General features: G+C 39.8%; 4 protein-coding genes across 5 annotated transcripts in view; all 4 read left to right on the top strand.

The window, feature by feature from the left end:
- Positions 1-13,128: 13,128 nt before the first annotated feature.
- On the top strand, positions 13,129-14,526 carry foxl2l (forkhead box L2-like). The gene is made up of 2 exons (XM_020619850.1): positions 13,129-13,281; positions 13,353-14,526. The coding sequence occupies exons 1-2, from the start codon at positions 13,249-13,251 to the stop codon at positions 14,112-14,114; spliced, it is 795 nt and encodes a 264-aa protein (XP_020475506.1). The 5' UTR covers positions 13,129-13,248; the 3' UTR covers positions 14,115-14,526.
- Positions 14,527-15,853: 1,327 nt separating this feature from the next.
- Positions 15,854-29,032, top strand: tmem201 (transmembrane protein 201). The gene is made up of 11 exons (XM_020618941.1): positions 15,854-16,123; positions 16,670-16,790; positions 16,934-17,128; positions 17,219-17,392; positions 17,917-18,281; positions 18,382-18,582; positions 23,893-24,113; positions 25,036-25,098; positions 25,205-25,495; positions 25,654-25,782; positions 26,758-29,032. Exons 1-11 carry the CDS (start codon positions 16,014-16,016, stop codon positions 26,853-26,855), a joined length of 1,968 nt encoding a protein of 655 aa, XP_020474597.1. The 5' UTR covers positions 15,854-16,013; the 3' UTR covers positions 26,856-29,032.
- Positions 29,033-32,283: 3,251 nt separating this feature from the next.
- On the top strand, positions 32,284-48,588 carry pik3cd (phosphatidylinositol-4,5-bisphosphate 3-kinase, catalytic subunit delta). Of its 2 annotated transcripts, none has more exons than XM_020619884.1 (23): positions 32,284-32,593; positions 33,600-33,774; positions 34,525-34,753; positions 35,556-35,779; positions 36,112-36,288; positions 37,769-37,921; positions 38,465-38,554; positions 39,498-39,719; positions 42,682-42,778; positions 43,168-43,298; positions 43,376-43,426; positions 43,535-43,702; positions 44,133-44,254; positions 44,347-44,490; positions 44,660-44,759; positions 44,870-45,036; positions 45,506-45,615; positions 45,938-46,016; positions 46,121-46,288; positions 47,085-47,208; positions 47,600-47,745; positions 47,837-47,969; positions 48,054-48,588. In XM_020619884.1, exons 2-23 carry the CDS (start codon positions 33,634-33,636, stop codon positions 48,189-48,191), a joined length of 3,114 nt encoding a protein of 1,037 aa, XP_020475540.1. In that variant the 5' UTR covers positions 32,284-32,593; positions 33,600-33,633; the 3' UTR covers positions 48,192-48,588. The 2 variants fall into 2 exon arrangements, with proteins under 2 accessions (XP_020475540.1, XP_020475549.1); XM_020619893.1 differs by having other exon boundaries at positions 38,468-38,554.
- Positions 48,589-51,310: 2,722 nt separating this feature from the next.
- The window catches only part of ctnnbip1 (catenin, beta interacting protein 1), a 19,693-nt gene continuing 16,186 nt past the window's right edge, over positions 51,311-54,817 (top strand). The window contains exon 1 of the mRNA XM_020619839.1: positions 51,311-51,511. The gene's annotated coding sequence lies outside the window, so the exon portion shown is untranslated. The remainder of the gene's footprint in view (positions 51,512-54,817) is intronic.

Raw genomic sequence — 54,817 nt, forward strand, 5'->3', positions numbered from 1 at the left:
AAAAGACAGGTACAGCAGGCAGGAAGTAGTGCTGCCTGTGGCCAGTGTAGTTTACTTCCTGTTTGTTGCCATGTTTGGTCAGGAAGCTTTCACTGTTACCGCTGTTAGGTATTTTTTTAGTCAGATAGATATTGATTAGGTACTTGTTGTATTAGAAATGTTTAGTGGAGACAGGATGTCTAGTTAGACTGTTTAAATGCTTAGTCATTGTCATGAGATTTTAGCAGGGTGTACATGGGCAAGGATAACTAGATAGAAAGTGACTACTGTATGATATGTTCAGCCGTAATCTTAATCATAATATCTTCCTAGGCTTAATGTCCGGACATGTCCCTGAATGTCCTGTATGTTCTTAGATACACACCACATAATCAACACTCACACACATTGATTTTCTCCATGTTTTGACTACTGCTACAGTCAGCTGTAAAGCTGACATATCAGGTGACGCCACGGTTTGACGTGCCTGTGTAGAATGGGGTTAGCCCAAACCAGATATAATGTACAGGCCTGTTGGGTTCGGGGTCTTTCATTCTTCATCTGCCTGCGTGCAGCATTGGAGGTGAAGGATAACTGAGCGTGTAATGTTAATTTTACCTGTGATCCTTGAATAAACCAGCACGGTTTTTTGGAGCCACTTGGACCGCCTCGTCTCTCTGAGTCTCACTGGTTAAGAGTAACTGGGAAATATCTTTCATGGTCCTGTGACATAAAGGCCATATTCCCCTTCATTCTTGAACACAGCTACTTACAGCTAATAGAACAGAACACAGATAATATTGTCCTTCATTTTCCACTTATGAGGATATAGTAGTGTGTAAAATACTGACCTTAAAGTTGTTTTTGTATGACAGGACAATTTTTTTAATTTGAATTTGGACTCACCTTTAAGACTCTTTTTATGAAATGCATCTTCAATATGGATGCGTTTGTTTGTGGGAACGAATGCAGTCACCATTTACTGCTTTTGTGAAATGGGCCCCATGAACTGCAGACTTGAGACTTGGACTCACATCAGAAAAAAAATTTTAAGTTGATCCTTAACTTTAAGAACATTCAAGAATCAAGTTCTGACCTGGCAAAATCCTGATCCAGTAAGACTGACAGGCAGGTCATGCCATACAGACTGCATATTTAATTATAAGATATATAAGTTAAATGTACTTGGTTTCAAGTAAGTGACATGAAAACCCTATTCATACAGCTTTGAATGCTGTGTCATTTCACTGGTCAGCATTTAGAGACTTTGCCATTCAACATACAGTATATATTTGTTCAGCTCTTGTTGTACATAATATGTATGTTTGTTTAGTTTGTTATATTTTTAGTGCTATGCCTGTATTGTCTTGTAGAAAGTATATTGGCAGCTACTGAAAAGTGGAGCCATATTCCTGGTATGTGTCAATATATTAGGGCATTATAGCAATTGTTATAGTTGATACTAATTCTATATTAGACTGGAGCCAATCTCAGCTGCCACTGGGCGAGGAGAGGGGTACACCCTGGGCAGGTGGTCAGTCTGTCACAGTGCTGACACTTAGGCAACTATTCACACCTACATACTGTACATATTAGAGTTGCCACTAAACCTTACATGCATGTCTTTGCACTATCAGAGGAAGCTGGAGTACCCAGAAAACCCACGTAGGCACAGGGCGAACATGCAAACTCCACAGAAAGGCCCTGATTGGCTGAGGGGTTCAAAACCCTTTGCTTATAGGCAGCAGTGTGGACCACTGCAGCACGCTGCTGCCCTACATTAACCATTGTTAATATTTATAGCTCTATTGTGAAATGGGCCTATGCATATTTAAGCAAAACAAGTAGTAAAGTGTATGAAATATTTGCTGTTAAAAAAGATAATTTGTATTGGGGAGGTGGCAGAAATCTCAACAACACATATCTCAAAACTTGTTCAAGTAAAATCGGACCCATGGCCTCATATCACACAGAAGTATGTGACAAAATATGGCTTTCCTTTCATAGTCTGAGTGAACTGACCTTATGAATTTGTCAATTTTCAGCTTGTCTACACCAATCAAGACACTGGGTGCAGAGAGACAGCAGGGAGCATGTGGTAGAATGTGGTAGAATGAAGGTCTGCTGCCCACTCCAGCAGAGCCCCAGCTGTGGAGCACGTTGGAGACCAGACCCCTTGGTCTGACCTCCATATGCTGGGGTCTGGAGTCCAGGCTGTCAGCGTATCTCCAGCACATGGAGGGCAGTTGGGGGGCACATGAGGAGGGGATTCTGGGGCAGTGGGTTTGGGGGCTACTGCTCCACCAGCATTGTACCGGGAGGACAAGAGCTGAGCAGGACCCAGCAGGGGAGTTGGGGGCCTTTTCTAAAGAGCGATCAACTGGAGCTCCTTTTCTCACACCCCACTCACTTTACCCTGCTCTATATCCCCCCCTTCTCCTTTCCTTGGCAGATTGATACACTGGCTGAAATGTGATTTTCTTGTGTGTTTCTCTTATGAAACTGCATTCTCCTCCTTCCCACCCACTCATCCCATAACCTATTCGTGCCGCTTTGTTTTTCAATCATCTTGTCCACATCAAAGTCACTCATGAGAGGACGGTAAAAAAGGAAGAAGGGGCCATGGATGAGACAGATCTCTTTGGCGTTTCCCTCACACAATGCTTCATTTGAATGCCCCTATATATTGCTGATCACCATTCTGAATGGTGCCCCTGATGAAGTGTTGTTTTTGTGGTTCCTCACATGCATTCCAAAGACCCCGGGGATACATTTTCCTCTTTTTGTCTTTGACAAAAACTTATTTGGAACGAGACATGTTGTATTGAAGAAATTGAGGGGTCACGAGGTCCAGCACTGGATGTTGTTTACCAACCTTCTCACCACGTCAAGTAGCATTAAAACTATGGAGTCACCATGGGGTATAACACAATACATTTTCAGGGATGAATCCATGTAATGTAATGCAAAAATTCCTTCTTAGTTTTGCATAACTTTAAAGAATGCTCCTTTGTTTTGATGATCTTTTATGTCACGAGTTACACCCCACAGTGTCTCAAAACATAAATGATTATCCTGTTTACATCTTTAGTCTTTGTTTTAATGTCTGAGGTCATGGTATGGGGTGAAACCTGCTGCATAGAGGTTGATCAGTCAATCAATCATTTATTTATATAGCACAAGTCATACAATAAAATAGCTCAAAGTGCTTCACATCTAGTTAAACAAAGCTCATAATACATCACATGGAATATGACTGTCAATAACAACAAAGAAGATAGTGAGAATAATAATAAGTAATAATAAAGAAATAAAAACAAATAAATAAGAGCAAAGAATAAAGAGCATAAGAAAATACACAGATTAAAAGCTAAGGTGAAGAGAAAGGTTTTCAGCTGTCTTTTAAAAGAGACTAATTAGGTTTCCTGTTTTATTTCTACTGCTAGGCTATTCCACAGTTTGGGAGCAGAACAGGAAAAAGCTGCAATTCCATTATTTTTGCAGACCTGATGTTGAGAAAGCAAATTTAAACTTGCACATCTTCAAGGTCTAGTTGGCGTGTAAGGTTTTAATAGTTCAGACAAGTAGGCTGGGCCCCACATATTAATGATAGGACCTTAGAATCTATTTTAAAAGTTTTGGGAAGCCTGTGTAAAGAAGCCAAAAATGCTGTAATATTGTCTCTCTTCTTTTTTTCAGTAACTAGCCTAGCCGGCGGAATTCTAGATTAACTGCAATGTTCTTATTAATATAACAGGAAGACCTGCTAAAACAGCATTGCAATAATCAAGCCCGCTAGTTATAAATGCATAGATGAGTTTTTCTGCATCATTAATCGTTAAAAACAGGCATATTTTGACCACATCTCTGACATGATAAAAAGCTATTTTGGTAATGTTCTTAAGATGAGATGAAAAACTTAGTTTCGAGTCTAAAATAAAGACACTTCATTCTGTACTTGTAAAGTTGGATGTTGATGTTAAAACATATGAATATTTGCTCTTTGTACAGCATGTCTGCTGTGCTGCATTCACAGATATTATACTACAAGGTAAAACAAACCTATAAAAATAAAGTGCATTATGAGGAGCATTATTCCCAGGTTCCTGAATGCTTTCCTTTTCTGTTTATAATACTCTTTTATGGTTTTTTTGTGAAATAGTATGCTCCTTAATTAGGAACAAACATTATATACTGCACTACAACAGGCATTTTACATTATATTTCAAATATATAAGCTACACGGTGGTGCCAAATCATTTAAACAGCAAATTTCAACAGGTTTGACAAACATTGATAAGGTTCCCTGGTCAGCACTTAGGAGTGTCAGTCTGCTGCCCTCTGCTGCCAGAATATAGAAGTACATTTGAAGCCTAGAATTAAACTTTTGCTTACCTTATAATAACATAAAGTAAGTTAAATACATTTTTATTGCATTAAAAAAGTTAATATACTTTTGTATGTGATTTTTTTGCCATCAAGATGTATAATAGATGTAATATAATATTGTGGCCTTTACTGCTCATTGTTCAGCCCTTCGTTCATTATAAATATTAGGTCCCAAGACTAAGAAGTAGGCAAAGGTAACTGGTTAGGAGTAGGTTCAGATTAACGTAATGGGAAACCTATAAGCAGACATCACTTACACCAGAAACTCTGTCTCTCTGTCTCTTATTTTTCATTCACCTCCACCAGATGGCGAGCGAGAGTAACAAATGGTCAATTGCCTGATTCATTCTCTAGTTCAAGGCCAACACTAGAAGTTTTCAAACTAATATAGAGGATGGTCTGGTGCCTATTCAACCTCAGTTGGCTACAGGAAGATTTGAGGGTCATTTGTCCTGTTTAAAAATATATATTTCATCAAAATATATGCTAAAAATGTATAAAAAATGACTCTCACAGGCTACAGTCCTATGTTCAGGATAATACGTGTTACTTTTTATCATATGATTTCCTAAATGTAGGTGGAGTTGTCTGGATACATATAAACTAATGCTGTTTATATGTTCATATGTTTGCCTGACACAAACCTTGTAGGTGGAAACATTGCTTTCACTGAAATTTTGGAAGCTTGGAAATTTCAGCATGTGGACAATTTTGAATACTAGAGCTTTTACTTAGTAGGGAACTGAACCATTAAATTGAAAAGGATTTGCTTTATGCTTTAAAAGTGTAATACTTCAATAAAAGTAATAGTGTATTAGGGTGCTGGAAAGGTTGCTATGCAAAGTGAACAACAGAAGATATTTTCATGTATGGACATGAAACAGTGATTATTCATGCAAGGCTGGTATGTGACGGTGTCCTTATCACCCAAATGTGATCTGACTTCAGTCACATAACTAATGCCAACTGGGAGAGGTTCAGTTGAATAAGACAGATGCCATTTGTCGTGAGATGACATAAATCTCGCTGTCTCTGTACTGCTATCTGCATTTCCAGCTGTACCGTGAAAGAGGCAAAAGCATACTGTAGCACAACTTTGCATAACAGCTTCAAACGAAAGGCACATGTGGCAACAGGTTGATCTGGAGTGAGGAAACAGGTCAAACAGGAAGTTTGTTTTCTGCCCAGTAGTTATTAAATAAAATGCTGAAAGATCTCTTTTGACATGAATGGCAGAAAATGTTTTAAATGTAAAGTGTAAACTGAAAACCAGTAGGGAATAAAGCACTGTCTCAGTCATTGTGAGGTTATTTAATGATGCCGTGAGCTTTTTAACTTCTGTGCAGGTGATGATGATCATTCTAGGAACAAAGACATTGTCAGTGTGCAATGAGCCACTGAGGTATCGCTATTGACTATATCTTGACAGAGATCTTACTGTGGCAACTGACAGGAGAGTGCAACAGTGTTATTTTTACCAGACACTGAGACATTTTGTCTTCACCCAAGTATCAGCCCCTGATTGAAACTCTCTATTATAAGTCTACATATGAGGTCAAATAACAAATGACAAAGGTCTGACAGAGTGGCAGCCACATATAGTATGTGAACATTTATTGTGTTCCATGTGTTGGGAGTATGATAACCTCAGTTTAGGCAAAATGTACAAATAAAAGAGAACTGGAGGTTGGAGTTGGACGTGCTTTACTGGATATGTGGGCTGCAAGGCCAGACTGGCACAGGACTAGCTGACAGGCTGTATTGTGGCAGGAGGCACGGGTCAGTGACATTGTGCACAGAACTGGGAACTCGAGTATCTCATCATCTGAGAGAGAGCCACGCCTAGCATGAAATTCAGCCAAACAGCATCAGTGGAGTAAAGAAAATTTGCCATGTTTATTGTGTGAATTGTGCATAATACGTACACCCATATCATGACTATCATGTTCATGATAGTGGGAGTACATGTAAAATGTGGCAAAGAACAAAACTTTTACTTAGCCTTTCTTGTTTTGACTCTGATGTTGACTTTGTGTTGCCTGATCACCCACAGCATCAGATGAAGTGCGTTGTTTGGTCTGTCACTAACAGAAGGAAGTCATGTTTCCTGTAATCCATGGATTAAGCAGGTCTGGGAGTGGTGCCTCAAATGACTACTGTGAGTCAAGGAGCTGGCTGTGGTCTGTTGCATGTGCTTGTGTTCAGACAGAAGCCAAAACACATACTGTCATTTCCTTTTATCACTGATCGCAGCTTTGCAGGTGCCTTAGTGGGAAGAGGTGATCCAATTTCATACATGCTTGTCTGACTGTAGTTTATTTTCTGCACATACTGTAGACTAATCAGTTCCAGATGGCACATTTTGAAAGTCACCAAATGAACCTGAATTACAAAAAAAAAAAAAAGACAAAGTGCAATCCATTATTTTTGTAGATGACACCTGCTGCTTGGTAACGTGATGTAGTAATGCCAGTTACTGTGTGTTTGTTTAACATACTGTAATAATCCAGTGATCTGTGTATTGAGATGTAGTGAGGATTCATAGGCCACAGGTGTAAAACATTTTAAGACCAGAGGTGTGAAAATGTTTGCAGCTGGACATGACTCCTCATCTAACTTGCAAACACCAGGATCATGTTGCCTCAGCCTCAACAGGACTGAACCATTTTTTTGTCTTTAGCACACACACACCTTTCAACCTTTCCATGTCAGCATGCAAGAAGAAAAAAAAAGTTACGATGTTGACCAACCTGATCTGCTAAGAAGAGTTGCTCTACTGTACTATTGCAGTTGTGCAGTCACATCACCACATCACTATCTGTGCATAAAAAGTATTTGTGGTATGACTACAGGCACATCCTTGAGCAAGCTGGTAAGTCAGTGGTTTTGCTTTCAAGTGCTCATCTTGACTGCTGCTAACGTGCCACAAACCAGTGGAGGCAGAAGGATTCTGAAGAGAAGCAATAATGAAAAAATACTTTACTACAAGTACAAGCACTTCAAATTATATTCACTTTACTCTAAGGTACTGACCTTTTAGCAGTCAACTGAACTTAAGAATACACATGAAAATTATATATCACTGTTACATGAACACCAAACATTACACTATTGGAGCTGGTTCATGAGCTACCTTACATGTATGTTCACACAATGTTGTCATACCATATGTTTTGCAAGCCAGGCTGTCAGATACATGTGGAGAGAGAAGTACAGTTTTCTTCTGACAGTTAATGTACTTAGTTACTTTCCAATTCCTATTTAGTTAATAGTACATTCAGGATAAAGTCTAATAACAGAAAAATTATTATCAGATTAACAGGACAATGGAATCTTAACTTAATGGCATGTAACTCTCATTTCTGTATATACAAATTTATTGCATTAGTGATAGGGTTATTACTGTGTTAACTGCATGTTTACATTCATAATTTAGTGGAAAGACATTACATTAACTGTGTGAGATGCATTTCTAGTGCCTACTAAAACATCAGCCTGAAATGCACTGGCCTCAGATCATTTTCTGTGTAGAATATGGTAAAATATTTTGTGGTGGTGTTCAGGTCTCCCAGACCAAAGGTGAAAGTGGGAAATTATGGTGGAGAACAGCTAAACATGGTGAAAGCAGATGATGCAGGCATAAATAAAGTAATATCTGACTAAATACACAGGTAAATAGATTATGCACTCACCGGCCACTGTATTAGGTACACCTGTACAATTGTATGCACTTCAATGTAACACTTCCACCTTAACATTGGTGTTTATGAAGCTCAAACTGTTTCAGTTTTTGGTCAAATTGTCATAAATGCATAGATTCAATTATATGTTTATTCAAAGGTTATATTATATTCAGTTAAATTATATTTAGAGGTGTTCCTAATATTCTGACCCTTTCATGTATGTAGCTGGTGAGGCACCTCTGAATATAATGTAGTGCTGTACAACACCACCTCTATGGCCTCAATAATAAACATATAATAATTTAAACATTTATGCCAATTTCACCAAAAACTGCAACAGTTTGAGCTTCATAAACACAGATGTTAAGCTTGGTTATACTGAAGGACATACAATTGTACAGATGTACCTAATAAAGTGGCTGGTGAGTGTATTTATCTTCACCAAAACACCTTCATCCTTAGACACACACACACAGATTGTGGTAAACCCAATCACTGACAGGCAACAGGTTGCAACAGTGTTACATTTCAAGCATGTTACACTCTTTAATTTCTCACTTCCCAGAGTATTTATCTCTGTCTCCCACAAGAACCTGTACAATAATGTTTCTCACTGTAAATTGGGCAATAAATAAGGTTACCTGTGTGGCTGCTTATCACTATTGATCAGTAAGGCAAGAGGCATGGTAAAAAGATTTTCTGTTCATAAGGCAACTGATTTTGGCGATAGTTTGATGGGAGTGGCCACTGGGGTAGATGAGGAATATTCTGAAAATGAGGATCATGTCTTTGTCAGTTTGGAGTCTGACAGTGACTTTGATGAAAAGGATAAAAGAGAGACCCAGCCTGCCCGTCCGCAGACAGCCCCAGAGCCAGTCTGTCCGTATCCTGCAGGGAGACAAACATGGATGTCAAACAATGGAGAAATTGAGGAAGGAAGTGGAAGCGATGCAACACATGCAATGTGTGGCCCAAAGGACAGGAAGACACAGTACAGTTGTGTCAAGTGCAGCAAATATATTTGCAACATGCGCGCACACACTGTCGAAGTCTGCTCCTCTTCTGGTGTGATGAGGGGTGTTGTTTTATGTCTATGGGATGTAGAGATAAGTTTAGAAATCCAGTGCGTAAAAGTCAATATAACATTACATTTTCTCAAAAAAAAAACAAGTGGAACTTTTGATTGATACATGTGACCTAACAGAGGTAAATATTATTCTATATTATATTATAAGTGGCTCCTTGACTCTCTTTGGCAAGACCTTCTGCACATACAAGAAGAAGAAGAAGCCCTGGTTCACAGTAAAACTCAAGAAGCTTCGCTGTGCCAAGGAGGAGGCCTATAGAAGTGAGGACAGGATTCTATACAACAAGACCAGAAACACACTGACTAAAGAGATCAGGGTAGCTGAGAGGGGCTACTCCAAAAAGCTGAAAGAACAGTTTTCAGCCAACAACCATGCGTCAGTGTGAAGAGGCCTGCAGGACATCACCGGCTACAGGAAACCATCCCGGCACGCTGTGTAGAACCATCAATTGGCAACCATCAGATGACCGGAATGCGTTTAACTCAGATTTGGGAAGCAGGGCTTCACACCCCTCACCCACACCACCACCAGCCGCTCCCCCTACAACTACCCTCTCAGGCACCCCACCTCTGATGAAAAGGATGTGCGTGGCCTCTCACAGAGACAAAAGATCAGGAAGGCACCAGACCCAGACGGTGTGACTCCCTCCTGTCCTGAAAGTCTGTGCTGCCCAGCTAGCCCTCATCTTCACACATACAGTATCTTCAGCAGCTGTGTGAGGTACCCTCCTGTTTCAAATGCTCCACCATCATCCCAGTCACCAAGAAACCCTACATCACTGGTCTTAATGACTACAGACCTATTACCCTGACATCTGTCGTTACGAAAGCATTTGAGAGACTGGTGTTGGCCCACCTGAAGGACATCACAGACCCCCTCCTGGACCTCCTGCACTTTGCCTACCGGACAAACGGGTCAGTGGATGATGCAGTCAACATGGTGCTACATTACATCCTGTAACATCTTTACTCCCCAGCAATGTATGCATGGCTCCTCTTAGTGGATTTCAGCTCAGCATTCAACACCATCATCTCAGACATCTTTCACTGACCCAGCTCACTGTGCCTGCCCCCCACCTGTTAGTGCATCACCAGCTTTCAGACAGACAAGAAGCAGTAGGTGAGGTCAGGGAAAACCACAGCCAGCACCTGAATCAGTCAGTACAGGCAGCGTACTGGCGAGAGGTTGAACAACTGGCACTGTAGTGCGGTCACAACAACCTGGAGCTCAAAACAGTGGAGATGACAGTGAACTTCATTAGGATCCCCCCACCCCCCCTCACCATACTCAGCAGTACTGTATCAGCAGTGGAGACCTTCAGATTCCTGGGCTCCACTGTCTACCAGGACCTGAGGTGAATGTCCAACATCAGCACCATCATCAAGAAAGCACAGCAGAGGATGTACTTCCTGCGCCAGCTCATAAAGTTCAACCTGCCCCAGAAGCTGCTGATACGATTCTACAGAGGAATTATCCAGTCTGTTCTCTGCTCATCCATCACTGTCTGGTTTGGCTTAAAAACTAAACAGGACAGGGACAGACTCCAGTGGACAGTTTGGACTGCAAAGAGAATAATCAGTGCCTACCTGCCCTTTGTGGAGGACCTGTACACCTCATGGGTCAAAAGAAGGGCAGGGAAGATTTCTGCATACCCCTCACACCCTGGACACAAACTGTTTGAACACCTCCCCTATGGACAGCGCTACAGGTCACTGTACACAAGAAACAACCAGATAACAAGTCCATCACTCAGAATGGACAGTTATCCATGTTTGTCGGAATAACAGGATATAGCAAACATCCCCAGTGCAAAAATGTGTAAATCTGTGTATAGTATGTATATATATTTATTAATAAATTGTTGTTTTTGTCTTTTTTTTTTGACAAATTTATTTAAATTCACATATTTTTTCTTGTTGACTTACAAAGGCACATTGACAGCCACTGTACACACAGAGTCCTTGTGTGTTCAACATACTTGGCAAATAAAGATAATTCTGATACTGATTCTTTACATTATACTGTGGCATGAAACTTAGTTCCTGTAGTGTTTATAGTGACTTCATCCATCCATCCATTATTTATACTGTTTATTCCTGAATAGGGTCGTGGGGGGGGGCTGGAGCCAGTCCCAGCTGACATTGGGTGAGAGGCGGGGTACACCTTGGACAGGTCTATAGTGACTTCAATCACTTGATAATATATTAACCAAATTTCACATTAAAATTAAGAACATTATTCCATATATATTTGTTTGTTCTGCCCTCTGTCTTGGAAATTAATTGGCAAACCACTAGTTTAATTTGAGAGACAGGGTTGTTGAGTGTAATATTTATATTTCTATGACTGTATGGTGGCGGCACAGCGTCGCAGTGGCTGGCACTGTCACCTCACACCTTCCAGGTTCAAGCCACAGCCGGCATGTTCTCCCTGTGCCTGCGTGGGTTCTCTCCGGGTACTCTGGCTTCCTCCCACAGTCCGAAGACATGCAGCTTAGGTTGAATAGAGACTCTAAATTGTGTGTGTGGTTGTTTGTCTATATGTCAGTCCAAATTATTGCCCCCTAGGAGTGAGTGTGAGTGTGTGTGGTTGTTTGTCTACATGTCAGCCCTGTGATAGACTAGCAACCTGTCCAGGGTGGACCCCGCCTCTTGCCCAGTGTCAGGTGGGATAGGTGCCAGCACCCTGTGACTTTATTTAGGAATGAAATGTATACATGATGGATGGATGACTGTATGGTTACAGCAAATGGAAAACTCCAAATGTCTTGTACAGTATTTTATAAGCAAGCATGATAGGTTTTATATCGCTGGAAACCATGAAATCTCACAGGAGATTAAAATAGTTTTTGACAGTCTGAGTAATGGTGTGCCATAAAATTTTATGGTTGACTACTTGGAGACAGTGCTGGTATCCTTTAATTTTGTATTGTACTAAAATAAAATAAAAAATCAAGATGAATTATCTTCCATTCTGAAGAGCTGCCTACATGTATGTATGTATGTTTGAAAAAGGCTTCTAGTATAACTACAATTAATACAGTGATAACAATAGCCAACTCAAAATGCGCTCCATTTCCTGGCAAAGGTGTAGTTGCTCTTCTGCTGGTTGCTTCTTGAAATCAGTGTTTCCCTATCAGTTCAGGGTAGACAGACTGTCTGGTAACAGCAGGTGATCATTATCTACCATCCTCAGCGGACAGACAAGCCTGCTCTTCATGTCTCATTGTATGTGGGTGGCATGCTGGGCCGTGATACCTGCCAGTGCTGGAAATACCCAAATATCACCAAATATCACGATGAGTTGATACAGTGAATAAAACTGAAAAAAGTGTTCAATGCATGTGAGTGTATGTGCGTGGGCATCCATATCGTTTCTTTTAGGCTACAGTTCACAAACATCTTATAAAAAAAAGCTATAAACAAAGTTTATGCTTGCACACGTAACCTAAAGTAAAAGATAAGGTTTGTTACTTTCATAATTTAACTGTTTGTTTTTGATATGTCCTCAAATATAGGCTGCTGTACCCCCAAATAAGTGGTTAAACTCTCTAACAGCACAATGAAATGCATACATTTCAGGGCTTATAACAAATAACTGGTCACAAAAAACTTTCAGGGCTTGTTTATCCACTGATTGAAGTTAATATTCACATAAGGAGTTTTTCTTGATGATCTTTCCTATGGTGGTAGCAAATCAAATTCCTAAAAACCCATTACTATACTGTAAACTGAACATAGCTGTCAGACAGTTGGTCAGAAGACTTTGATCTGTCTATGTTTCAGGTCAAATGTTCTAAAGCATTACCAACACCAAAACATTAAACACAGTGACCCAGGACTCATCTTTGATGTGTGCTTCAAATGGAACTGATCGCGCTAAAACGCAGTGTTGTGACCTTTGTTTCAACCTAAACAGGCTGAGCTGCAGCCACAAACAGTGGCAGAAGCAGTGTGAGAAACTCGGTGAGATGAAAGGGGGTAATAACAGCGTCGCTCTGTACCTGTGGGAGGAGTGTGTGCACCTGCGGACACAATCGTAGCGCTGCCTTGCTTGGCGGCAGATTGCAGCTTGTTCATCAGCAGGACACACAAGCGGAAGGCTGAGCCATGGATACAGAGGCAAAATCCCCCGCCGATCAGGGAGTGCGGCTCCTGGACATCAGCTCCAACCCACCCCCTCCTGCGCAGCGGCAAAACCCCCCGCCGATCAGGGAGTGCGGCTCCTGGACATCAGCTCCAACTCACCCCCTCCTGAGCCCCAAGGTGCGGAGGAGACAGGCCAGCTGGAGAAGCCGCCGTATTCATACGTGGCTCTTATCGCCATGGCTATAAAAGATAGCCAGCACAAGAGACAAACTCTGAGCGGAATATACGACTACATCATCTCCAAGTTCCCCTACTACGAGAAGAATAAAAAAGGATGGCAGAATAGTATAAGACACAATTTGTCCCTCAACGAATGTTTCGTCAAGATGCCCAGAGATGGCGGTGGGGACAGGAAGGGCAACTACTGGATGCTGGACCCCGCATTTGAGGACATGTTTGAGAAAGGGAACTACCGGCGGCGGAAGAGAGTTAGGAGACCCTACAGACCCCCGAGCGTGCCTTACTTGACCGGATCCCCCGTGGAATATCCCGAGCCCTTCTACCTGCAGTCTTATGTGAGCAGCTCCTGGGCTCCGTACCAGCCGACCGGGTACCCAGCACACCAGGTCATCACTGGGCATACAGGCAGCGTGTCCCCCAGCGGCCAGGTGAGCTCATACTGTCCTCCCACCCACTTCAACCACCCTCCCTACGGGGCTTACCACCACCACCCACCCGTGCTCGTACCCCACAACGGGTATACCTACGGCGGAGTGACCCAGCCGATGAGCCCCGACGGAGGCACCGTGTCTGTGGCATGCAGCTACCAGCAGTTCACCTCCTATGCAAGGCAAGCGGAGACGCAGCTCGCCCATTCATTTAACTAGTAGGGATTTGAGTTATTCTCAGCATGGACAGCTAGTTCACAGACTCTGAGTTCATCTGTTTAACCATTTCACTTCGGCTGTCCTTCTTTTGCCAGGAAAAGTTAATTGTTTGCTTGTTAGATAAAGTGTACTGTAAGATTGTTGACTGTTGATTCAATGTTAAATAAGCTTTTGGTGGACTCTTTTTGATAGGCTACAGTTTCAAATGGTAATGAATTACTGTCAGTCAGTAGGCTGATCACTGCATTTTGCTTTGAAATGGCACTGATAATGACAGTTGATTTAAGTTTGAGGCTTAGTTTATGCCTCTTTTGTTGGAGATTTGTTTCTGAAACCAAAGAAATAGCCTATAGCCTATGCGTTTTTTCCGCCTTATTATTGTTTGCTTTTTTATTGTTCAAATATTCCTAGCCCAGCCTATATATTTGCAACTGTATTATTTATTTCATTTCTCTCGTTTTATTCAAAGTTGCTATGCAACAGTTGGTGACTCTCAAGCACTGATCAGTTTTCTTAATCGATTATGAATGTTGATGTAAAATACTTTGTTCGTTAAAATAAAATGATATTTTTGCATTTTATTATCTTGTTGATTGACTCACTCATCTGCTATTACTTACGGCCATTATTATTATTATTATTACGTCATATACAAAAGATATGCCTTAACTCGTTAAGTTAAAGTTGTAGAGGTTGGTCTAATTGTGTAAGCTTCAATAATGATGCACAACTACGACAGTTATTGGCTTGATTAGTCTTGTCATGACATTTGGATATTTGGTGGAATGTAACCTAAGTAGGATACCATTTACACAAGTACTTTAGGCTACTGAAGTAATATTTTGAGGTAGGTTACTTGTACTTTTCTTGAGTTTTCTACTTTCTACTTTTACTCCACTATGAATATTTTAGTTGTATATTACACATTTATTTAATAACTTTAGTTAGGCCTACTACTTTTCAGATTCACATTATAAACTAAAATACAACGGATTATTACATTATGATGTATTATTGCTAGATAGATGCCCAGCAGAACTAAAAATAATCACACTTAGTGATTTTTGACACCTGAGGCTAATTGTAAACATGGTCCATTGAAGATTTTACTTTTCGTAGCCTCTGATGTTACAAATGCCTATTTTAAGGAGTTCTCCATACTATTATTTGAAAAAAAAAAAACCCAAGCCAACCGGTGGCTGAAGTGCATCAAATGTATTGTTTGTGGCGATTACTTCAAAATAAATCCCAATAGGCTATTAACACTAATACAGTTCATCCAACATTATATCGCAACTAAGCCTATAGGCTCACTGTCTATTTGTTTAAATATAGTTTCAGTTATAACTGCTACGTAAAACAACAAATGTGCAACGTGTGTGAGTGAACACTAAGGCTAACTACCTTTGTTATCACTTCCAAGTACCGGCAGTTTTATTTTATTTTATTTTATCTTTTTTTATCCTCTATCAACAGACATGACTTAAATGCACCATATCCTGTGCGAGGGCAGAACTTGTTCCCTCCCATGTTGCAACGCTATAATAGTCCCCTACTGCTACACTTTGCTGAGTGATCGTTTTTTATTTTAAACATTACAACTCAAAACACTCCAATTATGGCTAACTGTTTAGGTTTATGTTATAGGTTAAATATGTATGGTTTCAAGTGAGTGGTACAGTGGAAAAGAACACTTGCACAGATTTTCTTTTTTTTTTAGTTTTCATTAAAAATTTGTTCCGTCTCCAGTCGTTTACGCACGTTCCGTTTCCGTTACGGGGCGTGATCCATACTAAAGAATGGTATGTCGCGTGCCCCTAGCGCGTGTTTTGCTAAACGAATAGATAGTGTTATATTTTTCATGTTGTGTTACCTAATTTGGTTGTAATTTCACTGAAAATGGAGACTTTTAACCAACTTGTGCTAGAATATCCCGAGCTAATGTACGGTGGAGTCGGTGTTACAGCATTTCTCACCGGTGGAGCGCTAATATACAAAATTGCTACCAGGTAACATTAACTTGAAGGTTTTGCTTTTAGCTAGCTTTTAGATTCGCGGTAACGATATAACAAATTCACATACCGTGTTTAAAGTTTGCACTGGCTTTGTGTTGCTCAAGAAATAATGCAAGCATTTAATTAACATTAATGAAGTTGCTTGTACGCTAACTTTTCTAGCCGCGGTGCTAACTTGGCGTTAATTTTGATGCTAAATTGACATTTAGATTTTTTTTTCCGGATATTACTGTGCATCATTTATGTGAAATATTGATTCGACCTTATTGCTGTCAGGCTAACATGCATTACCACAAAAACGAATTCGCTTCTCAAACTCTTACACGCCGGGGACCTGGTAATCGATTGTCATGATCTTGGACCCTGTGCCCCCAATTACTCATTATGTAAGAGGAAACGTTCCACATTTATGATAGGTAATCCACTTCAGTGAGCCACGTGGTCTCGGCATCCCACTGTAGGAAACATTTGGATCTCAGCAATGCACCAGTAGGTTCGATTAATACTGCTGCATTGTGTTAAGTGCTCCACCTGTTACAGAAAGAAGCCAAGCCATGTGAATGTGAACTGCTGGTTCTGCAATGACAACACAGTGGTGCCTTATGGGAACAGGAACTGCTGGGATTGTCCCAACTGTGACCAGTATAATGGCTTCCAGGAGGTAAGTTGGACAAGAACATGACAGCTGTGAATTGTTTTCTTGGCACCTTAGTAAATTGCAGTGAATTCGTTTTTCTGTTTTGTTAGTGTTGTGACCTGTGTGTTTGTAATATTCTCCATTTTATTGATTTGTCTTGTTTTCAGAATGGAGATTACAACAAAATCATTCCAGCTCAGTACAAGGCACATCTAAACCATGGAGTGTCTGCAAGTCTTCTCTCATCTGAGACACCCAAGACACAGCAGTGGGTCAACTGCCAGATGCTGCTATGCAGGAGGTGTAATAACAACCAGTCTATTAAGATCAAGCAGTTGGCCTCATTTATCCCAAGGGATGATGTAGGTACCATACTTTGCTTTTTTCTATTCACTGTACTGCACCAGATATTGTTACAGCAATTCATCTTGAATGAATTGTTTGTATTGTAGGAGAACTACGATGAGGAAATTGAAGCCTACAAGCACCACCTGGAGCAGACCTATAAGTTATGCAGGCCATGTCAGACAGCAGTGGAGTATTACATCAAATATCAAAATCGGCAGCTACGTACGGTGCTCTTAAGTCATCAGCTTCGACACTCCAGGGACAAGAGCTTTGTGAAGGTCGGCACAAACCAAAGTTTAAAACCTCAGACACTTGACAAGCAGTCACTTTTAGTTTTTAGTTATTTGTATATTTACACAAAATTGTTCTTAGTGTTTTGTTATTGTTTATTCTGTTTTTAGTTTTGTGTCTACACTGTTATTACTTTTGTCATTACCTTATTATCTAGAGGGGACGCTTGGCAATTTTAATATTACATGCTTTGATTAGAGAGTTAAGTCATGTATGCAGTGGATATGGGTGTGATTTTCTTACCCTACTTAAGTAATAATTACAGCCCTGGAATATATACTTTTTAAAGCTCCCATTATATTTCTGAGTTTGTGTGTTGGTAGTCATTTAATTGATGTTCACACCCCCTGGTGTTGTATTTGGACAAAATGAAAAGATGAGTGCTTCATCCCACACAATTGTATATGGTTGATTGTTGTTATATGTCAAAAATGGTCTTACAATAGTATGCATTTACTTTTGTTGTGAAAATGTCCAGATTTCTAATGAAAACATGTCCTCTCTTCTGCAGAGCTCCCATTCTCCATCTTCTCCTGTTGGGGTCATACTGTTACGAGCCCTTGCCTTCCTGATTTGTGCTTTCCTAATTGGTACATCTTTCTGTGAATTACCAGATCAGTCTGCTTTGCCTAGGGCCTCACACACATTAAGTGGTGGTGTCACTCCTCTAAAGTCTAAACCCTACAATGAATCCACCCCCAAAAATGAAAGCAGTGGAGATGTGCCTGTGTGGCAGGGTCTGCTGGAGCTGCTCCCAGAAAAGGCCATAGAAAATGCCAAGCTGGTGTGGCAGCATGGAAGGGACAACCAGCTGAGTGTAGTCTCTGTTGGCCTGCTGACTTGTCTCACTGCTATCTTCTTAGCAGGACCTGTAAGGTAAGCAGTCACTGCATCTTTATCCTTTTGAAAGGTCGTTCATCCCAGATAAATTTGTTTTAAGAAAACACTATTGGTTCATGTGCTGCTACATTTTCAGGTTGAGGAGAATTGATGCTGTGGCCTCTGTCCTATGGTTCCTCATCTTGTGCCTCTACCTTGCTGAGAGCTACTTGACTGGTGGCTCAGGCTGGATGGTTACAGCCAGGCACAGTGCCGTTTCCCTCTGCTGCCTAGTCAGCTTTGCTGCGGCAGTGGCAATTCACAAACCACTGGGTCTACGAAGAGGCAGCTGTCGAAGGTCAGAATCTGAGCAGTAATGTTCACATTGTGTTTAAAACATTGTGAATTGTGCAAAGAGTCTTTTCTTCCATGTGATGGTTGAGTTCATTAGAACAAAATGCATTAGTGTGCATTCACTAAGTGCTGTTAGCTTTTCTTGTTTCTTGGAAAGTACCATTATTAATTTATTATAGAGTTTTCCACTCCTAACTCTTCTCTTTACAGCTGTGTGCTAATAATGTTGATGTTGTGGATGGGACTCTAAACTAACAGTATGCTCACACATACAGATTAAAAGTAGTTGGCTGTATCTGGGGTTCTGTATTTCTGGGGTTGTAAGCATATAATTCACATCCTCTGCTCCAACTGAACAGTTGCGTTCACATGTATCTTCTGTATGATGCACTGCTATGGATGTCTGTGATTTTGTTTTCACATGACAGTGAATACGTTTTTTTTGTTTGTTTGTTTGTTTTTTCTCCATTTTGTAAAAAATTCTCATGTAGTGGAGTGGGGTATGAAACAACCCTGTGCTTCGGTTTAAGCTGGAATCGATGATCATGATTAGCTCTCACCTGTCTGCTGCTCATACCTTATTAAATAAAGTTGAATGTTCTTCAACTTTATGCCATGTAGTGGAGCTGGGAGCTTTTTGAATTTGTCGAGCTCCATGGGGGCCCCGGGCTGTAAAGCCAGACTTCATTCACAGTGAATAGCATCTGTTGCTAGCCCAGCCTTTGGAATCTGTATGAGTGAACATGCTGTTAAAGCATAGGATTGTGCATGTGGCCCATGATAGGAGCATGGTGATTAAGGCATTTGCCTAATCACAGCAAACCTCCCCTTCAAGCACACATGTACTGGTATAAATTAGCAGTGTGTGTGTAATAAGCATTAGCAGTTAATGGTGCAGAGGTACACAAACCAACACTAATAAACTATTGTTGCCATCTCTTATTGAGAAGACCTAATGCAGATTGTCTTTCAGATTTGTATTTCTTAATCTTATAACAGTGTGATTGACCTTTAGAGTTAAAAAACAGAACCACCATAGTGGGATTTTAACTAGTACCGAAATAGAGAAAGAATGTTCCTGTGAATAATGTACCAGTGTTTGTAAGCTGAATGTCAATCTTGAAGATGTTTTACAACTGAGATCAATGAACTGATCTGTCCATGTGAATAGATTGCTTAATGTTATTTTTGGAGAGAATGAGTAGGTACTTGATTGATCCCACAGTGGGGAAATTTCTGAATGTGTTTTTCAGCTTAGGAAATACAGCTTCCCCGCCCCTCACCCGGCTATATGGTATATATTTTAAGGGTTGCTTAGATTTTTAACATATTGGTATGAGTCACAGGCTAATATTTTGAATAGACATTACTTCTCTGTGGCTCCTACACATAGTATCTGTTATTGTCACTTGCTAGCTGTCAGAGAGCTCCATTCACCATCTGAAACAGTAACAAAATAAAACTATTGTTGCGAACAAATTTGATTTACAACGTAAATGTGTAAATACTAAGTGGGCGCTGATTTTTTTAAAAATTTTTTATCTTGGTGAAATATTGGATTGCTGCTTCGTTTATAAGTCTGTTTGCCCCAGTGCAGCACTGAACCAGAATCAGTGATGCCCCCTCGCCCAGGGAATCTGAATGTTAGTTGATGCCATTGTGAAAAGGGCACATTGGTATAATTTCTCAACAGAGAATGGCCTAGGATCTGTTTTGAACCTACTATTTATAATGCGTCTAGAAAATCCTTTAGAAATGCAACATTGCAACTGATCAGTTCACAAGTCAGAGCTGGAGGAGTTTGCCATGTGTGATATTTGTGTTTTGCTGTTTGTATGGTGGAGAAGTTAAAGGATGGTAGTATGAACACTTGTTAATGTGCTGGTTGCTGTTTGAAAATCACTAGTTGAGTGCTTTTCCAGAAATTCTGTAAAAAATTTCAATTGCTTAGTTGTTTGCAGTTGTTCTCCGGTGCCCATGGGTGTGATCTTGTGCCCCTGTGATTTCCAATTGGATTATGCTTCAGTGTATTTTCCTGTCTTTAAAAGAAAAGTTTGCAGAAAGCCTATAATCCATGCAAAGTATTTTTGCTTCGCACCTATACTCAGCTTTGACTGTATACCTCATATGTGACATTGTTTTAGTCAATCTCTGCAGTACCAAAAGCAGATGCTTAAAAGTAGTGCTTCTGGTGGACTACCTAGCAGGTGCTTGCTTTGTTTTGCATTTGCAAAACAAATCAAGCTTTGAGGTAATCATTCCAGAGTTGTATTTTCTGGCAGCCTTGTTGCATCAGTGCAAACATTATGAAGTGTTCAATGCATATGGCATTGATGGCAGTCTTTCAGATGTCATGTAAGAGTGCAGGCAGCAAGCAAGCATCGATTTCATGAGACTTGATGTAGTTAAAGATTTTTATCTACCAGGATAAGCCACAGATCCTAGACACTTTACACTTGCCCAGGTGGCGTTATGTTTCATCCTAAGATTTTAATAGTTTTTAATAAGTCCCAGGTGAGATGTTGGACTGTTCTGTTTGAATAAAAATATTAATGTCTTTAGCATGTACCTAATTCTTCACTTGATACCTTCCATTAATATTGAACTTTACCAACAATGTAACATGTTGATATATTTAAAACACTGATGAACATACTAGTTGCATGTGTTAACATTTCACCTCTTGCCAATTTGTTTCCATTAATCTGTTTTGTTTTACTTTGTTGTAATGTACTCAGTAAGTGCTTTAGATTGTATTTGGTGGGTCTGCATGTTGTGCTGTCCTGTAGATGGAGTTATGTTCTCAAACCAGCACATTTGGTGCCGTGATGTCAAATTTTAAAGTTGTTTTTTTTTCTTTTGCAAAGGTGTTACGAGAAAGTATTGACGCTCTGTATAATGTTTTTTAGTACTCGTACAGTGTGAGTTTTGAAACTAGAAATTGATGTTTGCCTCTGAAAATATCAAATGCAAAGATTGCAGTGCTCTGTAGTCTATGGAACATCTCAGTAGTAACCTAGAGTTGCTTCCGTTTTTACCTGACATAAAATCATCATGTGAATCATCTGCATCTTGAACTCTTGACAAAGATGTTAATTTACCAAAATTAAAGCGTAAACGTATCCAGCCTAATGAAGGCATTAAAAGCAGTATACAGTGGAACCTTGGATTGCGAGTATAATTCGTTCCGGCAATGTGCTTGTAATCCAAAGTACTCAATATATCAAAGCAAATATCCCCATAAGAAATAATGGAAACACAGATGATTCGTTCCACAACCATTTATTCATATAAAAATGATGACAGTAATACAAAATACAATATAAATTAACCTGCACTTTACCTTTGAAAAGAACCACTTATTCATATAAAAAATAACAGTTTTGCTGCACCTAGCCCCGTTATTTCTTCTTTAATATAGTGCAAATTGTCGACGTAGACTTGTTATAAAATCTCGCGATGTCGGCCACTCGCATACCTCATTCATGCTTTTGGATAATTTCCTTTTTAACCACCACCGTAATCGTTTCCTCCTTACTGCCTTCCTTTTTCAACCTTTTTCTTCTTCTTCAACGGGTCCATTGTTGTAGTACAAATGACTATATGAGTGAGACCGGGAGACGATTATTGTACTCCCTATCCCACAGCGAGAAAGAGAGAGAACAGCCATCGGCTCAGTTGTGACCTGATGCGTACGTACTACTTGTATTACAAGACATCGCTCGTTTATCAAGTTAAAATTTTTACAAAATTTTTGCTCGTCTTGCCAAAAACGCAGACCAAGTTAGTCGCAATCCAAGGTTTTACTGTACTGGGAAAATAGCTGTGTGATGTTTCAGTTTTGATAGACTTGGGTTTGAGGCTAACACTGGTCTTTTCTGTGTGACTGTAAGAAAACATGTTTCAGTAAAATTTGTGTGTGTGTGAGAGAGAGATAAAACTTTAAATGTATTATCTTTACCATTTTTTACTGTGTGTGCTAGTAAGATTATGGTCTTTATAAACCTCCAGTGTTCTTGTTTGTTGTGCTATAATATATACATAATATCTAGCCTGAGTATGAGGCTATTTCTTTTTTTTTTTTCTTTTTTGAGAAATCCTTTATCTACCTGAAATTGTAAGACTGAACTTTATCCATGTCAAGCATTTAGCTGTTTAGTACCATTGTAACTGACACATTTTGTGGTGGTAAAGGTGATAACAACAGAAGGTTGTTTTTTTTTTTTACACTAATTTATTGCACTGTGTTATTATCCAGTATTTAGCTGAAATGTGTGCATTTTTAAATGTTTTGGTAATGTGTGTGTTGCAGAACTACTAAAAGACTGAACATTAAAAATAATGAAGTTAAACGCCAAATCTCTACTTTTACACAATTTAGGCAACATGCCATTTTAAACCTATAGTAGAAATAAGCTAAGGAATTCACAGCTTGATCAATTACTGTTATTTGAATATCCTGTAGCAGCCTCAGAAATGGAGCTCTGTCCATGCTGAAACGTTTCCTGCAACATACCCAAAGAAACATTGTTTTAGATGCTTAAATGCTGAAATTGGGTGTCTTGCTTTGAATGTCAGGCTCCAGTTTGAAGACTTTGTCGGAATGTTTGCTGTACATGGAATCCAATAAACAGCTGGTGAAAGGATACGCCTTCTGTTTTGTTTTCATCAACAGAAACACGTCTGGTCCACTTGAGTATTTTTTATTTATTTATTTTTTTCCTGTTTCTGAAATAGTAGGTTTATTGCACTGTATTAGTGTTAAAGAACAATGTCAGTGTGATGTTAGCCAGCAGTGCTGTAAGTTTTTCTAGAAATGCAAAGTTTGATTGCCACTGGCTAGATGATACTTTGATACATATGATGTAGTAGAAATGTAAGTTTAGCTGCATTGCTTAGCATTTCTGTAGTTGTATTTTCAGCTGCTGTGTTGTCCAGCAGCTGCAGCAACCTTTCAGTGACAGCCTTGCTTTAGACTGCTGCATAAATAAAATGTGTGAAATGGATGTCAGAGCTACATGGTACAAATCTTTGTTTTGTTTTTTTTGTGGCAGACTGACACAAATGGTGATAATGTCCAGAATGTTGTGTAGTGACATTGGTGTGGAACTTGTCAATCCCATTTGAAGGCTAATTTTTTTTTAACATAAAATCACAAATTGAAAGTTTAGTGCGCTTGCAACACTATTCATAATGTGCTTAGGGGCGTTTTTTTTTAACTAAATGTTTTTTTTTGTTGCATTTAAACATTTTGACAGTTTTGTTATAATTTTGACTTCAGGTAGTAGACCATTACGTTCCCCTTGTGTTGCAGATACCTTGCAGGAAACTCTACAGTTCCCCTCTTCAGCAGCCAGCCTCCTTTGCTTTCTCCTACCCTGGCAGACTCTTTTGTCCCCACCCCACCCCCCAACCTCTCCAAGCTCATCAATCGCCAAAAGAGTCCTTGCAAGTGCAGCGATTCCCCCTCCTCTCTGCCTGGGCGCCTCAGCAGAGCCCTCTGCCTTGGCACCATCCCTTCCTTCAAAAGGACAGGTAACATAAAATTAATTTCCTTCCATTTGAGTTGGCAGGTAGTGCAAATTTGTTTTTTCAAGTAAGCCTGTCACTACCTTGAACCTTAAGCTAATTCGGGGAGATTTCACCTAATTTCTACCTGCACTTCTTATTGCATTAGATGCTGACAGGTTTGATCTCAAGTTGCTTCTTGCAGTTTGCTGCCTTGCATACAGACAATTCATAATAAGATTCAGTAGCTTTATTTAGAGTTTCTATTGTCTAGAGGTCAAACTGTGAATCAAAGTCACTGTTTCTAACTGGCCTCACATCTCTGGCTTCTTTGTGGTGTTGTTCATTGGCTGACATACATGCTGATAGGTAGGTAGGGCTTTATTGATCCCACAACGGAGAAATTCCTGTGTTCCAGCAGCAACAAATCACCATAACAACAAACACCACACACATATCTTGAGACACAAATTCCAAAGTACCTAAAACCAAACAGAATATAGTATTTGAGAGACAATCAGGAGTAAGAATGATCCTCCCACAATTAATCCCTGAGAACAAATCAAAATACCTAAGAACAAGACAAAATATAGTATTCAAGACGTCAAGAAATCAAGGACAAGAATATTACTGATACCAATATATCTCATATTGGCAAATATGTCAGTCTGGCACATTTATTGGCTTAGCTCCATTTGTGAATATTTTATGAAGCAGCGCATTAATATGCACTTAACATTTATTTATGGAAGTAATATGATCCTACAGTCGATTGTCCAGTCACCTTGTTAACCTGAAGTTATCTACTGTTAGATTTATCAATCACAGTAACATTAGGTTTTATTTGAAAATGTGTTTTTAGCCATCTGCCTAATACAGTTTTAAGGAAAGCCTTGGTTCATGATGGAGGTGAATGGAATGATTGTACACTGTGATTATCTATTTTCAGATTCTGGTTATCTGTTTAGTGGAAGCAAACCAGCTTCACAATACAAAGACTCTCCGCCCTCAGGTATGAGAACTCCTGGTGATTTTGTGATGTCCACTCAACTTTGTATTTTAAATAGTTCCTAACCTTTTCACAGCTTTGACACTTTTTGCTGGTGTTTTTGACACAGACTATTTTTCACTGAAGTCTGGGAGCCATCAGTCATCCCCAAGCCCCTCTCCAACCCCATCAGTAGCTGGGTCAGTTACTTCCAGTTTAGGTTCTGCCAGACAACGCCGCCCCCTCATCAGTCCTGCACGCCTCAACATCTGTAGCCTGAAACTACAGCTTTTCTCAGCCGAGCGAGAACCGAAGCGCTCGGCCCCACTCGTGTCTTCATTATACTCCACCGTGGATTCATCGGCTCCCGTTTACAGTGGCTCCTTTTCACCTGATGTATCACCTTTCCAAAGCCAGAATGGTAAGTACACCTAAGGTTAAACTGTTATTAGCAAAATGGTTTAAATTTTACCTGAGTGTCCTTTTTGATGCCATAATATGAAAGATTTCATAATCATTCATGCTTGCATTGTTTTAGTGGTATGGTGGTATAGTTTATCTGGTTCTGTTGTTTTGCAGATTTGAGCTTGAGTGACAACAGTGTAATTGATAAGGAAGAGATAAGTGAGAGAGGGAGCTCTTCAGGGTCCTCTGCATGCCTGGTGGACACTACGACACAGGGGCCAGAGAACACTCCTCCTCCAAAAGGTAAGTAGTGATTGAAAAAATGGTGGGGAGATGGAAGCACTGCCCACAGCCTGCCAGAAATCACATTTAGTTTTGGTCTCATGCCTATTGTCTAACGGGGAACCAGAACTGTCTTGGGCTTTCTTAAATATAATTGTAATATTTGTAATGTTTTTCTTTACTTTTTTAAGGGTAGGGTCAAATTTTTTCCCAAGTCTCTCTTAAAACAGTACTTATTGCTTACTTGCTCATATGTGCATTGAAAACATTGATGACTATTACTGTCCCTTCTGTCCATACTGGCTGCAGAACAATTCCCTCTTAAAGCTATCTCAATGAAACCAATAGGGGACGAAACACTAGCGTTTCCACTGTCTGAACCTAATGAGCCTTACACCCTGTGCTTCCCTGGCATAACCTCAAGGGTTGATCTGGTCTCTGTTTGGAGGATGTGAAGGATCACTCCATACCACATCAAGTAGCTAGCAATGAAGACTGTATGAGCAGTTTATCAAAAAGCTGTTGAACAAGCAATGTGATGTCATTGTGATCAGCTCGCTGAAGTCCCCCACCTCTGAATTAACAAGTGAAGTCCTCGATCATTGAACCAATCACTGGTGCAAAGCTGTTGCCCACAATTGGTGCTGAAATGTAGCTGCTGGTTCGCACCTCCAAAGTGGGTCGAGGGTAGCGAAAACAAATACAGAACCTGCAATGAGTGTTACATACCTCAGCATGTTTTGGTAGGTTCCTCTGGTGGAAAAGCCCTCTATGGAACCCCTGAACAATCCTGGTGGGAATAATTGTAGTTACTTTTTGCATTCCTTTGCAATAAGATTAGGCTTCCTGATCCACAGGAACAGTTAATGTCCAGTCATTTTGCCAGTTTAGGGCAACTCAGCAGGTACTACAGAGAGGAAAGATGACGTGACTAACTAGTGTGTTGGTACCACTATGTGCAGTGTGACTAATTTGCTTTGTCTGTGACATCTTCAGGTTTCATGAAGCAACTTATCTTACCAGGGCTTTTAATAGCGAGCCTGACTGCCAACCTGCTGTTCGCCTGCCTCTGTATGTACTACTACTGGAGATGAACTGCTAACAGGTCTGCTGCTGCAGAGTGAGCCAGCCTCTGTCCCTTGACAGCCCTGTCTTGTCTGTAGACCTGCACATCCTTCATAAATGCCAGGAAACATATTTCTGGCAGTTGTTTAGAGGTGCTTAGTAAAACTACAGATGTCATTGATTGGGTCTTCAACAGTGTACCAACAGCAAGTTAGGGGAAAAAATGTTGGGTGAGATCAAATGCTGTTTAAAAATATTTTGCCTTTTGTGATCTGGCCTCATTTATCTTTTGGTTTGTCACTGCTCCTTGTCACATGGACACAGGTATATGTGTGACTCAATCTAAACGCTCAGTTCTTGCCCTGATACTTGATGGGTTTTTACAACCCATGCTGTGAAATGTGCAATAAACATGTACTGTTTAGTTGATGCTGCTTGGACACTAGAGGGTCGTGGCTTACCTACTTACCATAAATTCTCATACAAAAGCCGGTGTCAAAATAGTAGAGTCTCAGATGGTATCAGGGGAGTAGCAGCACAAGGAAATAAAGGCAGTTGGTCGGTAATAAAGGCCAAGCAAAATAAACACTTTGAGGGGCTTGCCTCTGCAGCTCGCATGGTGAATTCAGTCTGATTACCACACATGCTACTGAGAACTGTTTCAAACTTAACAAACAATGGTTTCATAGTCTAATTGTAGTCGTTTCTTCTTTGGTGTACTCCTGATCAATGTTAAACTACTGTTGTAAAACACTACACTTCCTGGTTTCTTCCCCACATCCCGCACCCCCACATTATCAGCGTGGCATGTCTCTTACTGTACTAATGTGGAAATGGACATTATACTGAACGTATTAAGATGAGGTAAATATTGAACAGGCTTTGAGATTGGTCTGGTTCTCTCTGCCACTGAGGTGGTTTGAAACAAAAGCCCTGGCCACTATTTGAGAGTTTCCGCTATGCTTACCTCTCCCAAATGAATAACGTTTCTGGTACTCAGACAGGTAAACAGTGAAAGGCAGTAAGCAGCATGGTGTGTTTGTGGTTTACTGGTATGGTTCTACTTTTTTTTTTTTTTAAGTGTGTACAGATTTTTATTTTTGTAGTGTGATAACTAAGGAGGAGTGTTGTGCCAAACTCTGTCCTGGTGTGCTATTTTGTTACAGAGTTGACACTTGACATTTTTGATGTCCTGGCCATTTATTTATATCTTATACCAAAGTGTCGCATGTCATTTACTACAGAAACATTTCTCTTTCTTCAAACCGTTTTGTTTTGTGATATCTCTTAGTGTTATCCTGTTTATGGCTATTAGTAATGTGTAAAATCCCCAAAGTCAAGTGCAATATAAAAAAAAGTTTTCAATTTATAAAGAGAGACCATGACGTTTCCATAAACAAGGCACAGAGTTTCATGTAGGACTTAAATGAGCTATAAAATAATGTGTAAAGGACATTTCTTACAACTTCAAATGCTACATGTTTGAAATATTTTTGCACTTGTTCTTTCCAGGTTTTGTGTTTGGTTTGGTTCAGTTGTATTTTTAGTATGTTAGATGAAATTTGTTGTACTTGAGATGAAGAGCACAGATGTTTGTGTGGATGTTGAATATGTTGACGTGAAGTTGTCCAATTGGATGCCTGTATAAACAGGTTACAGTTAGCTTGTGTGTTTGAATGAGCATGCATTTTATTTTTGAGAGGAATGTTTTGTTCTCTGCTAATTTGAATCTGTGGAAATTAACAATATTATAATGAATAGTAATGTTTTGTTTTAAGCTGCTGTAACCTTTGATACAGACTTGTGCATTTGTACTTGATGTGCAACCTGGCAAATGTTGATTATCTGATGAACTCATTAATTGAAAATTTTCAATGTTTTCTTTCAGTCATGCTGAATTTTCCTGAAAAGAGAAACCTCATTTTTCATTTAAAAGAAACTTATTTTTGAAATTGTTTTTATGGTGTAACTAAAGTTTATTGTGGTTTTTTCCCCCACATTAAATTATATTAAATCAAAATTGTTAATTTCAGACACTTTGACAAGAAGTGTGACTCTTTAAAATATGAAGGTGTGCCCTGTAAAAATTTTACCTATGGTTCTTACTCCACTACATTGCAATGCAAATGTTTGTCTGCAAAAGCTTTTTTGTGTGTGACTGTAAGGAACAACATTGACTTGTTGCATCTGGACCAATATCTTTTGAATAAAAAGGGTTTTTCTATTTATTTTTGAGTTTTCAGTATCTGCTCTGTCCAGGTACAAAAATTTGTTTTGAGGTGCTAAGTGTGAACTTGGTAGATGCTCTGCAGGCTTGGCTAAACACGCCCCCTTCTGGCACCAACAGCACATTGAATCATAAATCATCTTCAGTGAACATTTCAGTCTGATGGCCGGCCTAGTAAATTGAATGTTTTCCTCACTGAGTTTTCATTGAAAGCTTCAGAAAGACACTGATGACAGAGGGAGCAACTATACAGTATACTCGTATGAGAAGTACCCACACCTTTGCAGAGGGAAAAGAAGCAAATACAAGCCCCGCAGCAAACACATTAAAAATAAGCATTTCTTCAAATGTTAATGTATTGTTGCTTTTAGTTTATGAACTTAGATGTTAACTAATTATGGCATGCATATAAAACTGCAGGTCTGCTGGGCAGAAATTCAAAGATAAACCATATGAGTGAAAAGGAGTTACAGGAAGGTTTAGCTGACACAGGTGCACTGTTCACTGTGCTGCGTTCCTGTATGAACAGGGACTTTTACCTTCAGAGGGGAGTTTTTCATACCATTATTAACCACATTACTCTTTTCAAATGAAGAAGGCCCAAGCCCAACCTTCAGCCTTGGTTGAATGATAGCGCTGAGGGAACAAAAAAGGGAAGCTGTGAATCTGGAAGAAGAATAAAATGGCCTACAAATCTTGATTTTTTACCAGTAATATCCTAGAGTGAATTTGTGTGATATATACTTGCTGTACACCGAGGATCCTTGTGAATAAGCATTTTGGCTGTTGTTTTAAATCTGTGTCTTTTTAGGACTAGTTCCTGTGAAAGGAAGTCCTGCCCTCTACATCGTCTTAAGTTTTTTGCACATTAATTAGTGGCGCTACCAGTCTTTAAAACAAAGTCTGCAACCATATTAGTAACTCTGTGAGGCTGAATTTAGGTAGCAGGGTCAGAACAGTGCTTGTCCAGGAAGTTAAGACCCCGTCTTCTTATTCCCCCCAACAGAGCTGCGGCTAAACCCACAAACAGTAAACAGGTCTCACATCTGAACACGACCAAACTGTTAGTATGTGTTCTCTCACTGTCAGAGTAAATCTATTGTCGTAAATATTTGGTGTTTTCTTGCACTGAAGCTAATGATTCTGGTGATGGCTGCATATATGTGTAGTTTTAAATAACAAGCTGTTATTGTAACTGATTTCTTTAACCTACTACAGGTATACTTGCAGTTTCATTTAAATCCCAGCACAGTGCAAAACTCTATAACCCTTATGCATACAGTATTACATGGAGTCCTAGCTTGAGTTCCAAAACAGCAGTTAAAGCAGTTATAATTCTTGTTAGACACAGCTTAAACAAGGTTCAACTCTGTACCTTGTTTACTGACAGGTTCTTGGTTTTTCTTTTTTGGTTTACAGTTCAAAATAGTTCACCGAGTGATCAAGGACAGGGGGGGGGGTGTTAGGTTCATATTTTCAGTCTGCAGCTCTGGCCAAAAGTTTCTCTTCTGCACAGTCACTTCCTGTTTTCACCAGCTGGTCTGAAGTGCACTCATAAACACATCTTGTGTTTTGCAGAATACTTGAAAGAAGCCTGCCTGATCTCATGTGCTCATGGTAGTAGCCTCTAAGACATGATACAACAGGAAACCAATCTTTTCTCAGGTACTAGGCCACCAAAACTCAAAGTACACATGTAGGATTAACACCTGCAAACCAAACTGACAAATAAACTTAACTGAATTCTTGCAATGTCTTACAAAGGCATGGAGTGGCATAAATATCACAATAAAAAATAACGTACTTTGTGCATGAAATAAATAGGTGTATTGTCATGCTGAAGATGTTGGCCCCTCGGTTTCCCCTTTCTGCTGTACTACTACTGTGGTTTATGTCCCACTTCTATGAGAGCGGTGTCATTGTTCATTACCTGCTGCGCAACCAAAATTGACAATGGTCTTTTGGTTACCATGTGGAAATATGAAAAAGGAAGGCAAGTTTCCCATTGGAGACTTTCAGTTTCATAAAAGACATCCATGTGAAAACTCTAACAAAATAAACTTCACTGTGGGTCATTTTGAACATTAGGGATCATCTGAAGACAACACAATATTTAGGAAACAATTTCATTTTTCACAAAAGTGTATTTGTTTTTACATGATTATTTATTTACATTTTGGAATTTACAAACTCATACACAGACCTGAATTTAACCAAAAGTCATTTGTCAAATTGTCACTGTCAATAAAATCTATAATTTTTCATTACTAAAAGCTTCTCCCTCAGTAACAAGAGGTTTGTTTGTTCACAGCCGTGTTACACAGGGCTGGACTTTCTTAAGTCACACTGTAGTTACCTGGAAATGTACTTAATCTGTTGTAGACTTCTGTTTTATTTAGGGTCACAGTGTTTTAGACATGTGAAACCTGCAGTTCTATGAAGAAACAGAAGTAAAAAAGTATTTATAGTACTTTTATCTCTGTAGACCACATTGTCATTCAGTTTATGAAATAGGTGACAGCGCCCTTTCTAATTTCCCAGAGCCCAAGGTCGCGTTGAAATACCTTATTTTATCTAACAGTCCATATCAACTACTGTTCTTCAGACGTTAAGTGTGTTCTCTTCCATTTGATTCCAGGTTACCCATCTGTTCCACTACATTTCAGAATGAAATACTGTACTTTTTACTATACTACATTTATTTATTGTGATAAACACTTGCATACAAAACATCTGATGAGCCTATAAAATATGAAGTAGTATTCTGGATCTGCTAGATTTGCTTTACATTTATAACATAGATAGTTGCACCTAGACTGACTACAACAGTAAAATGCCATTTACACATGAATAATAATTATTAAGTATAATATCTACAGGGAGCATTTTTCTGAACTGGGTCATTTTACTTTTGATATTTCTAGTAATTTTTACTCATAATACTTCTGTACTTTTGTTCAAATGAGATTTTCAAAACATGACATTAAATTGCTATTGTTTTATACTACTTTTCTTAATTAATATTCCCTCCACCACTGTCCACAACCTAAACATATTCCGTTTTTGTCATAAATGACCAAGAAAAGCAGCAAAAAATTTTGAGAAGCCGGGAGTCACTTTTTATATTCTTACATGAAAACGTGTAAATGACATTTACTCCTCCCAGTGCACAAGTATCTTTAGGGGAGGTAGAGAGAAGAACTGACTTTCACTTCGTACGGATGAAACTTTTGGTGGACGGTCCCTTGGCCCTCGGGAGCGGGAGAGGCAGAGCGCAGCTGGTCCGTCCGGGTCAGTGAACGCAACAGCATCACTGCATGAATGACAGCGCACTTGACCGACGCAGGGAGACACTTCGTCACCTTACACGAATCGAGAGAGCGCTTCGTCCGTCTGAGCTGGATTTATTACACCTCAGCTCACTTCACGGATCGATTCGCAACCCGCAGCCACCGGAGCAGGACGTGTCACCGTAGTGATACAGCCTCCATCTTCGCTGTGACCAAACCATGAAGAGATGACCGGCTGTAGAGCTGACAGGCAAGTGTTTGCGCTAACAGGTTGGCAAGGCTTTCGCCGTGACATGTATGTAACCGTCAAGTTTTATTGAACACAGCATGATGTCACGTTTAATGTCTTACGGTTACACTGCAGTGTATGCTATGTTTTCATTTCCTATTCCAGATTTCAAACATTTTTTTCATTTATTACGGTCTGAAAGACCCATTCTGCGGATATTCTAAAGTTAATTCAATTGCATTTTATATACACAGTAGGTTTATGTTTTTAGCGGCTTATATTCATGTCAGACAATGTCTGACATTAAGCTACAGACAATCCAGCTCATGCAGCACAAGTTTCCTCTTACCAAAATCAATAGTGTAGAATTACTTTAAGGCTAACAGTTGGAAATTACACTCAAAGTCGACTGTTTTCTGTCTGCAGGAAGCCACACATCAAATTTCCAAATAACCTATTGTTTTTTGTTTTTTTTTTGCATTGTATAGACTATAATTTAAGCAGCTGAAGTTCCTTGTAGTGCGTCTTCACCTTCTTTGACCTCTGTGAAATGAGTACACATCCTTCTGACAGAGCATTCAGTCTGTTAAGGTGGAAGTGTATGAATTCATACGAATCAATAAACTGCAGTTTACTGACAGCAGCACTCCAAAAACACAAAAATGTCAAGACTGTTGTCTAAGACTGCATTTCAGTATCTTATTTACTATATGTTCTTTTAATTACTTTGAATTGGCCTTCACTGACTGAGCAGTGAGGAGATGGAGGAAGGGATCAGGTGCAAGTACAGTACATCTTCCACTACAGGCTGTTGTTTATCAGTCATGTCATTTATTGGTCATTAAAATTCTGTATGTCTTTCTTGATTTCAAAGAACCTCATAAAGACATATGATTCAGGGTTTTAGGAACAAACATAGTGATACTTCACCGACAAACACACCGCTCACATACATGTACAGTAATGCATTAGTCCTGGACATATTAACCTTCTCTGTGTGGATGGCTGTGTGTTTTCCGGTGAGCAGTAGTGGAGCTGACGGTAAATGAGAGGCCATCACCATGCCCCCGGGGAAGTATGGGATGCAGGAGGAATGGGAGAAGAAGGGGGACCAGGAGATCATGATGGACTTCCTGCTGCCTACTGGAATCTTCCTCAAATTCCCTGTTTCTCGAAACGACACCATCAAAAACATCAAAAAAGTACGTCCCCTCATATCCCAATGTATCCAGCAATAACTGTTTGTTAAAAATTAGGTAAACCTTGATTTCCCAGTGATACATGATATCATCATATATATCGTATATTGTATGACTCTATTTCTACCAGATTGTAACTGATTGACTGCAGCACAATGCTGTGGCTCTGATGACTCCGATAGTTGCAAAATGCTTCGTTATTTACAATATTTACTCAGTAGGCTTTTAAACAAATTGGGTGACTATTTCTTAAAGACATTAGACTAATTAAAAGATCTCATAGTCTGAACAATACTTGCTTGTGCTTTGGGCCCATCTTGAAATTTTTGATGCAGCTATTAGAGAAGGAGCTACAGCTTTTCTGCTTGATAGACCGAGCCAGCTCTCTGCTGAAGCAGATCTGCTGCTAAATGTGAATGTGTCATTGAATGTGTTAGTTTCTATGCCAACAGTTCTTCCACTTCAGGCTGTTCCTTTTAGCTGTGTTAACTGACTAAATGATACTCTTGAAAGCAGTTAAGATTATTTAAAGATTAAATGTCTTTCTTAAATGTTCAAAAACAACCTCTTATTTTTTGCCCAGTAGGTTATCATCTTAGGTCAATAAATCTAAAAGAGAAATCAAGAGTGGTGTTTTGTTAAATAATTCTTGTACTTGACCCCTCAAGCATAAATTTGACCTGCCAAGAAAACACGCTGTACACTTCAGGTCATAAACTCTGTCTCATGTATTACTGTTGTTTCTTGTTTCAGCTGGTTTGGAAAAATGCCAGAAGCGAGGCTCTGTTCAGTGCACTGGGTGATCCTGACGCTTATGTCTTCACCTGCATCAACCAGACAGCAGAAAGGGAGGACCTGGAGGAAGAATCGAGGCGTATTAGCGATGTGCAGCCCTTCATGTGTGTGCTGAGGCTTGTGGCGAGGGAGGGCGACCGAGTGGAGAAACTCACCAACACTCAGATCAGCCTGCTAATTGGCAAAGGTCAGTAGCATCCTTCTCTAACAGCACTGACCTGCTATATAAAACAACTTGTACAGTGGTTTTGGTCTCAACTGCTTTCTTGGCACCTTTCTTGTCAATCTTTTTAGTGGCCATTTTTCAGCCTTTGAACAGAAAGGTGGCGCTTACATTCTTAATCCCTCATATGAAACTCTGATCGCCTTAGTTGTTTTTCCAGCCAGTTGAAAGAGCCATTGCAAAAAACATGACAGCATAATTTAAATGGATAAAAAAATAAAAATGATGTGACAATGCGGAGTTAAAACCTTAGGCGGAACAGATTTGACACCTCGTTTTGTGAGCCATTAGCAAAGTTAGCAAACTAACACTTGCCATTAGTAAAGTTTTGCTAACTTTGCTCATTGCCAGTGTTAACTTGTTAACACTTGAATGAAAAAGAAGGAATTCAGAACAGTAAATGCATTCTTCTTTTCCTTTTCATTCTGGCATTGATTATATTGGAAAGTTGGTAAGTTGCTACCTAGCTATCAGCTAATGTAGCTTACTTGAAAATGGAGCACAGCTAGGCTAACTAATGCTAATTCAACTTTTCTCATAATATTTCTGCCTTCAGTTAGTTTTTATGACCAAGTTTATTACTTCATAATATATTTATAATATACTCTCCCTTTTCACTGGGCTTCTAAGCACCAGTTTTATGCATCTTTGAGTTTCAGTTAATAAAAACATGGCCAGATCTGCCTCTGAGTAACAGTTTTTTGTAACAATGAGTCAAGTTTCTCTCACTGTTGAAGACTTTGATGCTTTGATGATGATTTTTCAGGTTTGCATGAATTTGAGGCCCAGAAGAACCATGAGGTGAATGAGTTTCGAAGTAAGATGCGTACTTTTTGTGAAGAGAAGGCTCAAGAGCGGCAGAAGTGGCCATGGTACCTTTGGCTGAAGTACAGCTTCCCATGTGACCTGGAGCCATGCTGCTCTCTGCCAAGCACCAACTCAAAAAACACCAAGAAGATTTTTGTCAACATCAAGTTTGAGGCTTGTGATGTGAGTTGATCTGCTGATGTAGTTTTTATGAGTCATATTTTTAAAGGTTGTTAAGACAAATCAAATCAAGCCTTATGATACAATGGGGTAGCAGCAGGGAACTCATCGAAGAGCACAATAGATTTGATTGGAAAAACTGTGGTTCCATCTTGTGTTGACAAATTGTGGAGGATGATTTTAAGTAAATGTGAGCACCTTTGGAAATCCTCCTCCCACATCACACACACTACATCACCCAGGAACAAGATCCACAAACTTGAAAGCTATAATTTGTACAATTTTTTCTAAAGCTGGCATGTTTATTTGAATTATACTTTCTTTTGCTCTCACAGGAAAGCTTCATGCTGCAGCAGGATCCTCAAGACCTTCCAGTGGTCTTGATGAAGAGCGCCTTGAAGAAAAAGGCCACCGTCTTTCGCTCAGTGAGACAAGAACCCAAGGACTACACCTTACAGGTCAATGGGATGTGGGACTTCATTTATGGGAATCACCCCCTGTGCCAGTTCAAAGTGAGTGACCTCAGCTACAGCCTCTTTGAGGAGAGGCAGCTCTGTGTGGAAGTACAGTTTAAAAAAAATGTTTTAAATATCATTTTAATTGGAAAATTCAAAGTAAATCTATGAACAAACCTTTACAAATGACTGTTGAAACAAAGTCCAAAAAAAGTGTTCAGCCTTTAATGTCAACATGAAGTAGATACAGTATTCACCTTTGGCAACATTTACAGCCTTGAATCTATCAGAACAATATCTGCTCTGCACATTTGGACACCAACTTTAGTTCTGGATTTGGACATGTGGGTTTTAGCACTGCTGTTTTGAAGCAGTCCCTGTGTTGTGTTGCTTGAGAATCACTCTTTTCACCAGGCTCAGCTCTCATTCCGACTGGAGCCGGTTTTCCTGTATGCATTTTACTGTCTCCTCTCCCTAGCCGTCCAGGTCTGCTGCACAGAAGCATCCTTACAACACAATGCTACCACCACACAATACTTTATGACTGTGATGCTGTGTTTCTGCTGGTGTGTGACAGTTTGATTGTGCCATATAGTGATTAGTATGATGAGCAAAAAGATCAATTTTGGTATCATTAGACTAAAACTTCATCCACCTTTTTTTTCTGACGTGCCACCAGACAAACATAACCACAGATGTCATGTAAAGTTTTTCCCAACAGTCGCTTTCATTTGCCTTGAAGATGTGACTCAGTGATGGCCATCTCATGTGGACACTCAGATTTTTTCTTGTCTCCTTCCCCTGACCGCTATTTTAATACATCCTTGCCACTGATTTGGTTAAAATCTGCCTTTGTCATCATTATAAAAAACAACTAATGCATGATGCCTTTCAGATGCAGCTGGACTTTACCACTCAAAAATCACTTGATGATTTTTAGAGGTGTCACTGTAAGTGGATGAAAACGTATGCCATTAATCATGAAATTAATTATGAAATCAAGCTGTTAAAACCTATGCAATCAATGAATTTTACTGTATTTAGATACATTTGTGGAGATCTTTTGATCTGGGTCAAAATGCCTAATTACATTCACCACGTGAAAAGTAGTCAACTTTTTGTAGGTGCTATATTACTGTTCTTTTCTCAGTGCATGTGGATGATCATCCGCTCTGCTGTTCTGCTGTTTATGAATTTTGCCATGTGGAGGTGATCCATTATTACTGAAATGCATGTCAGATCAGGAGTGGGGTGAGTTAAGATTTTGGTGGCAGGAGACTCCACTGTTGATTTTGAAACTCCATCTACCTGCAGGGGTGACTCATATCTATCTAGCAGCCCAGCAGAAAGGAACTGCATCCATCCACACATAATCACATTTCAGCTGCATTAACCTACAGAAAATGAACAGCCTGCAGGAGTTTACCAGTGCTATCAGAACACTGGGAAATATCCATGGGTGAACAGACTGATGTCTGTGTCAGTAAACAAAAACTCTCTTCTTTTGTCCCCTCCTGTCTGTCTTTTCTTCTCCCAGTACATTTTCTCGTGTTTAAGAAATGGCCAAAACCCTCACCTAATCATGGTGCACCACTCCACCATCAGCAAGTATCAGGAGGAGCAGGGCATATGCAACCAGGTATACAAGAGCCGCTCCCTGTCCAGACCCCCTCCACTGCCTCTGAAGAAGGTAAGAGGTCAGCGGGCAGCTGTTGTCTCTCATTAACAGAGCAGCGCTCTTGCATTCTCTCTCTTCCATCTCTCCCTCTCCCCATCACAGTTGTACCGCAACCACTTTGTCACACTTGAAACATGCTATGCAGCACAGTGTAGATAATATAGAGTGCACCTTTGTTTGCCTTTAATGTATTTGAACATACAGTAGAGTACAGCCTTGGAACTGCACTGGCAGAAAAAAAAACTATAGCTTTTATCGGAAATGACTCATGAATGAAGAAATCAGAACTATGAACAAACAATAAAATTATGTTTTTTAGACCTATCATAGCACCTTCATCTGCTATTTTCCTTAAGTTTCAAAGCTTGTTCCCTTTTTTACTTTCTTTTAAAACTGTACATTGTTGTGCTTCTATCTTCTGACATGTTACCAAACAGGAAGTTTCTTGACAGTTTCATGACTTTCGACTTCAGTGAGTGCTAGGAAAAAAGCAATCTTAATTTAAAGAATGAGAGGGAAAATTCAAATTTCCTTTCGTCTGATTCCTTCCTACAGCAGAATACGTCCTCTTTGTGGTCCATCAATGAGCCTTTCTACATTCAGCTACTGCAGGGCATTCGAGTCAATGCAGACGAAGGGATGAAGGTCGGTGTGGTTTTGCATGGGTTTTCTCTCACTTTGCTGCTCAATGAAATGTGGCATTCACTTGTTTACCAATATCTCAATTTCAGTTGTAGGAACAGTTGACATGCAAATGACAGGGGGTCACATGGTCCAGACCACACGTTTCCCATAATTCAGCAAGACAGTTGGTTAAAACTTCAAAACAGGAAGTGGGAAAGGCCTATCTGGTTTTTATGTCTCACTCACAGGCCTAGATTCTAAGAAAAAAGGCAGACTTGATGCTGTCTCTCCTTCACTCGCTTTCAGTGCACTTCTTTTTTTTTTGAAGGAGATGCATACACTGTTAGTATTGCAGACCCTGACCTATGTTGAAATTGGACAAGTGGCAGTGTTTCTTAAACATGAGATGTTTCTCTGTAAATAGCGTGCAAAAACATCCAGAAATACCCAGTAATTCTTCATTTTGTTTTCACCTAACTGGACAAAAAAAAAAAAATTGTCACAATAAGTGTCTGTGTTTGTGATTCAGTTCCATAACTAACTATGTTACTGTTTAAATTGGTTATTAAGTGTAAGTGCACTTCCTTCTGGTGCCTCGGAGCCTTCATCATGACTCATCTCAAATTTGTGCTGTCCCATAATTATCAGTTATGTCTGCAGTAGGTAGGCAGAGATTAATGGTCATACAATAATGTATTTTGTATGACCATTTTACTGTGTCTTGGTTTTGTTATTTTTCACAGACTCTGCATGGCACTGAAAGACATTGTGACCTGCTTACATTATGAATGTGTAAACCCTTTGACTCATAGCCTGAGTGACACAGGAAAAACTGAATCATCTAGTGAAGTCTCTACATCTTCCACAAACAATCTCCCTCACAGATGTGCTAAACTCTTCAGCTTCCAAATCACCTGCCATGCCTTCATCAAATCACTAGTGTATATGTGTGTTTTCCCTCCAGCTCGTGGTGCAGGCTGGTCTGTTCCATGGCAGTGAACTGCTCTGTAAGGTGGTGACGAGCTCGGAGGTCACAGTGTGCTCTGAGCCGCTGTGGGATCAGAAGCTGGAGTTTGACATAAACGTGGCTGACCTGCCCCGCATGAGCCGCCTCTGCTTTGCACTCTACGCTGTCATCGAGAAAGCCAAGAAACCCCGCGGCACCAAAAAGAAAAATAAGAAAGCGGTGAGTCCGATAAAACCTTGTGCTGTGTTTTTTTTTGGTGTTCGTGTACAACTTGTGATTAAGCAGGCGAGTGATGGGCTGGTGGGTGTGAATTTGTTAGCAAGCACAAACAGATCTGTTTCCTCTCTAGTGTGTAGTGCGTGTAGTCGGTGTGCGCTGTGTGGGTGTGTTTTGCTGCTGCGTCTGGTTGTGCAAGTGTATTCAGTGGCAAGGCTGTGGTTAACATTTCATCCGCTTCAGCCCTTTTATCTGTACAACGCTCCAAGTAAGGAATTGACATACATTTTCAAGGAATTCTAAATTCATCTTCAGAGTCGCAGTTCCTATTTACAGTATTCCAGCTCACTCAGCATTTATCTTTTAATTTACTTACTTATTTATTTACTGGAGGCCTAAAACTTTGCAAAGCTATTCTCTGCCACTGTTATTGTTCTCAAATTTGGGACACTTTGCATAAAAGTCTATAGACTTTAATCAAGAGCACACCCCATGCTCAGTATTTATGTGGCAAATAGATAATTTGTATATAATTCTACATGATAGGCAGTGTATACAACAAAAAAAGGTAAAGGAGTTTTTAAGGAGTAAGGGTGGGAGAGGCAAACCATTAATGATGATAATAATAATATTTCTATGGTCCAGCACAGAGACATGATTGCATGATAGTTTCTTGTCCTGTTAAGAGAAACACATTTTATTCTGACACAAAAAACCTTGTTTTATCTTTAGTTTCTCTGCCACTTGGTCCACATCAAATCTAAAAGTACTATCCACATTATCATTTCTTTATCACACTGAATTTGGTTTAATTAAGTGTACTGTATGAATAGCAGGTAGATGTACAGCTGAAATGTTACAATTAGGCTTAGATTTTTAATTTAGATGCATTACAGCTCTGTTGGTGAAATTGTATAATGTTTGTAAATTGAAATTGTTCAAGAATGGTGCCTTGTGGCACCCTAAGTTATTACTGGTGAAGCTGATTTGACATCATCGGTACAGGCAGTCTGGGAGCTCTGTGAGACAAATGTGCATGTAAGCAGACCTGAACACGATCATCCAGCCCGAGACAAGTCGGTTTGTTTGGTGAAAAGACACTGATCAGTGCCAGCTATAGATAATATTAACATTTAGTTTGACAGTAACACAGTTTTTCAATTTAAAACATTTAGTATTGGACTGATTAGTTGATTGACAGACAGTTGATGACTACTTTGATTATAAACTAATCATCATTTCTTTAAAGAAAAATTACAAATATTTGATGGTTTCAGCTTTGCAAGGGAGACTGTTTGCTACTTTTCTCTATTTTATCTTTTTGTAAATTGAATATCTTTTCATCTTAAACAGCTGGTTGGACAAAATAAGCTCTTTCTATTCCTTTTTTTTTCACTTATCCTAGACTAGATTATTATTTGGTAATAAAATATTAGTATTAGTTAGAGCTGTACTTACATGTATTCATTTAAGAATCAATATGGTACTTCATGCCACCTTTAGTAGCACTAATAATACACCAAGAGAAGCACATAGAGTTTACGGACTTGCCATCATCTTGCTTTTTACATTTTTTTTATTTATTTCTGTTTTATGCACAAAATTGAAACACTGTGGGGCTTCTTTGGAAAGACCCTCTCTGTGCCCACTGTCTGCACATTTAGAGATACAGTGAACAAGAATAAATTCCCCTTTTTGTGTGGGTGTAGTCTCAGGGTCTTTTGTTTTGGAGTGTTCTGGGTTTCGCTGCTCTGGCAAACATATCTGGGCAGACATGGTGGCCAGGTGTGTTTCATGGGCATTGACACCACTTCTGCTTTCTGAGCCACTTCTCTCTTCTTTTGCCCGGAAGAGAAGTCCTACAGCCAAATGCCAGAAAGAGAGACGGAAGTTGAGATATTTTACCAATTCTTATTTATGGGTGGTGCCTCTGTTTTTAGCTGAGTGATTTCAGTCTGTGTTTGCGTTTTGTTTCTAAGGCATTGGATGGTCACATTTTTTTTCTGCTGAACTCTGCCTGGAACTTATTTCTATTTATGCTGCTTTGCATTCCAACTTTATACATAATACTTCATGTATTTTACTAGAAGCTGCAAATTTCACACATTTATTATTTAACATAATGAATTATAAAGTAGAAGTTGCCACAAACACACTTTAAACTTTTTTATGTTATTAAAATGTTTTCATATTATTATTTAAGCTAAATTGAAATTAAACTCCAGAATAATGTATGTGTGTTGTACAAAAGAGTGTTAATAATAATATGTTTTTTAGATTAATTGATGAAAATGTTTTAACTTTAAAGAATCCTAAAATGATCTTTTGGGTGTTATAAATATGAATTGACTGTTATTTTTACTTTTACACAGGAAAAGAGCAGATAGATGTTAAAACAGATGCAGAGATCTGATTTTATATCTCAGTTTATAAATCTATTTTCAACTATCCATCCATTTTCCTCCGCTTATCCGGGACCGGGTCACGGGGGCAGCAGTCTAAGCAAAGATGCCCAGACTTCCCTCTCTCCAGACACTTCCTCCAGCTCCTCCGGAGGAATGCTGAGGCGTTACCAGGCCAGCCGAGAGACATAGCCCCTCCAGCGTGTCCTGGGTCTTCCCCGGGGTCTCCTCCCGGTGGGACATGCCCAGAACACCTCCCTAGGAAGGCACCCAGGAGGCATCCGAAACAGATGCCCGAGCCACCTCAGCTGGCTCCTCTCGATGTGGAGGAGCAGTGGTTCTACTCTGAGCTCCTCCCGGGTGACCGAGCTCCTCACCCTAGCTCTAATTTTGTTGTAACTGAGAAAATGGGGGTGGTTAGAGAGACTTTTAACACTATTCCTTTTTCTTTCTTTTTTTAGTTCAGTCTCAAACACACCTGCACAGTTTCTAACTGCTCACAGATGGTCTGTAAAGCAAGTCAGCAAATCTAATTCTCCCAGTCCTTCTCTCTTTCCTTTCAGGATTGTCCAATTGCCTGGGTGAACACGATGGTGTTCGACTACAAAGACCAGCTGAAGACTGGAGAGTTCCTCTTGTCCACTTGGCCATCTGTTCCTGGTACTTTCAGCCTTGCCTCTTTTTACATTTTCTTCTCTTCAAACACCTCAAATGATAACGGCCTGCTCCACAGCGCCTGACAGCTCTCAGCGAGGACTGAGATCCCCAAAGTGACATCAAAACATCACATATTTGCACATTATATGTTTATGTGTCATGTTATAGGAAATGGCTGTTACTTTTTTGTTGACAACCCTTCAGCACTGGCTGTAAAGTAGGGCTGTGTGTTAACACTTTGGCTGTCGTGTCAAATGATTTTATCTTGCTCTGCGGTTTGATAGTTATACATGCATTATCATGCTTAGAGATTTGAAGATGAAAATGTACTCACGAAATGGATAAATGCATCTACCAAATGGCATATATCATTTATGACATTTTTGTTACAGATGAAAAAAGTGACCTGTTGAACCCAATGGGAACAGTTGAGAAGAACCCAAATGTGGACAGTGCTGCAGGGCTTCTCATTCGCTTCCCCAACATCCGGCCATATCCTCTCTATTACCCTCCGCTTGACAAGGTACTTATTCCAAAATGTATATACTGAAATTTTAATTTGTGCTGGTGTCAGTCAAAAAAAATCTCATGTCTTTTTAGGTAAGTGAAATAGAGAGGAATGGTGATATATCAATTGCCACTAAAGAAGAGGTGAGACTTCCTACAGCTCACATTTTACTATTTCCACACAGTTAAAGTAAAAGAAAAACAGCTGCTGTTACTTGCTGACCAATTTTTTGTAAATGTTGCTCTCTGCAGTACATAAAACTAAAAGAAATCATGGACAACAAAAACTACACTGAGTTTTTTGAGGATGAGAAGGAGCTTTTGTGGAAGCTACGTGCCGAAGTCTGCAACCATTATCCTGAAAGTTTGTCCAAGCTGCTCCTCATCACTAAGTGGAATAAGCGCGAGGACGTAGTTCAGGTAGAAATGGAGTATTTACCAAGAATATTTTTTCACAAATAATATGTGGTATGTTGGCAGTAATTGCTAGCTTGTTGCTGATTAGCACTACCCATCATGCTGGACAACCAATGTAACAATTATTTAACTGAGTAATCAGTCCATTCAGTCTGTAATATTTTAGAATTAAACTGATAGTGTGCAGCCATGCCAGTCCTTTGAACCAAATGCTAAGCTTATCATGCTAAAATGCTTCATGTTTAGCAGATACTGTATAATTTACTATGTTCGCCATCTAAGTTTAGTGTGTTAGCATGCTAACTAAACAGCACAAAACACCAAGTGCAGCTATTGCTGATGAGAAATATTACTACTTTTGCACTTATTTGGTCATAAATGCAATACAGTTGTTTTCATCATGGTAAAATAATAACCATTTGATGATCCTCAGATGATGAGCCTACTGAGGAGCTGGCCAGACCTCCCTGCCATCCATGCCTTGGAGCTCCTAGACTACAGTTTTCCTGACCCAGCTGTTCGTTCTTTCACTGTGAAATGCCTGAGGAAACTCAGGTACACCAAAATTTGTCATTCCTTATAGCCATCATTTTACATTTCAAATTTTAACTGCATAATCATTAATCAAACCTTTACTCTGCACACAGTGATGATGAACTACTGCAATGCTTAATCCAGCTGGTTCAGGTCCTGAAGTATGAGTCCTACCTCGAGTGTGACCTCACCACTTTCCTGCTAGAGAGGGCTTTGTCTAACAAAAGGATAGGACACTTTCTGTTTTGGCATCTGAGGTTTGACACAATCTAGCAAAAAAATTATGTATATGTGTGTGTTTAAAAAAAATCTTATATATATATACATACACGCACACACACACACACATACACAGAGAAAGAGAAAAAATTATGTGTGTCTGCAGCATTTTGTTTTGTTTGACTGGAGACATTGTGTTCACTGTAGGTCAGAGATTCATGTAGCCTCTGTGAGTTTGCGTTTCGGCCTGATTCTGGAAGCTTACTGCAGAGGAAACATCCACCACATCAGAGGCTTAACCAAACAGGTAATCATCTACAGTATGTATACACACTGATGTTACGCGCTGAAATGTGTGTATTTTGTGCATGTATGTTTTGTCTTTGTTGAGGCTAAAACTCATCCTCTGCCACACAGAATGAGGCTCTTGGCAAAATGAAGGCCCTGAGTGACTTTGTCAAGTCAGGCTCCCAGAAGATGACAGCGGAGGACCTGAAACTGTGTATCAGACAGGAGTCCTACCTGGAGGCCCTGTCAGACCTGCTGTCACCCCTCAACCCTAGCATCATCCTAGCTGAGATCTGGTTAGTGCCAGACACAGCAGACACACATGATATAGAATAATCTGTTTTGCCAGATGCAGTGTTTTGCTTCGATAATCTGATTTGCTTGGGACATTTTTGGTCTCTTTCCGGGTCTATTTTACTGAATGAGTACATGTATTTAACATATTGGCAAAATGTATGTTTAATTGGTACATTACAACTAAAATTTTATTTATAAGCTAATTATACTCAATTTCACACTTATTTCTGACTGCTGAAAACCTTACAGGTGAGGATGGTTATTCTCATCACCTTCATCAGGGATTTTTTTTATAACATGGCTGTTTGTTTATTTCTTTGGCCTGTACTAAATTGTGCTGTTCTGAGTCTTTTACAATGCAACATGTTTTAGAAAAACTGGTATTTTAGATGCATTTTGTCCTTAGTCTTTGTACCTGGCACATTGTTAAGATAATTGTGTTTATAATGAGTGTGGTTACTGTTACAGCGCAGATAAATGCAGATTTATGGACTCCAAGATGAAGCCGCTCTGGCTCATGTATAAGAGCCCCTGGGCTCAACGAGACATGGTGGGCATCATCTTCAAGAATGGAGATGGTGAGACACAAGAAAATCTGAGTACATGGACACATACAGTAGCCACACAACATCAGGATTTAAACTGCAGTTTAGCACCAAAGGGATACATATAAGTGTTAAAATGCTTAGTTAGTTGTATATTAAAAAGTACCATAAAGATAAACATAGTGGGTTTGGAAGGGGGCATCCCCTAAATTCAAAAAGAGGAAGCTTAGAAGTCAAACAGTACAAGTGTGAAAGTTAACATGAAATTTAAATTTCATATATCACTTGTAACAATAATATGAAGATTTATAGTTGTTTTTTAAATTTCACCTTTTTTTTCACTCATCACCTTTAGATCTTCGACAAGACATGTTGACCCTCCAGATGATCCAGCTCATGGAGAATTTATGGAAGAAAGAAGGCCTTGACCTCAGGTACAGTGGGAGCAGTTGTTTTCAGCAGCTGTTGATGCTTCTGCATAAGGAGATCTAAGCTTCTGCAACAACCTAATGCTGTCAGTTTCACCCTGCACTCACAGGATGATCCCATATGGCTGCTTGTCCACTGGGAACAAGACAGGGCTCATCGAGGTAGTAAAGAACTCCGATACCATTGCCAATATCCAGCGCAACAGCAGTAACAGTGCTGCCACTGCTGCCTTCAACAAGGACGCCCTGCTCAACTGGCTTAAATCTAAGAATCCTGAGTGAGTGTGATGAACTACTTTGACATGGTGGTAACTCTTGGAAGCCTTAAAATGTCATTGTCTACTGTATAGATATTGTATTGATCTGTAGTGATTGTACTGATTTGTTTTTTGAGTTATTGCAAACAACACTGGTTTTTCCCATATACTTCTATGCAGTAACAAAAGCTTGCATCAGTCAAGATGTAATTTTTCACCTAATATACAGTATGCATAATATGCTTTAGCTTTATTTGATAAAACAGGTGCAGGTTTTACTCAACAGTATGAAGAAAATATTTCTTGCATGGAACATTTCCAGACTGTGTGAGACAAAGGTGATTATACCTTCACTCACATTAAACGAGAGTAGGTTTTCATTTGGTGCCAGACAGTTTGAAGGTCTTGTCTATTCTAAAAGGCGCAGTCAAGTGGGAGAACCATTCAGTATAAAGAATAAGCCTTTGTACATCACGTTGGGCAGACAGCCCAGCTGACTGCACGACAGAGCAGAAAGGTAATTAGCTTGAAATGCTGCAGCACCCAAAATGGAGCAGAGAAAATTAGTACAAGCTTAACACAGTGAACCCCTCGCCCATGTAGACCGTGAAAGGACATGACAGTCAATCATTATTTGGGCACAGGAACTCCTCTGTGAACATTTCATGTAGCAGTGAGGAAATCCTGCCTCATGACTGTGGATGTGTGTGTAGTAGTTATGCAGGCATGACAAAGATAAGAGAAGTGTAAATATACTGTAAAAACAAAACCCACTCAAGTTTTACTTCTTTGTTTCTCTGACCTGTTTTGCCACCAGGGACAAACTCGACCAAGCAATAGAAGAGTTCACGCTGTCCTGTGCTGGCTACTGTGTAGCTACTTACGTCTTGGGCATCGGAGATCGTCACAATGATAATATCATGATCAGGGAAACTGGACAGGTAGGGTTTACTACTGTGGTACATTACATCACAACAATTCATTATGACACTGAAACCTACCACAAGGGGGCAATTACACATAAAGAAGGAAATGGACTGCACTTTTAACCCTATACTTGGCTTTACTGGTGCTGCTTCATACAAAAGCAATAATTGTCAGTGAGATAATGTATTACTGAGGGTATGTCAAGGTTTGTGAGTTTCCAATTAGCCAGAAACCTTAATAATACTTAGCTGTGACTTTTAATTTAAATTCTGATTCTGATTATTTGTCAGATTAGATGGTTGTTTTGGAATGAAATCATTCATTTAACACAGCATTTATTGAGTCTTAAAAGAAATATGACTATGGTCATATTCTACCTAACAGTTATTAATCTTTGCTTTTCAGCTGTTCCACATTGACTTTGGGCACTTCCTGGGCAATTTCAAGCGGAAACTAGGGATCAACAGGGAGCGTGTGCCTTTCATCTTGACTTATGACTTTGTCCATGTGATCCAGCAAGGAAGAACAAACAACAGTGAGAAGTTTGAGAGGTACAGTATTCGTGTGTCAATCTGTTTACAAATCTGGGATTCTGTTAATTTATTTTATTACCAAAAGACTGATTATTGTATCTATTTTCAGGTTCAGGGAGTACTGCGAGCGGGCTTATAAGATCCTGTGTCGGAGTGGGATGCTGTTTGTCAACCTCTTTGCTATGATGAAGGCAGCGGGGCTGCCAGAGCTCACCTCCTTCAAAGACATCCAGTATCTAAAGGTATGCAACAATACTGATGGGGATGCTGCTCCTGCTAATGAGGATTGTAATAATAATAACAACATTTTGACTTTTTGTTTTCAGGACTCTTTAGCTTTGGGCAAATCAGAGGATGAGGCACTGAAGAATTTCAAGGTAAAGTTCAACGAAGCCCTGCGAGAGAGCTGGAAGACCAAGGTCAACTGGATGATGCACTCCTTGGCCAAAGATAATAGACCGTGAAGAACACTGACCCAATGAAACCTGAGGACCAGCGGGGGAAAATAGTATGGATTTTAACTTATGGAGCTAAAAGGGAAGAAAACACAATCAAAAACTTTACTTTATTGATGGCATTTAAAGACATTCAGCAAGTGTTTACATCTGACTGGCCTTCCTGTGGTAATTAATGACTAGGTGGAGGCATCCAAAGACAATGAGATAATTATGGAGCATCATTTCAAGACACAGATATTTTCACAGTAAAGGAGAGCCACCACACTCTTCTTGTTGGAATGCCTTTGACTTGGGGCCATATCAAGCCAGATAATAAATGTGCTTTTGATTTGTTGAAATTGTTACTTGAACATCACTTGCTCATGCAAAGGTGTCATAAGTCACTGAAACAGAAGCAGAGAAAGAGAAGAAAACTGCAAGAAAACATTATGGTGATCTTAGATGATACCAGTAAGTACAATAATAGGGCGGTACTTTCACCTGAAGTCTTTTGTATGGTTTACAACCCTCAATGACTGTGTCATTTCCTCACATTTCAACTGCCTCTTTGCAGTTGTTTCTTGTTTTTTAATGTATTTAATTTAATTTGGTAACTATGAAGTACTTACACAAAGTCATGAAGGATAATTTTAAAAAATTTGTGTTTTATTGCTTTGTTGTTTATCTATGTATAATATTGCCTTGAAGTACAGTAGGTTGCCTTTGGAGTGCCAGTAGGCAGGAAGTATTGTAACATTTACAGCTGATTATAAAATGACAAAATAACCTTGACTGGAACCTTTATTTTTTGTTCTGAGACCAAGTGGACCCTTACTAAACAGCTACCACAAATTAATAGAATAGTTTGACATTTTGGGAAATGTGCTTATTTGCCTTCTTGCAGAGACTTTGAGAAGTCTGATACCACTTTCATGCTTGTCTGTGAAATGGGAGGCTGTGCCAGCAGCTGCTTAGCTTAGCTTAGCAAGAGGTAGACTGGAAAAAGGTAGAAACAGCAAACCTGGTTCTGGCAGTTATAAATATAAATAAATCTGCCTACCAGTAACTGTAAAAATGACAACATATTAATTTGTACACCTTAGGGGTGCAGATTGTCTTTACCTTTGGGCACAGCTAGGTTAGGTGTTCCCCTGTTTCCAGTATTTATGCTAAGATAACGTCTCCTGGCTCCAGCACCATATTTTACACAGATTAGGGTGATAAAGATTTTCTCCTCAAACTCTTGTCAACAAAGTTGCTCCCACAATTCTATTAATGACACAACTGCTATTAACAGCTCAAGAAAGAATTGATCTCAGGTGCTAAGTCAGTATGTCATACATGTTTGGTGATACATGCTTCAGTACGACTCATACGAGACAATCTGTGGACTCATATAAGTCATAGACACAAGGCTGCAGTTCTCAAAATGTGATTCTGTTCACAAGGCCCTTTTGAAAGTGTAAATCTGGACTATGTGTATGATCTCAGTTAATGCAGTATGTGTGTCTGTTTGTGTGTGTCTGTGTGTTTGTGTTGTTTTTTGATAATAACTTTATGCACCGATTTCCACTGCATTTCTGAACTGATGTGCCAGGTGCCATGAAAGAAACTACACGGTGTCATAACATATCTAATGCTCTGCAAAATTGTGTTTTGTCTATTTAAGTGAGCCTGTGTGCTGGATGGTTTAATTTTATATGTTAAGATAACTTTACATGTTATATATCCTGCTGTCAGTCCTGCAAGAACCACTTGAATGAGCAACCATGGTTTGCTTTTCATCGCCTTTTTATTTTGCATTTGTATGTCTCTGTGCAATGGTGACTTTTACATAAGAGCCAGTGTAGCTGTGGATTACATAGCATAAATACCTTAAGCTACTGAAATATTCAATGTGGAATAGACTTTAAATATGGGTCATCAATGTGTCTCCTGGGCTCAGCTAAACACTGCTACTTTAAGCCGGAATGAGTGTCTCTTGAGTTTAAAGGCTACTCCTGCAAGCTAATATATACTGCTGTTGCCTTTTGAATTGATTGCAATTTATAAATTCTGTGAAATGGTACAAATCATTTAAGGCTCAGGCCTGATTTACATGTGTGCAGCTTAAACAGATAAATCATCCTGTTAACACAAGTCTAATGTAGACCTGTCCTTTATCTGCAGTCTGTTTTGACATTTGCTTCACTTGCTGTTGGGAGGGAAACATACACTTGATAAACAGTTTTTAACAGATCTCACTGAGGCTTCCTAGGACCCTGGCCATGTGTTAGCTGAATATTCTGCCTCTTTCTTTGACACTAAAAAAGGCTGATTATGGATGAAGGTTAGAGCCACTTCAATTTCAAATGATTTTATTTTTAGAACATATCAGCCCAGTGGCTAATCTCTACTACAACTGAACAGAAAAGGGAAAAATATTTTTTCATTTTATGAATCAATCTTTGAACAATAGCCTAATCTTGGCTTCTTTTATTTTTAATGAATACATCCAGTATTGTTTCCATATTTGGGGATGTTGCAGTTAAAAACTGATTTCTGGTTGTGCTAATTAGCTATACTTCAGTGGGACAAATGTCTTTTTGAGCTCATATATACAGACCATTTATTTTTACAATTCAAATTAAATGGCTTTCCTGATTTGAGCATGAGAAATAGCAGCAATGTAGGCTACACATTAATATAAAAAAGTGGGTGTACCCACTTTGATAATGGAACATGGAACATTTATGTGGGACGTTTTTTCCTTGCAGGGTGGTGGGATTTCATAAAAATGAAGAATCTGGGTTTGTGCTACTGTAATATGTGATTACAACAAAATCATATTTCAAATTGCAGAAGAAATTTTGTCAGAAGCAATATTGCCTCCACTGACCTCAATATAGTATGCTAAAACAATTCAGTAAAGATAGCATAACAGTTTTATGATCTAGCCCTTAAATGACAATTTTTGGTCCCACAATAAAGGTTAAACCGTTTTCTTTTATACTTGCATCAGAACCTTTGTACAGTTTTTACAAGTTAAATTATGCTTAAATAAAATAAAGTAAAAAATGATACTTTAACAAACAAAACACTGAAGTCATACAGGCGTAACCTGTGGCCCCACACTGAACAATGCTGAAAAAACGGCCCCCGTTTGACCAATGATGTGCAGTGTTGGCTGTGCCGGTGGCGCCCCTAGTGGCCGACAGCGGTACCGAACAGCAGCGGGACTCGCTGGACTGAGTCAATCCGCTGTAGCTCTCCCGACTGGAGGGATGTGACCCCGGAACAGGACGCCCTCCTACAACAACACCCCATTCAAACAGAGCACACAAGAAAGAAAAGCTGGACCAGGAGGGGTAAGCTCGTATGTCTCGTTTTCTTGACTAGGCGAACGCTGTCAGGGGTTTTAGAAACAATAGGCGGCATTCGATCCCGGCGTTTACACTTCTGGCAGAGCAGCGGTACCTGGATGGTGTTTGCACCCATAGGAACTTCATTCAGGCTTTTGTCTCGGGTATGCTAGCGAGCTAGCTTGGCTGGTTAGCATGGGCTGCTTTGCCTAGGGTAGAGCGGGTTTGGTGGAGACGAAATGAAATGTTCGCCGAGGTGAAAATAACGGCGTATTCTAAGTCAAGAGCACTGTCCATCCTTGTGTATTATTATTATGTATATTTTTTTGTTACCACGGACTCAGTTTGAGGTCCTCATCGAAAATGCGTTGAATGCTCGTTGCTTGCTAGCAACAAGAGCGCTGCTACAGATTGGGCAGTCTGCGTCCAGCAACATAACAACAATCATCCACAGTCATATATTTTCATCTCGAAGACAACTAACTGTTTCAATTTTTTCGCGTTCAGGAGTTTTTGTTTGTTGTGTAATTTCTCATTTAGAGTTTGTCTTTGAAGTGAACAAAAAAAATCAGTCAACCTATTTTAAAAACTGTTAAAAAACTCAGCTAACGTTAGTGAACATGGAGTAGAGTCTAGCGCCTACATTATAGTTTGGTTAGCCTGTAGGCCTACCCTTGTTAACAATACTGTACTTAAGATGCTTTAAACAACGACTTAACGGTTCTCTATTTCTTGCTGACAAGAGATTTGGCAGGCTGCTTGTTGTATATGATGCAAGGCTCCATGAAAATGCAGCAGACCCATTTGTCCCACTGACCAAAAACCTACCAGTAGCCAGGCATTAGTTATATTTAAAACATTTACAGTTCTGCTTCAACCACAAAAACTGCTGTCACCTTCTTTCAAAGTAGCTGTCAGTGTTCAAGTTTGCTGTTCACATTACTACACTGGTTTTCTATTTTGGGATCATGCCACCCATGGATGCATTGTGCCACTCTGCTTTTTACAGTGTCTGCCCTCTCCCACATGTCAGTTAGCAGACGGCCCTTTGAGTGGAGAAGCTGGCACCCTGCCGGCCACCACAGGGTATTGATGAGTCAGTGAGTGTCAGGGCTTGGCTGCAAGCAAGCACTGTGAATCCTCTTGGCAACTAGCAGAGTTGCTCAGGGACCACAGCATGTCAGGCCTGCCTTAGTTTGCACATTCCCCTAGCTAGCTGGATTTTGGAGTGAGATTAGGACCTCTGACTTCACCCCTCTCCCTTCCTTGCCTCCTTACACTCAGGGCAGGTGCTCTTCAGTGGCTGCTCAACCCCCTTGAGCCCTGAGAGGACCTCATCAGCTGCCTGCGACATCTCACAGCCTCTTGCTCTGTATTTGGCATAAGCACTTGTCAGCCTGTCAGCCTTAACCAGGCCACATAGTAACCCACTGTGGCCTGACATTGTAGAGCTGCTTCCATCCATTTGTGGCTTAGTCCAAATGACAGAGTCCTCCATACAACCACCTGGCTCTTTTACCTGTTTTTAAGAATGGAACTTGTAAGCTTAGTTTGTAAGCTTTTCTACTTGCAGCTCTCTGTCTGTAGTGCATTCTGTCCTGTACATTTGCACTACATTGTATCGCTCTGAGCACCAAGATCATACAACTGTTCACAGATGAGAATTTTATATGAGAATTTTATGCCCTTCCTTTACATTGGGGCTTTTGAAATCTTGTAGCTGCACCCCCAAGGGACCAGCTTAAGGCTGCAGCTTCAGTTTCAATCCCTTTGAGAGACACTGAGGAGTGAGCATAGATGTTCTGAGACCAGATTTAATTATGTTAAATCGCACGGGCTGTATAAAAAAATATCTCTTATATCAAATTAGGTATAAAACATCTTCAAAATGCTACATCTTTTGTAAAATATTTTTGCTGAAAAATGGTTCTGTTTTAAATCATGTTCTTAATTGAACTGTAGCAGTGTTACTGCCCAGTAGTAGCTTAAATAATGGGAGAAAACTACTTTTTAACTACCTGGGAACCTAAGCTTTCGAGTGACATTAGGTATAAATTTGTGATATGCCATGCCCAGCCAACTGTAACTCACTCTGTAGATCCTCATGTCATCACTATGTGGCACAGAAATAGTCGAAGGACAGTTAAGCACATCCAGACACCCAGCTATGAACTAAGCCTGTATAGTACAGTTGAGCAGGTTAAGTTCATGCCTCACATAGTGACAACAAGACGTGACCTACTTATCAATCATGTTTTCACAATCCACTTCACAGCCATTGTCCCCAAATACTGCAGTCATTGTTGTGGGTACTATACACATGAGGAGAGGCTACACACTAATGCAGACATCCACTAAGTCCAAGCCAGAGCGTTTCTGACCTGTGGTGTCTGCCGCTCAAATCCGACCCAGGGGGAGGCAGTCTGCTGGGTGTATGGCTGGTCAGATAGTTTATGTTTCCTGTAGTTATGTGTTGTGCAGTAGGTCTGAAAGCACTATGAAAATCAATCAGAATCAGATTTAGTGACCAAGTATGATGAACACACAAAATATTTGACTCTGGTACAGTGGCTCTCAATGTGCTTCCATGAGACAGCATATTAAAAAAAATGTGTATTTTAGTAGGGGAAAAAAGAAGAGACAAAATCTGTTAATATACAGTGGGTACGGAAAGTATTCAGACCCCCTTAAATTTTTCACTCTTTGTTATATTGCAGCCATATGCTAAAATCATTTAAGTTCATTTTTTTCCTCATTAATGTACACACAGCACCCCATATTGACAGAAAAACACAGAATTTTTGACATTTTTGCAGATTTATTAAAAAAGAAAAACTGAAATATCACATGGTCATAAGTATTCAGACCCTTTGCTCAGTATTTAGTAGAAGCACCCTTTTGAGCTAATACAGCCATGAGTCTTTTTGGGAATGATGCAACAAGTTTTTCACACCTGCATTTGGGGATCCTCTGCCATTCCTCCTTGCAGATCCTCGCCAGTTCTGTCAGGTTGGATGGTAAACGTTGGTGGACAGCCATTTTCAGGTCTCTCCAGAGATGCTAAATTGGGTTTAAGTCAGGGCTCTGGCGGGGCCATTCAAGAACAGTCACAGAGTTGTTGTAAAGCCACTCCTTCATTTTAGCTGTGTGCTTAGGGCCATTGTCTTGTTGGAAGGTGAACCTTCGGCCCAGTATGAGGTTCTGAGCACTCTGGAGAAGGTTTTCGACCAGGATATCCCTGTACTTGGCCGCATTCATCCTTCCCTCGAGTGCAACCAGTCATCCTGTCCCTGCAGCTGAAAAACACCCCAT

This window comes from Monopterus albus, unplaced genomic scaffold (genome assembly GCF_001952655.1).
Source record: "Monopterus albus unplaced genomic scaffold, M_albus_1.0 scaffold6.1, whole genome shotgun sequence".
In the NCBI taxonomy this organism is placed as follows: Eukaryota; Metazoa; Chordata; class Actinopteri; order Synbranchiformes; family Synbranchidae; genus Monopterus; species Monopterus albus.

What these genes read in the sequence shown, in the direction of transcription:
- pik3cd (XM_020619884.1), top strand. Translation starts at nt 33,634, where the DNA reads ATGCCCCCGGGGAAGTATGGGATGCAGGAGGAATGGGAGAAGAAGGGG. An exon ending in CAATTGCCACTAAAGAAGAG is followed by an intron (nt 43,427 to 43,534) that starts GTGAGACTTCCT and finishes TGCTCTCTGCAG; the next exon opens with TACATAAAACTAAAAGAAAT. An exon ending in TGATCAGGGAAACTGGACAG is followed by an intron (nt 47,209 to 47,599) that starts GTAGGGTTTACT and finishes TTTGCTTTTCAG; the next exon opens with CTGTTCCACATTGACTTTGG.
- foxl2l (XM_020619850.1), top strand. Translation starts at nt 13,249, where the DNA reads ATGGATACAGAGGCAAAATCCCCCGCCGATCAG. An exon ending in CAAAATCCCCCGCCGATCAG is followed by an intron (nt 13,282 to 13,352) that starts GGAGTGCGGCTC and finishes CCCGCCGATCAG; the next exon opens with GGAGTGCGGCTCCTGGACAT.
- tmem201 (XM_020618941.1), top strand. Translation starts at nt 16,014, where the DNA reads ATGGAGACTTTTAACCAACTTGTGCTAGAATATCCCGAGCTAATGTAC. An exon ending in AGTATAATGGCTTCCAGGAG is followed by an intron (nt 16,791 to 16,933) that starts GTAAGTTGGACA and finishes TCTTGTTTTCAG; the next exon opens with AATGGAGATTACAACAAAAT. An exon ending in TTCTTAGCAGGACCTGTAAG is followed by an intron (nt 18,282 to 18,381) that starts GTAAGCAGTCAC and finishes CTACATTTTCAG; the next exon opens with GTTGAGGAGAATTGATGCTG.